Source organism: Rhinolophus sinicus, linkage group LG02 (assembly GCF_036562045.2).
Source record: "Rhinolophus sinicus isolate RSC01 linkage group LG02, ASM3656204v1, whole genome shotgun sequence".
In the NCBI taxonomy this organism is placed as follows: domain Eukaryota; kingdom Metazoa; phylum Chordata; class Mammalia; order Chiroptera; family Rhinolophidae; genus Rhinolophus; species Rhinolophus sinicus.
Window position 1 is genome coordinate 145,932,058 of NC_133752.1, and position 72,089 is coordinate 146,004,146.

General features: G+C 33.1%; 6 protein-coding genes and 3 pseudogenes across 6 annotated transcripts; all 9 read right to left on the reverse strand.

The window, feature by feature from the left end:
- Positions 1–718: 718 nt before the first annotated feature.
- Positions 719–1,660, reverse strand: LOC109439222 (olfactory receptor 6C2). Its single transcript, XM_019719487.2, has one exon. The coding sequence runs from the start codon at positions 1,658–1,660 to the stop codon at positions 719–721; it is 942 nt and encodes a 313-aa protein (XP_019575046.2).
- Positions 1,661–3,220: 1,560 nt separating this feature from the next.
- LOC109439223 (olfactory receptor 6C2) lies at positions 3,221–9,821 on the reverse strand (annotated as a pseudogene).
- Positions 9,822–18,039: 8,218 nt separating this feature from the next.
- Positions 18,040–18,975, reverse strand: LOC109439234 (olfactory receptor 6C2). Its single transcript, XM_019719496.2, has one exon. It carries the CDS (start codon positions 18,973–18,975, stop codon positions 18,040–18,042), a length of 936 nt encoding a protein of 311 aa, XP_019575055.2.
- Positions 18,976–25,507: 6,532 nt separating this feature from the next.
- LOC109439233 (olfactory receptor 6C68) lies at positions 25,508–26,443 on the reverse strand. The gene has a single exon (XM_019719495.2). It carries the CDS (start codon positions 26,441–26,443, stop codon positions 25,508–25,510), a length of 936 nt encoding a protein of 311 aa, XP_019575054.2.
- Positions 26,444–37,045: 10,602 nt separating this feature from the next.
- Positions 37,046–37,984, reverse strand: LOC109439232 (olfactory receptor 6C2). The gene has a single exon (XM_019719494.2). It carries the CDS (start codon positions 37,982–37,984, stop codon positions 37,046–37,048), a length of 939 nt encoding a protein of 312 aa, XP_019575053.2.
- A 13,132-nt stretch (positions 37,985–51,116) lies between these two features.
- Positions 51,117–52,055, reverse strand: LOC109439230 (olfactory receptor 6C68). The gene has a single exon (XM_019719491.2). It carries the CDS (start codon positions 52,053–52,055, stop codon positions 51,117–51,119), a length of 939 nt encoding a protein of 312 aa, XP_019575050.2.
- An 8,554-nt stretch (positions 52,056–60,609) lies between these two features.
- LOC109439224 (olfactory receptor 6C2) lies at positions 60,610–61,663 on the reverse strand (annotated as a pseudogene).
- A 3,847-nt stretch (positions 61,664–65,510) lies between these two features.
- Positions 65,511–65,696, reverse strand: LOC109439238 (metallothionein-2). The gene is given in 3 exon segments (XM_019719501.2): positions 65,511–65,554; positions 65,557–65,593; positions 65,595–65,696. Coding segments are annotated over 3 exon segments (183 nt in total).
- Positions 65,697–66,468: 772 nt separating this feature from the next.
- Positions 66,469–67,409, reverse strand: LOC109439225 (olfactory receptor 6C2; annotated as a pseudogene).
- Between the last annotated feature and the right edge of the window lie 4,680 nt (positions 67,410–72,089).

Below are 72,089 nucleotides of genomic sequence, written 5' to 3' on the forward strand. Positions count from 1 at the left end.
GCAATACCAAAATATTTAAATTTCTCAAAATAATTATTATCTATTTTTTCCATCTTCCCATTAACTTCATGTATTTTTTGGAGAAAAGCTTATGACATTTAAAAGTTTTGGTTATTACCAATTTGCTCTGATACAAATCTTATATTCAAGTTTTAGTATTTTAGATGTTTTTCCATAATTATGAGGTTTATATTCCCTTTTATGAAAAAAGTATTGATTTGAGTGCAAGTTACCATTTTACTTTCTTTAACATAGAATTTATTCTGTTTACCACAGAGGGGACATGGGAGTAAATTTTTGCTGGTTTGTTCCCTCCTCTATTTTTATTGCTTAAAACAGTAACAGTACCTGCCACAAAGAAACTTCCAATACATATTTGTTAAGTAAATCAATGAATAAATCACTTGAAAGCTTTGGATTAGATAAAACACTGGCAACCATTACTTATTCTTTTGCTGGAAAATGTAAACATTTGTATTCTCTTTTGATATTTCTAAATTGGATATATACTGCTATTCTATTTTTATTTTTTTGTTATTCTTAATTTGGAGGTGAAGCCAGTATTTAAATTTGAAAAGCTATTAATGTGCTTATTTGTGGAAGGATCTTAGAGAGGTTTGTGAGGAAGATGTCACTAGATCAGGATGAATGAGAATGTTTTGAATAACTTAACATGGCTAGGGAATGTGTTAAGTTCATTATATGTGTTTATTTAGTTTCACATTCTCTTATTGGAAAATACCTCAATTCTTTTGATTGAGTTATGGAAGGCTTGTTTGACTTGCTTGTTCCTCAGTGTGTAAATGAAAGGGTTCAGCACTGGAGCAATGGAAGTAGTGAGCACTGTGACACCCTTGTTAATAACCACTGATTCCTTTGCTGAAGGTTTGATGTAGATGAAGATGCAGCTGCCATAGGTGATGGAAACCACAATCATGTGGGAAGAACACGTGGAAAAGGCTTTTCTCTTTTGCTGGGCAGAAGGGAATCCTAAGATTGTCTTGATAATATAAATGTAGGACAGTACCACACACATAAGTGTCATAAGGAAGGTCACCACAGCACAGATTATAACAGTCTGTTCCATGAACCAAGTATTTGAACAAGAGATTTTGAGGAGGGGAGATGCATCACAGATAAAATGATCAATGGTATTAGAATCACAAAATTCCAGATTTAAGCCTAGGCTAAGTGGAGGGATTATAATAAATAGACCAGCTACCCAACAACAGAAGACAAGTCTTCTGCAGACTGTGCTACTCATGATAGTCACATAATGCAAGGGTTTGCAGATGGCCACATAGCGGTCATAGGACATGGTGGCCAGGAGAAAAAATTCAGTTACACCAAAGAGGTCAATAAAAACTACTTGGCTGGCACAGGCATTGTAGGTAATGACTTTGTCACCTGTTGCTATGTTATACAAGTATCTGGGAATACAGGCAGATGTGAATGAGATCTCCAAGAAAGAGAAATTTTGTAGGAAATAGTACATGGCTGTTTTAAGGTGAGAATCCAATAAGATGAGGGAGATGATAGTCAGGTTCCCAGTTATGCTCAGCATATAGGTGAGAAAGAGAAAGATAAAAATCAGAACTTGCAGCTGAGGGTCATCTGTCAGTCCCAGCAGAATGAATGTTGTTACTGTACTGTTTCTCATTGTTGACTTCCGACTTCTGTTAAATCTGCATGTGACATTGAGACATTTTATTATAGATTATTTTTAAAAGTATGAAATCTATCAGCATATAGACTGTCTTAATGCACAATATACTTATGCACAGTATACTTTTATACTTTTATGAAATGCTCTGAAAGAAAACTTCAAAGATATTACACATGATATGTTTCTCTGACCCTTTTATCTGCCTGTTAGTGTTTTCTTCTTAACACTTCACTCTCACCATACTAATATTTCCTTTGTATTTTCATCAATTCCTATTTTGAAATATCATCTTTCAGGTGGTTATTACTAAATCTGTATCTTTTTGTAATAGTCCTTTCTGATTCTCAGATGCAACTGAACATATCTATTTAAACATTTCACATGGACCTCAAATCTACTATGTCACACATAAAACTCATGGTTTTCTCTATCACGCTTTCTCTTCCTCCTCTCAATCTGTTCTTATCAATAAAGATAATAGACTACATTTATTGAGCGCATTCCATGTGACAGATAGTTTAGTAAACATTTCTCACGAAACATCTGTTCTTTGTCTTCAACTCACTTGAATAGCTTCTATTCTTCCTTTGGTTTTCAATTTCATCTTTAAGCTTGCTGGAAAGTTTCCTGCAAGTCTGATGAATATGCAATCTCTAATCCTTGTCACTGTGTTCCCAAGGAAAACAATGTTTTCCTATTTTAACACTTAAGACAATACAAATATGTGGGAAGCATGAAATGTATCTTTTTCACCATACAACTAACATAGCTCCAGATATGTTTTCAACTGTCCAATAAGTGTTTCTAAATGAATTTATCTATGTATGTTTTGCAGACACCTATGAGTCTATTTTTCTATTTGGATTTATAATTCAAAGCACTTTGATATGAACTTTGTTGAATTAAATTTTCTATGTTAGAATCTGTGGTGGAATTTTTTTCTTTTGTTTTCGAAGAGGATCAACTTTTCTGCTTTTGTTTATTACCTTCATAGGAGGTAAAAAAGAGAAACTACCCTCTCTGTGCTCTATCATCCAGTAAAATTCTGTTGAGGTAGTTTTTGCCACTGAGAGCATCTATCCGAAGGCGTTTAATCCAGAAGACATGGACTTTTTAAATTCCGAATTTGTGTTAATAGCTCTTCCACAGACATTGACAATTGATTACATTAGTAGGGAGTCAAATATTTTTGTTTCTTAATTATTTATTCATTTTTATTAAATTTATTGGGGTGACAGTGGTTAGTAAAATTATATAGGTTTCAAGTGTACAATTCACATCATCTATATATTTTATTGTGTGTTCATCATCCAGAGTCAGTTCTCCTTCCATCACCATACATTTTAAAATTAGTGTCTCTAGGTTTGAAATTTCCCTACAACAGTGAATTGTGAAAAGTTTCCTCAGGAGATCCCAATTTATTTGTATGTGGACTCATTTTATCATGTAAACTAATGGGTTGTTTCACTTAGTCAGCTCTGATGATCTAAGTAGATACTGCAGATAAGGCCTCAGGTTACAGTGTCCAACATAAGGAAGATGAGTAAACTAGGCTCATGGTTTGCCTGGCGGAACATGCTAAGGGAATTGGAGATACATTCAATGACTATATTAAATCAAATTGAGATGTATATAAGAGAAAGATTTCTGCTGCCCATTTCCTACCTTTCTCCAACCCTAAATAGTCTCTCAGCAACTACATGCATTATAGCACTGAGTAAATTTACTGAGCTCTGACACCATGGGCTATTATGTCGTGTTCTAAAAACATGTTTTTCTTGTCCTTTTTCCTTCTAAGATATAACAAGGTATAATAAAACAAGATTTAAAAAATAACTCATAGTGAAATGTGACTGATTGCCTTTGTTGATTCTGTCAAAGATATGTTTGGAATGAAGACAGGGATTTGTAATGAAATGATGCAACTTCAGTCAATGTGTCATTCTTTTGGGAGATTAAGAAGTATGCTTACACAATAATATAAATATATGTCTTATTTTTTGATGTGAGGTCATTGATATAGGTAATATATTTCTGGATAGCTATCCAGTTTTAATCCTTTTAAATGACAATATATTTTTATGCATAAAAATCTCCTAGAAAATGACATTTATATATCCAACAAGATTTCATTCTAAAAAAGTAATAATATGTATGCTTTACCAAATATAGAAATTATCATTTAAATTTTCAATTTAAAAAGTAGATAAAATATGTTTTCCAGAGCATAATAAAACTCAAATCACACAAAAGTAAATAGAATTAAAATGACAAATTTTATCTCACTTACTATTATGACTGTCAATCATAGTTTCTGATGGATGTTGAAAAACATGAAAGCTTAAAAGTCCTAAATTGAAAATGGTCGTTGGGGTGAAAACTTTCATATGGACCTCTGGTCACCTTTGCTTACGAATCCACTTTCATATTCACAACAACTTTAAGATGCATAGACCTCTTGGAAGTATTCATCTTCAACCAATTACATGGAATTTCTTGTTGTGTTGTTATAACCCTCCCCCAAAAAGAAAAATATCAAATAACAATAGTATAATATGCGGGTTGTGAGATGTCAGGAATGCTCTCCAGTTTTAAGGAAATTGCTACTATGAGCTCTCAGGGTTGTGAGCATATTTACTTATATCTAGCTTAACAGTTTGCTTTATTTGATAAAAATGCAACTAAGTGAATAAACGAAGAGTCCCTGGTGACTCTAGAACAAAGCCACTAATGAATCTTCTGAGTGAGAACACTGAGGTAGAAAAGATATGCTAACTATGGCTTCTTTGGAGACAGTGTCCTTGGAGATAGGATGCAGCAGTAGATAAAGGCCAGTAGGACTACAAAGAATCTGGTTATAAAACACAACTTTAGCTCCTTTTTTACTGTCACATATTATGAACCCAGACATATCATATGGGAGGATCATAAAGAAATCACGTTTCTCACTTACGTTTGTTTTACAAATAATTTATTATATTTGGGAAATTTTACTTAGACAAGAAAAAGGAAAAGTATGTAAAATCATATAACCCATACTGCTTAGTTATAGTATCAAACTTCCAGACTTTTTTCCACAGGTGTATTAATATATTTATAAGTATTATTTAAAAAGAAGCAACAACACAATTTGTATAACTCTATATGCATCAATGTTCTTTAACTTCTAAACATATACCACCATATTCATGTTCAATATCTTGATGCTCCATTAGACTTTAAATTTAATTTACTCTAAATCCATGTCCTTTTGAATTGTCTATGCTCCTATGGTCAATTAATTTATGACAAAGTAGCCAAGAATATACAACAGAGAAAGTACAGTCTCTTCAACAAATGGTGTTGGAAAAATCGGATTGTCATATGCAAAAGAATGCAACTGGATCTCTATCTTACACAATGTACAAAAATCAACTTGAAATAGGCTAAAGACTTGAATGTAAGTCCTGACACTTTAAAATTCCTAGAAGAATCCATAGAGGATAAGCTCCTTAACATTAGTTTGGCAGTGACTTTTTTAATATTTGACACCAAAAACAAAGGCAACAAAGCAAAAATTAACAAGTGAGACTACATCAAACCAAAATGCTCTGTATATTAAAAAAAAACCAAAACATCAACAAAATGAAAAAACAATTCATTGAGTGGTAGAAGATATTTGCTAATCATATCTGACAATGAATTAATATCCAAAATAAATAAATAACTTGTACAATTCAATTGCAAAAAAACCAAATTAATTAAAAATTGGGCAGACAAGCTGAATAGACATTTTCCTAAAGATGACATACAAACAACCAGCAGGCATATGAAAAGGTGCTCAACATCACTAATCATCAGGAAAATACAAAAGCACAATAAGACCTACCTGTTAAAATGGCTACCATCAAATAGACAAGGAATAACGAGTGTTGGTGAGTATGTGGAGAAAAGTTAATCCTGTGCATTGTTGGTGGGAATGTAAATTGGTGCAGCTACTATGTAAATAGTATGGAGCAATACTACTTTCCCCTAAGAAAAGGTAACATACTGTCATTTGTGACAACATAGATGGATCTTGAGATTATTATGCTAAGTGAAATAAGTCACACAGAAAAAGTTGAGAACCATATGATTTCACTGATATGTGGGATATAAAACTGAAAACAACAAAGGAACAAGACAAACAAGGAAACAAAAACTCATAGACACAAGCAACAGTTTAATGGTTACCAGAAGATAAGGGGGAGGAGACGTGGCAGAAGAGGGTAAAGGATTGGTCAAATATATGGTGATGGAAGGAGAACGAACTTTGGTGGTGAACACACAATGAGATCTATAGATGATGTATTATAGAATTGTACATTTGAAATCTATGTAATTTTACTAACCATTGTCACGCCAATAAATTTAATTAAAAAAATAAGAAAATAGTATGGAGGTTCCTAAAGAATTAAAAAATAACACTTTGGGGTATATATCCAAAGGAAATGATAACAGGATATCAAAGAGATATCTGCATTTCTGTGTTCATTGTAGAATTATTTACAGTAACTGAAAAATGGAAACAACATAAGTGGCCATCAACATATGAATGGATAAAGAAGATGTGTCATATATATATGTGTGTGTGTATATATATATATATATATATATATATATATATATATACACACACAGTGGAATATTATTCGGCCACCAGAAAGAAGGAAATTCGCCATTTGTGACAAAATGGATGGAACTTGGGGGCATTATGTTAAGTGAGATAAGTCAGACAGAGAAATATAAATACTGTATGATATCACTTTTACGTGGAATCTAAAAAAAAAAAGTAAAACTCAGAAACAGAGAGTATAAAAGTGGTTTTCAGGGACTAGGGGGTAGGGAAATCAGGGAGAAGTTGGTAAGAGAGTACAAACTTTGGGCTATAAGATTAATAAGGTCTGTGGATGTAATGTATAAAATGGTGACTATAGTTGATAGCACTGTATCGTATAATTGAAATTTGCTAAGAGAGTAGAACTTAAATGTTCTTATTACCATATATAGTGATGAATATGTTAATTAACTAGATGGGAAGAGTCCTTTATATATGTGTGTGTGTATACACACACACACATACCTACAGAGGATGCCAAAAAAAGTGTACACATTTTAAGAAAGGAAAAACTGTATTAAAATTGTAATACTCAATATATACCAATAACAAAAGATGAATACTAGTCATGTGTATACATTTTTTTGGTACCCCCAGTATATATTCATCATGATGTATGCTTTAAATATCTTACAATTTCCCTTGTCAATTATACCTCAAGAAAGCTGGAAAAATAATTTAAAATGAAAGATAATTGCTTTTGAAATGTATTACCATAAGTTAATTGATACTTAAAGCAAAGTTAGATTTACGTCCATCTTTGTTGGAGGAGGTCATTGAGAGGATGTGACTGCCCGCTGAAGGCAAGCTGGAACTGGGTAATAAGACGCTCCTCATCCCTTCCCCTGTCCTTGGAATGTACATTCTGCCCACTGTTCCCTCAGTGGGAGTTATTTTCTAGGACACAGCCTGGGAGAGCAATATGTTGTTGAGATCATCTGGATGGTACATGTGACTGATCCCAGATGAGGCTTCTATGTAAACTTTGTGCGGGGATCTACTCCTCCTGTGGCCTCCCAAGATGAACCTTGTATATAAGTTCCTTTACTTATTGAATCTGCTACTTACCAATCTGTAACGGTCTGCTTCTTTCTTAGGTCTTTCCTTTCCCTCTGTGGATGGGGACTTGTTTCGAATTTTCCCCTGATGCTTCTGAGGTTGCAAAGCCAACAACTTTTTACAATGAAAAAACTCAAAAAAGGACATTCTAATAAAAATAATTTTGCACACTAGTTAGAATAATTGCCAGAGTCTATTTTTTGGGTCAAAATGATAAGTTATTTTTGCTTTCTAGTCAATAAATGATGAAGTTATATAGTTTTTTTTCCCTAACAAGTATGAATATTTGTGTTCAAGATATTCCTCATGCTCAACATCACTAATCATCAGAGAAATGCAAATAAAAACCACAATGAGATATCACCTCACCCCAGTCAGAATGGCTATCATCAACAAGACAAATAGTAACAAGTGTTGGAGAGGCTGTGGAGAAAAAGGAACCCTCATACACTGTTGGTGGGAATGCAGACTGGTGCAGCCGTTATGGAAGGCAGTGTGGAGGTTCCTCAAAAAATTACGAATAGAATTACCATATGACCCAGCAATCCCTCTCCTGGGTATCTACCCAAAAAATCTGAAAACATTTATACATAAAGACACATGTGCTCCAATGTTCATTGTAGGTTTATGAACACGGTGGCCAAGACATGGAAACAACTCAAATATCCTTCGATAGATGAATGGATAAAGAAGTGGTGGTATATATACACAATGGAATACTATTCAACATTTGTGACAACATGGATGGATCTTGAGAGTGTAATGCTGAGCGAAATAAGTCAGACAGAAAAAGCAGAGAACCATGTGATTTCACTGATATGTGGTATATAAACCAAAAACAACAAAAGAGCAAGACAAACAAATGAGAAACAGAAACTCATAGACACAGACAATAGTTTAGTAGTTACCAGAGGGTAAGGGGGCTGGGGGGTGGGAGATGAGGGTAAGGGGGATCAAATATATGGTGATGGAAGGAGAACTGACTCTGGGTGGTGAACACACAATGGGATTTATAGATGATGTAATACAGAATTGTACACCTGAAATCTATGTAATTTTACTAACAATTGTCACCCCAATAAATTTAACAAATAAATAAAAAAGAAAAGAAAAAAGAGGTATTCCTCATTTCTATGTTGTTATTTCAAACATTTTTTTCAATTAAAAAATACTTTATTAAGGTATAATTGACATATAAATTATGTTAGTTTCAGGTGTACTTGTTGATTTGATATTTGTATGTCCTGTATTGTGAAATGATCATTATGGTAGTCTAGTTAACATCCATCATTACATATAGTAATATATTTTTTTCTTGTGATGATAACTTTTAAGATTTATGCTCTTAGTAGCTTTGAAATATACAATAGAGTATTATTAATATAGTCACCATGCTGTGCATTATATCCAGGACTTATTTATTTTATAACTTGAGGTTTGTACCTCTTGACTCCCTTCACCCATCACCTACTCCCCACCTTCAGCCTCTGGCAACCACCAAATGTTCTCTGTATCTATGAATTTGATTTCTTTTTGGTTTCTTTGTTTTAGATTCCACATATAAGTGAAAACACTTAGTATTTGTCTTTCTCTGTCTGACTTATTTCACTTAGCATAATACCCTCAAGGTCCATTCCTGCTGTTGCAAATAGCAAGATTTCGTTCCTTTTCATGGTTGAAATATTCCATTCTATGTATGTGAAAAATACAACTTTTATAGGTTATGGAAGTGATAATCATGTGGGATGAACAGGTAGAAAATGACTTTTTTCTTTGCAGGACAGAAGGGAATTGTAAAATGGTCTTGATGATGTATATAGGATAGAACTATACATACAAGGGTTATGATAAAGGTCAACACAACACAGAATATGACCACCTGCTCTATGAGCCATGTTTCTGAGTGTGAGATCTATAGGAGGGGCAATACCTCACAGACAAAATGATCAATAACATTAGAGTCCCAGAATTCCAGATTTCGGCCCAGGTTGAGTGATGGGATTATGATCAACAAACCAGATGTCCAGCACCAAAGGATGGGTCTTCTACAGACCTTGCTGTTCATGATGGTCGTGTAATGCAGGGATTTGCCGATGGCTACGTATTGGTCATAAGACATGGGGGCCAGAAGAAAAAATTCTTTAGCACCGAAGAGGTCTGTAAAATATATTGAATGGCACAATTGTCATACGTGATTGTCTTGTCACCTGTTGATATGTTGTACAAATATTTGGGCATATGAGCAGATGTAAATGAGTTTTCTAAGAAGGAGAAATTTTGTAGGAAAAAGTACATGGCCATTTTAAGGTGAAACTCTGTGAAGATGAGGAAGATGCATGTCAGGTTCCCAGTTACCCTCAACACGTAGGTGAAAAATAGAAAGATGAAAATCACAGTCTTCAGTTGTAGGTCGTCAGTCAGTCCCAGCAGGATAAAAGTTATTGTGTCGTTTGTCACCATTGTGTCCCGATTTCTGTTCAATGTGCATTTAAAATTCAGAGAGATTTGAAATGAGGAGTGATGTTAATATTACACAGTAAGAATTAATTGCTAACAACGTATTCAAAATCATCTGAAACAATTTTTAAAACTTTAATTATAAATATTATTTTTTTATTAGGTATTATTCGATTCCACAGCAGTTTGTTTTAGTAATTTCAATATATATATATTTAAAATCAGATTACTTTATCTGTACCATGCTTCAACATATTATGAGTCATCTTCACTGCTTTTTATTCCCAATTTATGTTTTACTTTTTTTTTTTTACTTTTATTATCATTTATTTGATGCTGAATTTACTCCTGGGCCATAAGTTTTGTTTGTTTCTTCAGTTTCTTCTGGGAGATCTTTTTCATCTGTGCAACATCCTCTTCTGGTTTAGGAAAATTTGCTCTTTTTCAGTAAAGATCTCAGTGTGGCTGGGAGAGCTCAGGTATGGGCTAACCCGCCCAGGAGCTCTGTAAGTTCTGCACCACAGCTTGGGAGCTTTGTTCACCTGGATGTGCTCAATGGCCAGAGAATCTACATCTAAACCACTAAGTCCAGCATTACTCTCTGCATTTTTAAGCATTTACAGCAAAAATTCAGCACTTTTTGGGCCACCAACCCTGCGTCCAGTCCCACTATTTGGCCTGGGCACACCTCCCAACTCCGCCATTGTAATGGCAGAATGGCACACATTGCTTCTGTAAAGTGACATCCTTTAGATACTTGGTGGCTTTTCAGATATGCATACCCTTGATGGCCTGGGCAGTTTCATGAGTGTTCTTAAAATGAACACGTAGATTTGAACTTATTGATTTACATAATTTTGTGGGGTTCTCTGGGTCAAGTGAATAGCAAACCATTTTCAGAGGTCACCTCAGGAAGCTTATGGGAAGAGCCCAATTTATGTTTTACTTTTATTTGCACATTGGATTGGAATTACTCATGTTTTACTTTACTGCTAACTGAAGCTAAATCCTAAAGCCAAATCTTAAACTCCTTAAAAACTTTTTCTTTGTAGTTGATTATTGATAAAGTACAAATATAACACAAATAGTTGGGGATTACTATACAGGCTTTTCATATCTATTACTTAAGATTTTGAGTTCTGGCATTATTTCTTTTTTTAAAAATTAAAGTTTATTGGGGTGACAATGGTTAGTAAAGTTACATAAGGTTTCAAGTGTGCAATTCTGTAATACATCATGTACATATCACATTGTGTGTTCACCACCCAAAGTCAGTTCTCCTTCCATCACCATATATTTCATGCCATATACCCTCAATGTTTTAAACTCATGTTTTATTCTCTAAACAACTTTATCCTTATTCACTTCTTTCTGTTTCTCCCTCATGACTTTCTTTCTAATTATATGGTTATTGTCTTTTGTGCAGAACATAGTATTTTGGTGAGAAATATGTTGTTTCCAATGTTAAGATATGTTGGGTGTGACATTCACAGGATTGTATGACATCATCACGATTGTTTTTATCTGTTAATCTGGTTAGCTAAGTTTTAAACATTCCAACATCTTGGTACCAATGTCATTAAAAACAAAAAAATCCGATTTAAATACTAATCACATTCCCCAAGCCCTGTGATTCAGTTTTGTCATCATGAAGTAGAAATAATAATAGTATTTTTTTCAATGTTTTTTAAAAGTTAAATTTATATGTATTTGAAATTTAGAAAAGTGCTTAGCTCATAATAACTAATAAATATATGCTCACTATTTCAATGTCTTGATTCACAGAGATTTTATTTTTATTGTTCACCATCCATTTATTCTTTACTGTATTGTAACCACACTTTTGCTGCCACCATTCTAATGAAACAGTCTTTGTCAAAGTTTATCGACCTTTTTTTTTCGGTATAAAACAGTAGCAGACTTCTGTGTGGAATGTATACTTTTGAGCACATACTATTCATAACATTCTCTCATAATTTACCTTAACATTACATGCATTTTTCTCCTATCTTTTTATTTCTAATTTCTGTGTGTTTCTCTTCTCTCTGTTATGTTTATATTTCTCAGTCTCCTCTCTTATTTCCTTTAACTTAATAAGTACATGAGGTGGATATTTTCTTGGACTCCTAATTGCTTAATCTCCAAAAGTAATTGCTCTTCAGAATCTCAAGAATGTAGTTAATTACATCTCAAGCATAAAATGTCCCCACTTTCCTTCTGTTTCATTCCTTGAGTTTCTTATAATCAAATAGATTTGACTGAGTATTGAGCAAATTACTTTACATGGAATATCTATCTGGAGGAATCTTTCCTTTGAGATCGTCTCTTTCTTCGTTTATCTGTCCCCCAATTCCAGGACCGCTTGGTTTTTAGTTTAAGTAGCTATTCTTTTTGAAACTTAATGAAACTGATATAGGTGTTGGGTGTCATTCAGACCAATCCGTTCTTATTCCCATTTTAATATTTCCCTGAGAATGTACATTGTTTTGAGATTAAAGCATTACATTAAAACTAGAACAACATGTATAAGTAACATAGTTCTCTCTATACATTCAATACCTTAAAAAAACAATACTGGCCAAAAACGTAGGTAAAAATTTCCTCCTGAGCTGTATTATCCTTATTTGGGATGTATCTAAAAAGTGATGGAATATTAAATTTACTTATTTAATATGCTATATTCTGAGTCATTTTGACATTTTTTATTCTGATACATTTTATTATTTATTATTTATTTTTAAATTAAATTTATTAAGGTAACATTGGTTAATAAAATTATATATATTACAATTCTATAATATATCATCCATATGTTGCATTGTGTGTTCACTACCCAAAGTGAAGTCTTCTGTCACATATATTTGACCCCCTTTAACCTTTTCTAGCTCCGCCTCTTCCCGCTTTCCCTCTGGTAACCACTAAACTGTTGTCTGTGTCTATGAGTATTTTATTTGTTTGTTGCTTTCAGGTTTATATCCTTCATTTTGTCTTTTTTTGGAGTTTTTTTCTCCTAGTTAGTGCAGTATCATGAAGAAACACTACTCAGATTATATCCATTACTTTCATTCTTGAAAAAAGTGGTAAGTGCCTTCTCCTACTTGCCTTATCTGCCAGTCAGAAGAATAATTGTATGTTCATTGATACTGCTTTTGCTTTCCTGATGTATCTCTCAGTTAGTTGTTAAAACCAGGAGTCAGAGACTTTGATGTTCTAAATTTGTGGCAATATATTGTATACAGATTTTTTTCGCAACTAACACAAACTAACATCAGCTTCTTAAATATTTAAAAAATTGAATCACTGATTCCCCAAAAGGAAATTTTCCTATAATTTGTGCTGGAGCCTCCAACTTGTTTATCACATGAAAAGTTTTTCTATATTACTTTATGATATTCCCTCTGTATTGAGATGGGGGGCAGTGTCAGCTCTGATCACGTGTGTAAGTTCCAGAGTTAATCTCAGGAATGAGAGTAACTATCACGGAAAAGGGGCATGGACTTGCTCATGCTTTGCTTGGGAGCTAGGTTGTGCCCATGGAATGCACCTCTACACCTGAAATTTACAACACATCATCTTGAGATGCACTGAAAGATCATTTCTGCATCCCAGCTCCCTCCCTGTGCTTCTCTGTGGCAACTAATTGCAGCCCAACTGACTTTGAATAGTATTCAGCTATAAAATCATTTTTCTTCCCGTCATTAAAACTGTGCTTCCATGAGAACTGTTATATTACAAAGCTAGTATGGAGTAATGAATTTATCTGGATTGTTATTGACTGATTACTGTTTATATTATGTATAGAAGATTTAACATTTTTGATTTCTAATGAGATGACGCAATGTGAACTAAGTTGTCAATCAATTTTTTCTGTTGGGGGGTATTGCTTCTTCATGTCCCTCAAGTTATACTACCTTTAGATGACTTCCTACTTATTGCATAGAAATGATCACATCAATGAATACAAACTATTTAAGGATAATGCATTTTAAAAATAACATTTCATTAATATTCGTGTTAAAACTCACATCTCTTAGTTTTATACAGTCAAGGATAATCCATTTCTGAGACAAATATGACCCAATCTCACCAAAAGAGAACATAAAAGATAGAACTGAAAAGATAGGAAATATATTTATACTTCTAGCAGTTAATTATAGCCTCCCTCAATGAGTTGTTTAGCTACAATTATTCTTACAGCTACAAATTTGAAAAATAATGTAATGTTGACCACTTTCATGAGAGTTTCTGCTCACTACTGATTGAATCCATACCCACAGTTACAGAAGCCTTGAATGACTTGAGTTTCTCTCCCTTTAATCAGTTGCATAAACTTCTTCAAGATAGATGTTCTGCCATAAGCCCAGGAAATATTTTCTTTTATTCTTCATTAAAAAGAAATGCTAGTACAGAGAATCTTCCAATCGCTTTGGAAGAACTGATGTTCTGAACTGTCTTCTCGTAGAATGAGGTTTTTCCAATTGCAAATTTGATGCTTGTTTATTTGCCAAATCTGCAACAAAGTTGTTTGTTAACAAAAGGGTCCTGGAATTAGTTTGCAAGTATTTTTTAGATGACATTCACATCTATATTCATAAAGGATGTATAGTCATAAGGTCTGTAGTTTTCTTTACTTGCAATGTGTATGTCAGGTTTTGGGATCATGGTAATATTAGTCTCGTGGAATGAATTAGGAGGTGTTTTCTCTTCTATGTTCTCCAGATATTTGTGAAAGGCCAGCGTTAATTATTCTGTAAACATTTGACAAATTTTAACATGGAAGACATCTAGGCCTTGGGCTTGCTTTATGACAAGTTTTACTAATTCAACATGTCTACTAGTTATAAATCTAGTAAGATTTCTATTGCTTCTTGAGTCAAGTTTGATGTTTGTGTCTTTCTAAGAATTTGTCCATTTCATCTAGGTTACCTAACATGTTTATAGTTGTTCTTAGTATTTCCTTATAATTCTTTTTATTGTTGTAAGGTTTAGTGATATCTTTTCTTTTCTTCCTAATTTTAGTAATTTAAATCTTCTCTCATTTTTATCTTGTTCAATGCAACTAAATATTTTTCAATTTTGTTGACATTTTCAAATAACCAACTTTTGATCAATTTCACTGATTTTTCTCTAGTATTTCTCTATTCCATTTATTTCCACTAATCTTTTTTCCTTTATTTTAATTATTAGTTTCAGGTGTGTAAAACAACATAATGATTAGACATTTACACCCCCTTTAAAAATGATAACCCCCCTCCCAGTCTACAACCCCTCTGATTTCCATTAATCTTTTTATTTCCTTCCTTCTGCTTGATTTTTCTATGAGGTTAGGTTTTTGTTTTGTTTTATTGTTTTAGATTCCACATATATGTGAGATCATACATACTTGTCTTTCTCTGTCTGACTTATTTTACTTAGTATAATGTCTTCAAGGTCCATCCATGTTGTTGCAAATGGCATGATTTCCTTGCTTCTTTATGGCTGAATAACATTCCATTGTATAGTGTGTAACATTTACACATTCAAAAGAGTTTTCTCTTTTGCATGTTTTATCAAATGGTACTTTTTCATCTTTTCTTATGGAAGAATAGTAAGTATTTCATTGTGTATATATATCACATCTTGGATATCAATCATCTATTGGATAAAGAAGATGTGGTAAATATAAACTGAAAACAACAAAAGAACAAGACAAACAAATGAAGATAAAAACTCATAGACACAGACAATAGTTTAGTGGTTGCCAGAGGGTAAGGGGGGAAGGGGTGGTAGATGAGGGTAAAGAGGATCAAATATATTGTGATAGAAGGAGAAATGACTCTGGATGGTGAACACACAGTGTGATATATAGATGATATATTACAGAATTGTATACCTGAAATCTATGTAACTTTACTAACAATTGTCACCCCAATAAATTTTAATAAAAAAAAAATTTCCAACCAAGAATATCAATTGCCTTTTTTGTTCCTATTATATTTTACATTTTTAAAAGAGTTTTTACACTTTATATATACACTGTACTTTTAGGTTAAATTTATTCTCTTGGTAATTAAATTTTTATGACTGTTATGACTAAAATAATATTTGCTCATTGATTTCCTGTTGTTTATTGCTAGTATAGTCTACTGATTTTTAAGCATTTCCCATTTTTTCAGTTAGATAGAATACCAACTTCCCTTATTAATTCCATTAGTTTCCTTTTAGAGTTTCTTGAATTTTCTGGATGTGTAAGAAATCCTCAAGATAAAAGAAGAGATCTGCCAAATTTCATCAATTTTAAGACCTCATTAATTATAAGATGTAATTACACTAGAGGGTAAGGGGGGTGAGGGGTGGGAGATGAGGATAAGGGGGATCAAATATATAGTGATGGAAGGAAAACTGACTCTGGGTGGTGAACACACAATGGGATTTATAGATGATGTAATACAGAAGTGTACACCTGAAATCTATGTAATTTTACTAACAATTGTCACCCTAATAAATTTAAAAGATGAATTAAAAAAAGAAAAAACAATGTTGCCAGTTAAACTATGAACAATGGTAGATGCCATCCACTGTAAGATGTATCTTTATTTCAGAAAAGCAATATGGGAATAAAATTAGACTTTAAAACAATCAAATGCAATAGTTTTATTTATTTTTTCCATATTTATCTTGATTTTTTATGTTATTACATGTCTAATATTTTCCAATAAAATATTGAACATTTCTGTTTTTTACTCATCATAATCACTGGGGTGGGGGTTTAACTATGGTATTGAACTTTTCAAATAACTGGAATTTGAATTTCTTTAACTTATTTAATTGATTTCATTTTCTACGCATAGTAAGTTACATTTAACATTTACTTTTGTTTATTTTTTATTATTTTACTATTTTAATTTACTTTTTAATTTATTAGGATAAATTCCTCTCTTTAGGGCTAGTTTACACTTTTGTAACTAATGAATATTTTTAAGACAACAGAATTACTTCTGACCACATCTTTTTCATTGCTCCAAATAATTTGTGATGATGTCTGCATTTCATTGCTTTCCAGACAGCAAATAGTTAATTTGATGTGAATACTTTAATCTCTAAGGAATTATATTTGTGTGGATTTTTCTATTCATTACATCTAATAATTTAGATTATTATGGCAGGATTTGGACTATGAAACTTAATTTGTGTTAAATGTAGGCAAAAGCTGTCAAATACATGGAGAATGCTTTTCCTTTGAGTCACAGCTCTATAAATAGCAGACAATATTTTTCAGATAAAAATGAACAAGACAAACAAATGAGAAACAAAAACTCATAGACACAGACAATAGTTTAGTGGTTACCAGAGGGTAAGGGGGTTGGGGGGTGGGAGATGAGGGTAAGGAGGATCAAATATATGGTGATGGAAGGAGAATTGACTCTGGGTGGTGAACACACAATGGGATTTATAGATGATGTAATACAGAATTGTACACCTGAAATCTATGTAATTTTACTAACAATTGTCACCCCAATAAATTAAAAAAAATGAAATCTGTCTGTGAACATGACTACAATTTTCTAATTCAAACTTTCATTGAATATGCAGCTATTGTGTCATCCCAAGTGCTCTCACTACACTAATCCTGGGACTTTAAACCTAAACCTTTGTGGTCCATAATATAATCATCTACTTCCCCAGTCTATGATCTCCTGAACACCCACAAGTTATTTTATAGATTATTGTTCTACTTTTAGTTGAATCTTTATTTCTGACACTTCCTATTTACAACTTTGCAATAATTCTAGCTATAGATTTAAAAAAATATTAAGTTTTGTTTAGTGTTTCTGTGTGTTCGTATTAGTAATATTTCCCTCTATTTTCTAAATGTTGGAAGTGTTATTATTTTCTTTCACATGTATTTTAAATTATGTTATTATTCATCTATTTTAGACATTTTACATAAAGCTACACTTATGCGTGTTTAGGAATTTAACCCATTATTTTCCTGAGTAAATATATATATATATATATATATGAATAGTTTTTTGAAGTTAGTTTCTTTTCAAAATGATTCTTTAACACACAAAACTATGAGACATTGGTTTGAAAAGTGAAGATAGCTCAGCGGAAGCTAGGTTAAAGAAGTGTTGAGAAAAATTAATGTAACTCAAATATATATTGTTAAAAAACAAGATTATAAGCTTCAAAATTAAAATTTATTCTTGTTTTTGAGATGTTTTAAAAATACTTTCTTTTACTTAGTTGAGAGGAAGGCAATTCTTTTGATTGTGTCCTTGAAGGCTTTCTTAACTTGATTGTTTCTCAAGGAATAAATAAATGGGTTCAATGTAGGTGAAATAGAAGAAATGAGCAGTGAAACCACTTTATTAATGGTCACCTCTTCCTTTGCTGTAGGATTCATATAGATGAAAATGCATGTGCCATAGGTGATGGCAACCACAATCATGTGGGAAGAACAGGTGGAAAAGGCTTTTTTCCTTTGCTGAACAGAAGGGAATCTAAAAATTGTCTTGAGGATGTAAGCATATGACAGAACTACACAAGTAAGAGTCATATTTAGGGTCAGCACAGCACAGATTATAACTGTCTGTTCCATGAACCATGTGTCAGAGCATGAGATTTTCACTAAGGGAAATGCATCACAGGCAAAATGATCAATCATGTTAGAGTCACAAAATATGAGATTTAAACCCAGGCTAAGTGGAGGGATTATTATACATAAACCAGCCATCCAACAACAGATGATGAGAGTCCTGCAGACCCTACTGCTCATGATGGTCACATAATGAAGGGGTTTGCAGATGGCCACATAGCGGTCATAGGACATGGCAGCTAGCAGAAAAAATTCTGTTACTCCACAGAGGTCAGTAAAAAATACTTGGGTAATACAGGCTGTATAGGTAATGACCTTGTCACCTGTTGCTATGCTATACAAGTATCTGGGAATACAGGCAGATGTGAAAGAAATCTCCAAGAAGGAGAAATTTTTTAAGAAAAAGTACATAGGTGTTCTAAGGTGGGAATCCATAAAGGTGAGTGTGATGATGATCAGATTTCCAGTTACGCTCAGTGTATACGTGAGAAACAGAAAGATAAAAATCAAAATCTGCAGCTGAGGGTCATCTGTCAGTCCCAGCAGAATGAATGTTGTTACTGTATCGTTTCTCATCACTGACTTCTGACTTCTCTCCAATCTGTATGTGATATTCAAAGAAATTTTCTTATAGATTATTTTAAGTGTTCTGAAATTTGATGCATTCAAACTTTTATATTTCATTATATATAATGTTACACACACATATATAAATATGTATATAGATATATTCACATTTTATATCTATCCTGTGCTTAGGATTTTCCCATATGATAAAGTAGATTGCTAAGGCGGTGAATTTTGTGGTAGCAATAATGTTTTGGCTTTCAAGAATTCTTCCCTATTCAGAAATAAATCACATAGTTTCATCGTTCTTTTCATGTCTTTCCTTGACACCTTGGGTCTTTTAAAAAAACAGCGCTAATATAAGTTGGGTACTATACAGACACTAGAACAACTTGAGGTCTTTGTTCAAAAATAAAATTTTGTTTGTTGATGTGTTTTTAGGTTAAGTGTGCTTAATTCTTATGAACAACCTTAAGCACTATGGCCTGCCCCCTGCTACAGACTCCATCGTTTTTTCCTGAGTATGTGCGTTACCTTTACTGACTATGTGTGTTATCTTTACTGCTGACAGAAGCAATGACCGTCTTCTCTTTCCTCCCACATCTTCCAGTCAATGAATTATTTTATCTTCATTGGTGCTACATTAGTAAGGACTCAGATGTTTCTAATATATAATCAATATGCCAACTATTGATGCGTATTGACATCAATTAATAGAAAATATTTTCCCCTTGTGTACCTAGTTTATTTGTTTTATGAGAAGATTCATTTTATTGTTTAACTTATTGTGTTCTTTCTTTATTGAGGTTGGGCAGAATTATTGTGACTATTTACCCAGTTCACAAAGCTTCCAATATAGAGAAAAATCATTAACTGAGGATCATGGGTTACTCAAAATCAGATTCCTTATAGGAAATTTAGTTCTCATTCAACAACTATCAAGTATTTATATCAAATTGAGATATATAGTATATATATAGATATCTATATATCTATATATCTATATCTCTATATGTGTGTGTGTATATATCTCCTACATACTTGATATAAATATCAAGTATTTATATCAAATTGAGATATATAGTATATATATAGATATCTATATATCTATATATCTATATCTCTATATGTGTGTGTGTATATATCTCCTACATAACAATTTGATATAAATACTTGATATTTGTTTTATACATTATACATATATATATATACTATATATAGTATTATATATATAGTATATATTTATATAAAAATATATATATATAAATTGTAGTATAGCAATTTTAATAGTTTTTCCTTTCCTAAAATGTGTAAACATTTTTTTCGTTTCTCTCTCTCTTTCTCTCTCTCTCTCCATATATATATATATATATATATATATATATATATATATATATAATGTTCTTTTGCACACCACCTACCTTTGTTCCATATTTTCTCCTAAACTATCAGATGATATGTGTATCTCTGTGAATTCTTACTCAGTCCTTGAAACTTTGAATGTTATTCAATTCTCAAACAGTTTTTTTCATGATATTACAACTTATAATAGAAGTTAATAAACAGATTGACACTAAAGTGTATGTAACTAACTGATTTTTATTCTATCTTTCAAACAAATGTTCAAAATGAACATAAGAATCTGTAATGCAATACTGTCATTTTATGTTATTCTTGTTTTTGGTCAGAAGAGGAATGTAAGGGCATGCTTATATACTTCTATATATACAAAGACACTTTATTATTAACTTGAGGTTGAATATATATCCATAGTTACCCTGAATATTTCTCACGTTAAGATACAGATTTGTTTACATATTTTATACATGAAACCTCCCAGACAATGTCATTTATCTGCACGAGGGAAATTCTTTCTAAAAAATGAATTTCATACCTTAAACATATTAAAAATATATAAACTATCAGTGAAACCTATTTTCTTTTCAGAGGAAAATATAATGTAGATCCTACAAAGGGAATTGAAATCAAAGAGACAAAATTTATCATACTTACTCTTCTGTTTGTAAACCACAGCTTCTGTTGGTTATTTAAACCTAGCAATATTAAGACTAAAATGTTAAAAATGATATTTTTATAAAAGTATTTATGTCTTCACATTTACTGGCATGACTGGGAATGCATAGATCTCCTTTTGTTTTCCATCTCCAACAAACTGGACAGGCTTACATATAATGAGCTTAGTGCTACTATAGCTTCCAAATATTTTTTTACTATCTCCATTATCGAAAAGAAAATAAATTACTCTGGGCTGAGAATTCTCTCCACTGGTAGAAGAGATAATATTTTAAATCATCAGGATAGAAAGAAATGATTTTACAATGTCAAATGTGACTTTTCTTTTTAATTTGCAGAAAATGCCACAAAGGGAAAAAAACAAATGGTCCTTGTGGACTTACAATCAAAAGTTATTAATTACTTTTCTGGGTAATGAAGTTTGGCAAAAATGCTAGTAATGCAGGCTTCACTGGGGACTGTGTCCTTGGAGATAAGAGGATATTACAGTAGAATTTGACACAGGTCAGGAGGACAACTGTGTCATTTAAATTACGTTGTTCGTTTTTGTTAAACTTACACGTTTAGTGAGGCATTTGGAAGATTGTAATCCTTTATTACACAAATAAAATCCTATAGTATATTAATCTTTTATTATTGTTGAACAATTTTAATCACAGAAGTGAAAGGAAAAGTTTACATGATTATATAAGGCTAATACTTACATTATAGATTTCATTGTTCCAGATTTTTCTTTCCTCAAATACACTGACTATTATTCACAAATGCATAAAAATGTGCAACCATATCTTATAATTGTACAAAACGTATACTTTTATAGTTGCACAACAATATGAATGTACTAAATGCCACTGTATTTTTACACTTAAAAATGGTCAAAGTAGTAAATTTTGTGTTATGTATTTCACCAGAATAAAAACACACACTTTAAATACTTAAACATATCTTAATTTATCACATAAAATAAATTTGTTTTTTCCAATATCCTCTATTAATAATGTTGACTGTATGACTATTTGGCAATTTCTAAAGCAGTGCCTGAATTAAATGTACGATGTCATTTATTTTCCACATTTATCAATTAGTCTATCAAAAATATTTTCATACAATTATTTTTATATGTATGAGAATAATTAGTAGAGGTGAAATTTCTAGATAAAATATTATTCTACTTCTAGAAAAAATTTGGATAATGCTATAAAAGCCATAAGATTAGTTTATATTAAACATTTGCCACCATAATTATGTTTTGGTGTACATTATTTTTATTCCTATTCATACCTTGTTCTTTTAAATGTGTCATATATGTATTTTAAGATTATAATAAATCTTTAAAAGTGTTAATGCTGATTTTTGGCTTAAATTCATGGTTCGTACAGTCAAATCGATCAAATTTTTTTTGCTTTTTGATTTTAACAGTATTATGGAGATATAATTAACATACAATAAACTGCACATTTTTAGTATATAATTTGATAAGTTTTGATATATGTACACTCCCAAGAAATTATCATCATAATCACAATAATAAATATACCCATCATTCTCCTATTGAATATTTTTAAGTCCCTCCTTCCTGTACATCCTCCACTGCTGCCATTCACAGCCAACCACTTATCTGTTCTCTTTCATTACCATTTTTCAAAATTTTTATATGAATGGGAGCCCTGAGTATATGCTCATTTTTCATGTGGCTTATTTGAATCACATAATTTTTGAGGTTTATCCATGTTATTATGTGTATCTATAGCTCATTCCTTTTATTTCTGAGAAAAATCCCATTGTGTGGATATACCACAATTTGCTTACTATTTACCTGCTGAAAGATATTTTGTCATTTCAATTTTAAGGCACTTACAAATAAATATGCTATGAAAAATCATGCACAAATCTCTCTAATGACATTTACTTAATTTCTATTGTGGAAATACCTAGGAGTGCAATGGCTGTGTTATATGGAAGGTATATATTTAACTTTTTAAGAAACTACCAAAGAGTTTTCCATAGCAGTCATATGATTTATGTTCCCAGCAGCAGTACATGAGTGTTCTAATTGGTACACCATCTTGGTATGACTGATTAGTGTTTATACTTTTAGACATTCTAGTAGATGTATAATTGTATCCCATTGTGATTTTAATTTTCATATACCTAATAGCTAATGATGTTGAACATCTTTTGGTATGTTCAGTGGCCATCTGTATCTTCCTTGGTGAAGTCTGTTTAAATCACTTGCCTATTTTTTAATTGGGCTGTGCATTTTCTTATTTTTGAATTTTGAGAGTTCTTTATACAGCCTGGATATACATGCTTTATCAGAAATGTAATTCACAAATATTTTCTCCCAGTCTGTGGCTTGTCTTATCCTCTTAATAGTGTATTTTTAAGAGTAGAAACTCTTTCTTTTCCAATTAAAAAAATTTTAAAAAAATTTAAATTAAAGTTTATTGGGGGTGACAATTAAAGTTACATAGGTTTCAGGTGTATAATTCTGTACTACATCATCTATACATCACACTGTGTGTTCCCCACCCAAAGTCAGTTCTCCTTTCGTCACCATGTATTTGACCCCATTTATCCTCATCTACCACCCTCTGCCCACCTTACCCTTTGGTAACCACTAAACTATTGTCTGTGTCTACGAGTTTTTGTTTCTTCATTTGTTTGGCTTGTTCCTTTGTTGCTTTTAGTTTTATATCCCACATATCAGTGAAATCATATGGTTCTCGACTTTTTCTGTGTGACTGTTTCACTTAGCATAATAATCTCAAGATCCATCCATGTTGTCACAGATGGCACTATTTCATCTTGTGGTCAAGTAGTATTCCGTTGTGTATATATACCACATCTTCTTTATGCAATCATCTATTGAAGGACACTTTGGTTGTCTTGGCCACTGTAAATAAAGCTGCAATGAATATCAGAGCACATATCTTTATGGATAAGTGTTTTCAGATTTTTTGGGTATATGCCCAGGAGAGGGATTGCTGGGTCATATGGTAATTCTATTCTTATTTTTTTGAGGCACCGCCACACTGCTTTCCATAGCAGATAAACAATAATCAAAACAGCATGGTATTGACAGAAAAACAGACACACAGACAAATGGAATAGAATTGAAAACCCAGAAATAAACCCACCTAAATATGGACAGACAACTTTTGATGAAGCAGCCAAAAACATACAATGGAGAAAAGACAGCCTCTTCAATAAATGGTGCTGGGGGAATTTGAAAGCTACTTGCAAAACAATGAAACTAGACTGCTATCTGTCACTGTGTACCAAAATTAACTCAAAATGGATTAAAGACCTAAGCATAAAACATGTTCTATTAACTTTTTAAGATAATGAATATATTTATGGATGAATTATCCTTTGATTTCTTCTGAGTATAGCTTTCTGTTTTAATGCTTTATATGAATTGTTATGAAGTATCTCTCTCATTGCATATATATTTCTTAACTTCTAAAGAGTTATGTTTGGATTCACTATCTAATTCTTTATACCTAAATTATTAGTAGATTTTGAAAGATAGAATTTAGACTGCAAACGCTCTCTTTCAGATAGACAGAGGAACATAATAACAATCCCCTCACCCCCTTATCCATAGCTCACAACTCAAGAAGAGACAGAAACATTTCTTAGAGAAAATTGTTGTCTTTTCACAAGAATGGGTTATTATCTACCCTAAGTCATACTTTAAAAATTTTGACTTTATGCTATTTTGTTCAGTTTCATGTACTTTCACCACTTGGATCCTGACACTTCATCTCCCATCTCCATATGTACATTTAAACCCAAGCCCCTGTAACCCATAATCCTGCAATTTGCCCCCTCCATCCTTTATTCTTTGCTTTCCTGGCAATCCATGGGTCATAGATGGGATTATTTATTTTCATTTCTGATAAATCTATCACTGATATCTTGTGATTGCTCACATTTTAACCTTTACTCTTAGCTATATATTCAAAAGAATATTTGTGCGATTTTATCCAGCATTGTTTTTGTTTTATAATGTATTTCCCTAGGGTATTATAAATGCTGTTATCTTCCCTCTCAATTGTTTTTTGCCTTATCATATCATGTCTGCATTCATCCTAGTCAGTATTTTATCATAAAATTTCAATGTTTACTTGAATTTTTGTAGTATTTAATGCACATGTGCATATAATAATCAGTAGTGGTACTCTATCAGTTTATGTGGGACTAAAGAATAGTTTTTATTATATTATAAAATTTAATTATATGGGGTTAAATTTATGAGAAATATAGTTTCATTTTTTTTTTTTTACTGGGACAAATTTTTTTTACAAGAAGTGGAATAAAAACCAAAGAAAAGAAATAAGTTGATTAAAGTGCAATGTAAGCAAATCTACAGAGGAACTGAGAAATATAACGTAACTGAAAAATAATTATTGGAAGGTAAAGAAAATTGTAAGCTTCAATAGAAAGGTTTAGCAGCCATTCACCTTTTATTTTAACTTTATTTGTTGACTGCTATTGTATTTTACTTTCTTAAGAATGTTGCAATTCTTTTGATGGAGTTATTGAAGGCTTTTTTTACTTGCTTATTTCTCAGTGTATAAATAAATGGATTTAACATAGGTGAAATGGAAGAAATGAGTAGTGAAACCACTTTATTAACAGTCACCTCTTCCTTTGCTGTAGGATTCATATAGATGAACATGCATGCGCCATAGGTGATGGAAACCACAATCATGTGGGAAGAACAGGTGGAAAAGGCCTTTATTCTTTGCTGGGCAGATGGAAATCCTAAAATTGTCTTGATAATGTAAGTATAGGATAGAACTACACACATGAAAGTCAAAATGAAGGTCAGCACAGCACAGGTTAAAACAGTTTGTTCCATGAACCATGTGTCTGAACATGCTATTTTCAGGAGGGGAGAAGCATCACAGAGGAAATGATCAATGACATTCAAATCACAGAATTTCAGATTTAGCCCTAGACTAAGTGGGGAGATTATGACCAACAATCCAGCCAACCAACAGCAAAAAATATGTCTCCTGCAGATTTTGCTGTTCATGATGGTCACATAATGAAGGGGTTTGCAGATGGCCACATAGCGGTCATAGGACATGGTGGCTAGCAGAAAAAATTCTGTTACTGCAAAGAGATCAGTAAAAAACACTTGGATTACACAAGCATTATAGGTAATAGCCTTGTCACCTGTTGCTATGTTATACAAGTATCTGGGAATACAGGCAGTTGTGAATGAGACCTCTAAGAAGGAGAAATTTTGTAAAAAAAAGTACATGGGTGTTTTAAGGTGGGGATCCACAAAGGTGAGTGTGATGATAGTCAGGTTTCCAGTTACACTCAGCATGTAAGTGAGAAATAGAAAGATAAAAATCAGAACTTGCAGTTCCGGGTCATCTGTCAGTCCCAGCAGAATGAATGTTGTTACTGTACAGTTTTTCATCACTGATGACTTCTGTCCAATCTGCATGCCCAGTAATTCAGAGATTATTATATAGACCACATTATCTGTATAAAATAATTTAATCAGCTCTATTAACCTTCACTATATTTTCATCTTATATTTTAATTAGCTCTTTTAACCTTCGTTTTATTTTCATATATTTTGAATCACATTAAGGATGTAATAGATTTATCTACTAGTGTCATATGATTTTATGCATAGCATAAATGTCATTTGGCTCCCCCAAATTCTTCCTATTCAGAAGTGAAAAAAAATCACATGATTCAAGCTATGTTTTTGTTAACAATTTGGTCCTTATCCAAATGCTAATACACAATATATAATTTGGACTCACTCTAAAGAATCTTAACCAGAACTTGGAGTGTCTGCTGTTGCCCTATAATAAGATTTTTTCTTTTTCTTTCTATTTGTAAATGTATTTTCTCCTATGAACAATACTAAATCTACATAAAAGACCACATATAAGTGTCCCTTCCTTGACTTCCTTCCACATTTCTCTATCAACATGCAAGCTGTTAGGCAGAATACAGAATTTTAAATACTATTTTCTTGTATTTATATTTATGAAATGCTTTGATAAATTAACTTAAAAATTACACACATGATTTTTTATGTTATCTTTTTGCCTGTTTTGATTCCTTGGAACTAGTAGTTCCTCTTCACTTCTGACTACACATTTTCTCACTGTTTTCTCCACAATTTGTACAATTTTATATGACACCTATCACTTAATGAATCCTAAATTCCTGTTTCTAGTAATGGATTGCTTCTGACTTACATATTGAATTGATTACCAAACATACCTACTTATATATTGAACCTCTTACCAAATGTATCTGCTTGCACAAATCACATACAGGTCCATTTCAGTGTGCTTCAAGCAGAAGTCATGGTCTTCCACATGGTATGTCATTCCCCCATCTTCTCATGTGTGCTAAGAGGTTCCATCTGTTAACCATGAATTCTGTCCCAGCTACGTATTATAGTAAGCACTTCTATTGTACATTTTGTCTCATTCCCCAACTCAACCGAGTAAACCTAACCATCATTGATTTTCAGGTGAAGCACCACTTCCCCTAGGAAGTTTTCTGCAATTCTGGTGACTTCTTAGCCTACACGCTCACTCCTGTGCTCCCATAACAAGCAAAACTTTTCACAATGTGAGTGTTTAGCCAGAGAATATGTTTGGATCCTGTTTTTTTCACTGTGACAGCAATGACAACTAACACATTTTCACATACATTGTCAATGTCTAAAAATATTTTCTGAATAAATTTACATATCCCAAATTTACCAAGCACACACAGACAAAACGATTTCTTCATATTTGGAATTAAGTTCATATTGCTCTGATACTGAATATGCTTTTTAAATTTTCTATATCTCTGACTCTATTACTAGAACATTTTGTGATTTTTTTGCTTTTTTTTAAAGAAAGAGCTATTTTTATTAATTAAATCACATTGTGACGGGATCTTCATAATTGTGACAAAAGTTATAACTGCTTTCTCTTCCATGGTTTTTCAAAACAGCAATTGTATTTTTATTGATAGTGTGTTTCCATACTCACTGTCATCCATTAATGCAATGTTAAATCCAGAGATTATGGGTTTTTGATGCTGATTTTATGTAAAAAGCAGCTGCACAATAATTTTTTCACACAGCAAGAATTAATTACTATAGTGGGGGCTTAAATATTTTCAGTTTTCAGTCCAGCATCAACAAATGAAAAACATTCCCTTTGAAATCGCAATTTGTTTGTAAGTAGTTTCTCTTCATTGTTTTTAACTGTATTTTATTCATGCTGAGGTAGGAGAAGAGCCAAACCTTATGATTTGCCCAGTTCATACTGTTAAAGCCACAGGGTGGCAGTCACCAATCCAGGGAATAAGTGCTGACCTAGGCTCATGGTTTGCCTGAAAACTAGAACCGTCCTATGGAATTCTGGGACATATTCAACGTATGTATTAGATTAAATTCAAAAGTAGTGGAGAATGCCTACCTACTATTTTGTCATCCTTTCTCCTTGCCTTTTAGGCTACACATGAATCACTATGTAAGTTTACTCAGCTCAACATGTTATTGACATTACTGAATGCTCAAAAATTTTTTCTTCTAAGATATTACACAGTATTATTATAGCCAGAATTCAATAAACTAATTGACAGTGACATGTAACCAAGTGACTTCTGTTTATAATACAGAATTGTACACCTGAAATCTATGTAATTTTAATAACAATTGTCACCCCAATAAATTTAATAAAATAAAATTTAAAAAAAAAAGAAAATTAAAAAAAAAAAATTTGAGGAGGCAGAGATTTCTGAGAGATGTTACTGTAGCCAGTCTTTTGGAATGATGAAAAGAGAAACACACACACACACACACACACACACACACACACACAAGATGCTTTTATTTTACAATTTGAGGTCAATGTATAACTGATGTCATTTCCATATATTAGGATTATTATTATTATTTACATATCCACCTTTTTACTATTAAGATATATTTTTGAAGACATTGTAAAATAAATGTTGTAACTTGTGTATCTGATTTTAATATGGGCAGATGGAATCTTTTTTTCTCCGAGAAAAGCATGGCCAAAGCTTCACAAAGATAAATACTACTAATATTGCAAAACTTATTATACTTACTTTTCTGTCAATCACAACTTCTTTAAGTTGTTTAAAAACAGTAACTTTTAAAGTCACTTAGTTGAAAATAGTAGGTTTGATGAAAATTTCCAAGTGAACTTCTCTTCAGTTTTGCTCATGCATTCATGTTCACACTCACAGTTTCTCTGAACACACAGAAAGCTCTCTGAGATTGCTGTCTAACAAATTGGTTTGATTTTTCTCATGAAAGGCTTGAGAAATATTTTCTTGTATATTTTAACATTAAATGGGGGGAAAAAACCCATCCTAATATCAGTAGAATGCCAGAAACTTTCTTCTCTTTTGAAAGAGTTGGTATTCAGTATCTCTGGACAGGGACAGAGATTTGAACAGTACCAACCTTGATTTTTTTGGTGAGTTTTCTCTACCTGCAAATAAATGAATAAACCAAAGGTCCTTTGTGGTTTACACTGAAAAGTCACTAGTGACTTTGGAGTAATTTTATTTGGCAAGGCAAAGTAATGAAAGCTGCTTTGGCTCCAGGTCCTTGGAGACAAGAGGACAACAAGTATCAGGTTATTTATTTCACTTTCTTATTTTTCTCAACAGCTTTATCGAAGGAAAATCAACATGCAATAAACTGCACATATTTAAAGTGTACAATTTGATAACTTTGGACATGTGTACATTCCTGTGAAAACATTAACACAATAAAAAAAGTGAACATGTCCATCAACCTCAAAGTGTTCTTGGGCATCTCTGTAATCCCTTGTGCCCTCCTCTTCCTGCACTCCTCCATTCCTAAGGCAACCACTGATAATTTGTCTGTCACTGTAGATTAGTTTGTTTTCTTGCAGAAGTTTAAGTAAATACAATAATGCAAGGTTTTTTTCTCCCTCTGGTTTCTTTCAAAGGGCACGGATTTAAGATATTCCTCTTTTTATGTGTGCCAATAGTTCATTCCTTTATACTTCTGAGTAGTATTCCAATATTGATGGACCTATGAGGTCTTTCCAGTTTGTGACTATTACAAATAAAGCTGCTATGAATAGTTGTATACTAGGTTTGTTTGGAAATATGCTTTCATTTCTCTTGGGTAAATACCTTGGAATGAAGTGGAATGGTTGGCTAGTTTATAGGTTAGGTGTATGCATAACTTTTAAAGAGTCTTCCAAACTGTTTTCCAACATGTGTTTAGTATTTTACATTCCAATTATCAATGCATGAGAGTTGCAGTTGCTCAACATCAGTGCCAACGCTTAGCATGACCAATCTCTAATTTTAGCCATTTGAGTAGGTATAGAGTGGTATCTCATTGTTGTTTTACTTTATAATTCCCTAATGCCATATGATGTTGTGCATCTTTTCATATTCTTATTTGACATTTGCATATGTTGGGTGTGGTATCTGTGTAGATATTTGACCCATTTTAAAATTGGTAAACTGTTTTTCCTATTGTTGAGGTGTAAGAGTTTTTATGTAATCTGGATACAAGTATTTTATCAGATATGTGATTTTTGAATATTTCTGCCATTGCGTGGCTTTCCAATTTTTGAGCAAAAAAATAAAATTAATTTGGATTAAGTCAAATTGATTTATGCTTATCTTTTACGGCTTGTGCTTTTGGTGTCATATCTAAGAAACCTTTGTGTAATCCAAGGTCACAAAGATTTACTTCTATGTTTTCTTCTAACAGTTTCAGAATTTTAGCTTTTACATTAAGTTATATGGTTTTTTTTGAGTAAATTTTTGTGTAAGGCATGAGAAAGATGACTAAATTAATACTTTTATATATGGATATCTAGTTGAATAACACCATTTGTTGAAAAGACTATTGTTTTTCTAGTGAATTGTGTTGGCACGTTTGTTATAAATCAGTTGACTATTGTAGTGGGTTGAGTAATATCCCTGAAAAAGATATGTCTAACTTCTAACCTGTGGAATCTGCAACTGTGACCTTTTTGGAAAAGGTTCTTTGTAGATGTAATTAAGGTAAGAAATTTAGGAAGCCCTAAATCCAATGACTGTGACCTTATAAGAAGGGAATAATAAACAGAGACATAGGGAAGAAAGCCATGTGAAGATGGAGGCAGATATTAGAATTATGCTGCCACAGTCAAATAATTCTAGGAGCCACCAGAATCTGAAAGAGGTATAGAAGAATTCTCCCCTTTTCTCCCCCTTGGGGCAGACAGTCTTTTTGTGGGGATGTTTTTTAGTTATTAAACAGTGTTTTGGAATAAATTAAACTGTATATAAAGATACACACATACACACACACACACACACACACACACAACACACACCTTGGCAAAGCAACTGAAGAACAGTCACTAAAGAGTTTTAGCACAAGAAAACCCAGGAAATATCTGATAGTGAGGACTCCTGCAGGCTGTGCCTGGGGGACATTTAAGATACTTATGGTCACTACTGTATTATTGCCTCATACAATGAGTACTTGTTTGCCCAATTTGTGAGGGAAAAATAAGGATGTGCATGATACATAGGTAGTACTAATTCCATATCTATATAAATGTTTTTAATTTATGCTTATGAGTTAAAAGTGTAACTCTAGAAATCAATGATATCTGTATGCAAAACAATACCCTGGAATACAATAATCAGTTTTGAGAAATTACAATGAACTTTCCACAATGAAGAGTTCTTGGCCTTCTATGATGGGTAAGTATCGTAAATTTGTTACCGGTGCATAAAATTTATTGTGCCTTGTATCTGTTTCTTATATTTTGTAATTATTTGTTACATAAAATTTCTTGTACCGTATTATGTTAAAAAATAAATGCTAACATTCCTTTATAAAACTGACTCTGGGTGATGAACACACAATGGGATTTATAGATGATGTAATACAGAATTGTACACCTGAAATCTATGTAATTTTACTAACAATTGTCACCTCAATAAATTTAATAAAAAAATATAATACAAAAAACAAATACCTAAATATAAACAAATAAAAATTTGAATTAAAAAATTAAAATGAAAGATTTTTCTCACTGAAAGTTTGGGCCAAAAATGTGGGGGTGCATTATACACAGCAAAATATGGTAATTTATTTATACTGCTTAGAGGATAATCACTTTTTGTTTCTTGCTGAATCCTTGGTTTGTCTTAACTTTTATGTAATTTTACATTATTGTGGGAAAAATGGAAACAAAAGAAGGGTCAGGAATTCCTGGGCAGGGGAAACAAGCCACAGAACATTCTTTATACACATTAAAGGTTGGACAGAAGGAAAATCATTTGTCAAACACCTGACCTTTAAGTCACTTTTCTTTGCCTTATGGGTCTTTGAAAGCTTAAAATGATCTGAATATTCATTTTAAATGTTACTGGTCTAATGTAGTCACACAACAGCCTAGCCGTTTGTCGTCCCCCCCCCCCCCCCCCCGCATCTTTCCCTAGGGAAAGAAGAGTCTGTGACACTGTGCTTCTCTGGGACTGAGTCTGTTACACCTTGTGTCTCTCTATTTGGTCTCCAAAAGAAGGGTTTGCAGCCAATGACGGGTAAGATTCCCCACGGGCTGAACAACTCAAGCCAGGTGGAACCCCGCAGAGACCCCCATGAGCTGCCTTGCAAGATCTGGGAAGGAGCCTTGTCTCCCTTTCTCCCAGGCTTGAGAAAAGCCGCTGTTAACTCTGGCTACTCCCTCTCACCTAATTGTGAGAGAGGTCTTTGGAGCGATAAGATCAAGCTCTCTCTGCTCAGCTCTATAGAATTGTTTCAACATGAGAGACTTTGCCCCCCAGGGAGGTGCATACCGCACCGTAGTCATCATGGGACTCTCTGCTTTGGCTGTTTTGGGACAAACAATTTTGGTTTGAGGTAGTTTTTTGACGTCATGGATGAGTCTCACAGACCGTGTCTAAAACAATGTCACTTCCTTGTATGCTTATCAATCAATAAAAGCCGTCAATCAGTCCGAATCGGGGCTCCAGTCTTTCAAGGCTGCGAGACACTTGGCCCTCTGAGATATAACTGCATTAAGTCTCTGTTTCTTTCTTTCTTAAAAGCTTAACCCAAAATCGCCTCTTCTCGCCTCCTCACAGCCCGTGTTGATATATGAGACAGTCTAATATAGCAATTAAAAGACAGAGATTGTCACAGTGAATTAAAAAACAAAAGCCATGTGAGAAACTTAAAAAACTTCTGTTCGTTCTTTCTTTTTTCTTTTTTTTTGTATTCCTGTATGCTGTCTACAAGAAACTGACTTCAAATATAGGCTTGGAAAGACAAAAGTAAAGGGAGGGAGAAAGATATATCATATTAACACTAAATTTAAAAGGCTGCGGTGGCTATATTAATTTCTGTCCTAATTATTATTATTTTCTTTTATTTGCTTGTTTTGGTTTTTGTTTGCACTTCTTTTTCAGGTTCCTTAAAGTGGAAGTTTAGGTTAATGATTTGAGATCTTTCTGTTATAAATTTCTCTGTAAGTACTGCTTGAGCTGCATTCTGTAAGTTTTCATATGTTGCATTTTTGCTTTCATTCATCTCAAAGTATTTTCTCATTTGTCATGTGATTTATTCTTTAATCCATTGGCAATCTAGGAATGTGTTGTTTACTTTCATATAATTGTAAATTTCTCAAATTTTCTTCATTTATTGATTTATAATCTTATTGTGGTTGGAGAATATAATTTGTGTGATTTAAATCCTTTTTGACATATTGATTCTTGTTACACGGCCACATATATGATCTGTCCTAGAGAATTTCCATGTGTGTTTGAGAAGAAAGTGTATCTTGATATTGTTTTGTGGAGTGTTCAATAGATGTCTGTTAGGTCTAGTTGGTTTATAGTGTTGTTCATATCTTCTATTTACTTGATAATCTTCTGCCTAGTTGTTCTATCCATTATTGAAAGTGAAGTATTGAAGTTTCCCACTATTATTTTTGAATTGTCTATTTCTTTCTTCCTTTTGTCAGATTTTGCTTTATGGATTTTGGGGCTCTCTTGCTAGTTTAATATATAATTACGTCTTTCTGATAGCGTTTTGTCATTTTAAAATATCCCTCTTGGCTTCTAGTAACAATTTTTGTCTTATGGTCTCTTGTTTGATATTACTCTAGTTCTCCTTTGGGTGATAATATAGTTTTTGATTCTTTTATTTAAAACTTACTTGGGTTTTGAATCTAAAGTTTGTGAATTGTAGATAGTGTAGACTTAGGTCATTTTAAAAATGCATTTTGTCATCTCTGCCTTTTGATTGGAAAGTTTATTCCATTTATATTTAATATATTACTAATAAAAAGGATGTTCTCTACCATTTTACTGTTATGTTCATACATGTCTGATGTCTTTTTTTGCTCCTTTTTGAATTAAAATTTATGAGGGCGACAATGGTTAGTAAAATTACATAGGTTTCAAGTGTACAATTCTGTAATACGTCATCTATATATCACATTGTGTGTTCAGCACCCAGAGTCAGTTCTCCTTCCATCACCATATATTTGACCCTGTTTACCCTCATCTACCACCCCCCTCATGGAAACAACCAAAGTGTCCTTCAATAGATAATTAGATAAAGAGGATGTGGTATATATATACAATATAGTACTATGCAATAAGAAAAGTGCCATTTGTGACAACATGGATGGATCTTGAGATTATTATGCTATGCAAAATAAGTCACACAGAAAAAGTCAAGAACCATATGATTTCACTGATATGTGGGATATAAAGCTGAAAGCAACAAAGGAACAAAACAAATAAAGAAACAAAAACCCATAGACACAGACAATAGGTTAGAGGTTACCAGAGGGTAAGGGGGAAAGGGGTGGCAGATGAGGTTAAACGGAATCAAATATATGGTGATGGAAGGAGAACTCACTCTGGGTGGTGAATGCACAATGTGATTATAGATGATGTATTACAGAATTGTATACTTGAAACCTATGCAAGTTTACTAACCATTGTCTTTCTGTTGTCACCAAAAATTGTAAAATTTTCATCACAAAAGATTTGGGTTATTATAAACCTAAGCAGTAGTTCCTCATGCTGCTTATACCTGAAAATAAAAACCAGTTCTAAGAGCTGAAAAGTATCAGCAACTCTCTCAGGTTTGGGAGATCTTGATATTCTGACTTCCCTGGGCAGAAAGAAGTTTGCACATTTACAAGGTTGGTGTTTGTTTTATTTAGCAAACTTGCAACTTAATGAATAAACAAAAGGGTCCTTGGAGACCCAGTTTCCATGAAATCAGGGTGCAGAGCAATGACAGCTGGTGGTGGTGGGTCAAATATGTGACCTAGCACCAAGGCGACAGGGTGTATAGTAGCAGAAAGGAAAACATGACTTGCTGAAATCCCTTTAAAAGGGATCGATTAATGACAGACTTCCAGAGAAACACACTTTTGAAGAATCATATAAAAAAGGATTAATTATTAGGATGTCACCAAATTATTAATAGTGAAATATCAATTAAAGGATGTGAGAAAGCCACTTAAGCTCCAAGTGCTGTCTTAAAATGCTCATTCATATTTATTCTATTTATCCTGGCCTGTAATAATTCCAATGTAGTGGGGATTATGATTTAGAATGGCAAATTTTGTACAGGGGCTACTCCTCAGTTTTGTACCTTTCAGTTAAGCTTGTGGAATCTGAAAGAGATTGACTGAGGGACCAACATCTACTTGTACAAACCACTGTAGGGTGTCTTGAATATATTTCTTCTGATAAAGTTAAAACTATTTCTGCTACCAATGTACATAAAGGGTCAAGAAAAACAAAATATTACATAGACATTTTCCCCTATAATGTGCTTAATGCAATAGACTCATTAAAAACTGGAAAAGGTAATTTTTTTAAAAAACAAATTTTACTTTATTTATTTTTTTAAGGAGGGCGCAGCTCACAGTGGCCCATGCAGAGATGGAACCGGCAACCTCGGTGTTATCAACACCACACTCTAACCAACTGAACTAACCCACCCCCCCTGGAAAAGGTAATTTAAACTGGTTATTTAAAAAAGTGATTGAAAAACATTGAAAAGCTAAAATTTTATTTAGATAATTGCATTCTTAAAGGGAATATGAGAGGAAGTACAGGCACTTCACTAGAAAGATTTGTAGGACCAGGAGACTTGAAAGAGGGGTGGGTAAGTATTACAACTTTGTATATATTATTTTAAATACTATTTTCCCTCATATGATTGTTCTGGGCCAGATTTGAATTTATGGGTGTCTGAGGAGGAGGGTGCCAATGGTCAAGACATAATGTTTATACCATTAATTTTAACAGTATGTACTTCTAATGATACTTGTGGGCGGGTCATCATTTCTCCCATGTAGCCAAATTAGATCTAACTCTGAATATGGCCCCCTTACTAAGAGTCAGGAATAGTTTTGTGATACTTTACCTGTCAAATCTGATGACCACTGACTGGAGGTGGGGTAGAAGAGAAACTTTATCAAACTTGCCCTGACAGCCTGTCCTTTCGGCGAACACGATAGCTGAGATGGAAGATCGAGCTCATTCATCATCAGTGTGAAGTTTACAAAGTCATTTAAACGTGGACGTCTGGCTGGTAGGTGGGAAAAAGGAATGGTGGATCACGTATTGGATATTTTTATAGGGCAGGTCTAGAAATGGTTCACATTACTTCCACATACATTCTGTCAGCAATGACATAGGCTACATAGCCACACCTCACAGTGCAGAAATAGGGCAGAAAAGTGTGGTCTGCTGTGTTTTCAGGGATAACCAACATGTTTGGCAAGTATCAATTTCTGCCAGATAGTAAGAATAAACACCTTAAAATTAAGTTTTAACGGAGAGTAAGAAATGGAATAGGTAGGGTTCATAGCAAGTTTAAAAACAAAGTGAGAATGTCAGTATGACTGGAGAATAAATCATGCAGAGACAAATAGTATTAGAAGCTTCAGGTTTTCTGTCTATTCATCCTTCCTTTTAATTGGATTCATTGACTCCTTTTTTTTTACATCTTTGAAAGAAATGCAATTTTTTTAATTGAGTCATGAAAAGCTTGCTTCACTTGCTTATTTCTCAGTGTGTAAATAAAGGGATTCAACATTGGTGAAATAGAAGTAATAAGGAGTGAAATCCCTTTATTAATAGCTATGTCATCCTTGGCTGAAGGTTTGATATAAATGAAGATGCAGCTGCCATAAGTGATGGAAACCACAATCATGTGGGAAGAACACGTGGAAAAGGCTTTTTTCCTTTGCTGGGCAGAGGGAAACCTTAGAATAGTCCTGATGATATAAATGTAGGAAAGAACTACACACATGAGGGTGATGATGAATGTCAACACAGCACACACTATAACCATCTCTTCTATCAACCATGTGTCGGAGCAAGAGATCTTCAGGATAGGAGATGCATCACAGCAAAAATGATCAATGACATTCGAATCACAGAATTCCAGGCCTAAACCCAGACTAATGGGTGGGAGAATGATGATCAGAGCTGCTACCCAACAGAAGAGGATGAAGTTCTTGCAGACTCTGCTGTTCATGATGGTTGTGTAATGCAGCGGTTTGCAGATGGCCACATAGCGGTCATAGGACATGGTGGCCAGCAGAAAAAATTCTGTTACTGCAAAGAGGTCTGTAAATAAGAGTTGACTGGCACAAGCATTATAGGTAATGGATTTGTCTCCAGATAATATGCTATACAAGAATCTTGGAACACAAGCAGTTGTGAAGGAAATTTCTAAGAAGGAGAAATTCTGAAGGAAAAGATACATTGGTGTTTTAAGGTGGGAATCAATCAGAGTGAGGATGATGATGGTTAGGTTTCCAGATACACTCAACATGTAGGAAAGAAATAGAAAGATTAAAAGCAAAATTTTCAGTTGCGTGTCATCGGTCAGTCCCAGCAAAATGAAGGTTGTTAGTGCGGTTTGGTTTTTCATCCTTGATTATTGTCTCTTGCCCAATCTGTTTAAAACAATAAGGAGGACTTTATATGAGTCCAGAGTCCTGGCCATCTTCTAACCTCAAGAGAAGTAAATCTGAGCGTGATTCCTATACAATCGGCAAACACATAACACATGCCAATGTTTGATCACTTTTCCGTGTCACACAAACTGCTATTCATTTTAAATCATGTATTTTATTCTTCTAATAAATCTACAATTTAGCCGTAATTGGTGTCAGTTCAACATGTTATCTTATAAACATCATTGAAATACAAGTCCTCTTTCAATAAAAGTGCTTCTTTCTCCCCACTACTTATCTCCAGACATGCTTCCAGCAGAAAAGTCACTTAAAAACAAAAACAAAAACAAAAAACCTAGCAATGGTCTTTGTTAAAAAAATCCTTGCATTAAAGTTTACATGTGTATGTGATGTATAGATGATGTATTACAGAATTGTACACCTGAAACCTATGTAACTTTACTAACAATTGTCACCCCAATAAACTTAAATTAAAAAAATTAAGAAAAATTTCAAAAAAAAGTTTACATGTGTATTAATTTAAAGTAAACTGGCAATGAATACTTATCACATAGTTTATCCTGTTTCAGCTTATTCAGTTCAGCTTCTCTGAAGTGTGTTTAAGACTTTTTTACTGGAGATATTTTATATATATATATATATATATATATATATATATATATATATATATTATATATATATTTATATATATATATAATATATATATAATATATAAATAATTTAAGTTTATTGGGATGACAATTGTTAGTAAAGTTACATAGGTTTCAGGTGTACAATTCTGTAATACATCATCTATACATCACGTTGTGCATTCACTACCCAGAGTCAGTTCTCCTTTCCATCACCATATATTTGATCCCTTTTACCCTCATCTACCATCCCCCTCCCCCCTTACTCTCTGGTAACCATTAAACTATTGTCTGTGTCTGTTCTTTTCTTGTTTTTGGTTTATATACCACATATCAGTGAAATCACATGGTTCTCTGCTTTTTCTGTCTGACTTATTTCACTCAGCATTATAATCTCAAGATCCATCCATGTTGTCACAAATGGTCCTATTTCATCTTTTCTTACTGCCGAACAGTATTCCATTGTGTATATATACCATAACTTTTTTATCCATTCATCTATCAAAGGATACTTTGGTTGTTTGCATGTCTTGGCCACTGTAAATAAAGCTGCAATGAACATTGGAGCACATATATCTTTACAGATAAATGTTTTCAGATTTTTTGGGTGGATACCCAGGAGAGGGATTGCTGGGTCATATGGTAATTCTATTGTTAATTTTTTGAGGAACCCCCACACTGCCTTCCATAGTGGCTGCACCAGTCTGCATTCCCACCAACAGTGTATGAGGGTTCCTTTTCCTCCACAGCCTCTTCAGCACTTGTTATTATTTGTATTGTTGATGATAGCCATTCTAACTGTTGTGAGGTGATATCTCATTGTGGTTTCTATTTGCATTTCTATGATGATTAGTGACGTTGAGCATATTTTATATGTTTATTGGCCATCTGTATGTCCTCTTTAGAGAAATGTGTCTTCAGGTCCTCTGCCCATTTTTTAATTGGATTGTTTTTTTTTGTTGTTGTTGTTGTTGTTGAGTTGTATGAGTTCCTTATATATTTTGGATATTAGCTCCTTATCGGAGGCACTGTTTGCAAATATCTTTTCCCATTTGGTTGGTTACCTCTTTATTTTGTCGATGGTTTCTTTTGCTGTGCAGAAACCTTTTAGTTTAATATAATCCCGTTCGTTTATTTTAGCTGTTACTTCCCTTGCCTTTGAAATCAAATTCACAAAATGCTCTTTGAACCCAAAGTCCATAAGTTTAGTACCTATGCAGTTTATTGTTTCAAGTCTTATGCTTAGGTCTTTGATCCATTTTGAGTTAATTTTGGTACACAGTGACAGATAGCGGTCTAGTTTCATTCTTTTGCATGTGGCTTTCCAATTCTCCCAGCACCATTTATTAAAGAGGCTGTCTTTTCTCCATTGTGTGTTTTTGGTTCTTCATCGAAACTCCATTGTGTGTTTTAAGCTTCTTCTTCGAAAATTATCTGTCCATATTTATGTGGGTTTATTCCTGGGTTTTCCATTCTATTCCATTGGTCGGTTTGCCTGTTTTTCTGCTTATTCCATACTGTTGTGATTATTGTTGCTCTTTAGTACAAGCTGAAGTCAGGGAGTGTGACACCTCTAGCATTATTCTTTTCTCTTAGGATTGCTTTGGCTATTAGGGGTCTTTTCCAGTTCCATCCAAAGAAGACATATAGATGGCCAATATAAAAAGATGCTCAAAAACTTAAGAATAGAATTACCATATGACCCAGCAATCCCTCTCCTGGGTACCCACCCAAAAAAATCTGAAAACATTTATCCGTAAAGATATATGTGCTCTGATATTCATTGCAGCTTTACTTACGGTGGCCAAGACATGGGAAAAACCAAAGTGTACTTCAATAGATGATGAGATACAGAAGGTGTGGATATGTACACAATGGAATACTACTCTGCCACACGAAAAGATGAAATAGTGCCATTTGTGACAACATGGATGGATATTGAGATTATTATGCTAAGCGAAATAAGTCACACAGAAAAAGTCAAGAACCATATGATTACACTGATATGTATATAAAACTGAAAACAACAAAAGAACCAGACAAACAAATGAAGAAACAAAAACTCCTAGACATAAATAATAATTTAGTGGTTACCACAGGGTAAGGGGGGGATGGTAGATGAGGATAAAAGGAATAAAAAATATGGTGATGGAAGGAGAACTGACTCTGGTGGTGAACACACAATGTGATATATAGATGATGTATTACAGAATTGTACACTTGAAAACTATGTAACTTTACTAACCGTTACCACCCCCAATAAACTTTAATTAAAAAAAAGCTTGTGGAAATAAAGAATGACTGTTATATTTGTCTTATTTTCTTTAAAATGTATTTTAAAATGTTTTCTTTAAAATGATTTTAGCATGTCTTTGAAATGACCTTAAAAATATTTTTAAATTTTTATATAAGCTGATAGGTAAAAATTAACTGATTTTTTGTGTAGACTGATGTCTAGTAAGAAAAGGAGCACTTCCTGTGTTTTTTAACATCGTCTCTGGAATAGGACTGCAGTGTTCTCATTTCCCTTTCCTTTTTAGGCTCAGTTTCCTCCATACTATTTAGTTCATGGAATTGTGTTGATTAAGATAATCTATGCAGAGTGCCTGGCAGATATTAAGTTAAGCTACTACCTCTACTTTCTGTCCTTCACAATCCTCCTTCTCTTATTTTTTTTCTTTATAACTTTCTCTAATACTTATGCGAATGCATGAGGGCACTAATCAATGACCACTATAGTGATTGTCCTTCTTTCCTGCATTCTTTATAAAGCACGTGAATTTTGGTGCCTCTGATAACCTGTTCAATGTTCTGAAAAGAAATCCTAAGGGCAGAGTTCAGAGAGTACAATTCTAACACAAGGCAATAGGTATCCCACATTGCTTTAAGTAGTTAATTCCATGGACAGCTATTTACTTTTGTAAATAAAGAGTTTATGTCTTTTGTTTTCCCTCCATTCTAAAGAAGAAAATAATTTCCCATAAAAAATTAATTTGTTATATGAATAGTTTCACTTATTTTAACAATCTCTACCCCACAAGAAACCTAGAGAAGTATTTTCCTAAGGTCTGGGGAATTGAGGGATGTCATTTTTATTGAGACAGTAATGAATAACAGCATCAGGCTATTATAGACAAGAAATTATCTATGGTTTATAAGTATCTATAGAAAAGGAGCACTAATCTAGGCTCGGGAGAAATAATTAGCTGATAATCAGGTACCCTTTTAGATAGGATCATGTAGGAATTGACCCTTCTGAACCAAGCAGAAAATTCTTAAGCTGTCAGTACTTCACTGTGGTATCCTAACTCAGAGCATTGTTCCAGATTCCAAACTCTCCTCCCATTCTAATCACCAACACTTCTGTGATACTGGGGTATTTAGTATATGTCCTGGTAAACCACTTTCATTCTGGTGTATTTTCTATTTAGTATATTTCAAGGAATATTTGCATTTATAAGTAGCTCATTGATCACTAAAGACAACATTGCTGATAATTTGGCATTCTAATGGAGGATATTATAGATATACAGAAGGTGCCAAAAATTGTATGCACATTGTAAGAAAGGAAAAAACTTGTATTAATATATACCGGTAACGAAAGATGAATACAAGTCATGTTTGACTTCTGCAAATACAAGCGATGCTCAGAGTGGTTACTGTCAGCATCCAGACACTTCTGATTATGGTGAACTACTGCTTGAGCAACTTTGACCAAAGTGTTAACATCGCTTAAAATGTGTATACATTTTTTTGGCACCTCCAGTACATACATACACTCTTGGTAAGAGTGACATTGTAGAGCAGATCACTTCTGTTGGTCCCTCCTGTTCCTATGAGTACTCATAAATTAATTCAAAACATATTTACTGAGAATCTATGATATGACTGGTAGTGCGATAGATATTAAGCACAAGATAAAAAGAGTGAACAGTTAACAAACCCATTTCTATTGATGCATGTAATAAATATTTCCAATGAGTCCAATCTCTTCAGATTTCATTTTTGTAATACAAAATAATATTAGAAATAACCATTTTCTTTTTCAGAGATATCCAATATCCAATTTATATTGCCATCTCTGATTTTTAAATAGATTAGTCTGATGTTTTCCAGACACGAAGGAACTAGAATGTTGAATGAAGGAAGAAACTGAAATCACCAAACGAAAACTTACTTACTCTTACGGAAGGTAATCATGGCTTTAGTTGACTGTGTAATCCTGATAGTCCCAAAAGTGAAACTGGAAGTATAAGTGGGGTTAAATAATGTGCACCAATGCCCTTCTCATGAAGACATATACATTCATAGATAATTATTTTTGCAGCAGAAAGTGCTCTCTATGTTGCCGAAAGACTCTCGTTAAAGACTCTATTCCACTTTAAACCAAGGAAGAAATTTCTTATGTCTCAAAGCTGAAATGAAAAGTCATTTATTTTAAATGTCTGATAAATGTAAGGTGATTTTTAGAAGATTTTGAAAGAGATGATTTCTGATTTCTCTGGGCCAAGTTGAATTTTGCCCAATGAATTAAAATGACTTCTATTATCTCAGGCTCTTATGGATGTACAAGGGCTCCAGTGTGGATAAGTAAAAGGTCCTTTGTGACCAAAGTTCAAACATGACTAATGAATCTAATATGCACTGAATTTTGGCAAAATATCTAACAGAGGCACAGTGGGAATCTTGTCCTTGGAGACAATAAGATGCAGCAGTTTTATTAGACACATTCCAAGTGCAAAACAATAGATGTCTGATGAAAAAATATTTCTGGTGACTCTTCAACCCATAGATAACAAAGTGTTAACAGAAGACAACAATTGCTTTATGTCTGTGTTTCCAATGGAAAAAAATACAGAGTGTGCAAAAAAAAATGTATACTCATTTTAAGAAAGGAAAAAACTGTATTAAAATTGTAATTCTCAATATGCACCGATAACAAAAGATGAATACAAGTCATGTGTATACATTTTTATTGGCACCCCCTGGTATAAATGTACTCAAGAGTAGTAGGTATATGTATAGTCAATTTCTAAGCCACAAACTGTAAATGCTTTTCCATGGTAAAAATATAGGTTTGCATTATAATTTTTCTACATTGCACTCCTTTTATGGATAAACCATTAGTTAGTAAAGCTTCAATATAGAACTATTATAAAGTTACATATTAAAAATCTTATCAATTTCCTTTGTTTAACTCATCAGAGTGGAATTTCTGAGGCAAAGGCCACTTACATTTTAGAGTTTTGAAGTGCATTACCAGATTTTGCTTCCAAAGGTAATACCACATTATGTACACCAAAGTGTTTGGGCCTGTCATTGTTACTGTTGGGATTGTGGGATCTGAAGGAATCCCACCATTATTTCTTGCTTGAGTTCTGAGTCAACTAGAGAGAGAAGGTAGGTAAGTAAATGAAGATTAAAATACCAGTTTTATTATAGATAGTGGTGATGAAAACTTGGCTTTGAACATCCCAATAAGAAACTCCAGTTAGTCATATCTATCAGACAGGCAATGCTAGAAACCCAAATGTACCCCACCATCTGGAGCAGACTCTTTGACTGCATGACTTTGAACAGTCTGACATCTATTTGTAGAAGAGACAATATAAACGAGGAAATGGAATAGGATGGATCTAACATACCCAAATCTTTATTCAAAATCCGCCTGTCAGGTAAGTCTCTTTTCAACTCCAGGGGAAGGATAGGTAGGAGACAGAGGCTAGTAGATTGCACAACACACAATGCAATATATAGATGATGTATTGTACACTTGATATCTATATAATTTTACTAATTAATGTCACCCCTATAAATTTAGTAAAAAAAAAAAAAAAAGAATTATTGAAAAAAACTCCAAATCTTAGAAATGAAGCAGAATGACTTCCTGTCTATATGATGTTATTATTCAACAGGTCCATCCAAAAATTATTTAATTTTATAGGAAATGTGCAGGCATTTGACTTGGCTATTTATGCTTTGCTTATAGTCCAGACGCTATAAAGTGACACATCAGCTGTAAATTTCTGCTCAGTAGAAAACATATCCTAAAGATTATAGTTTTTTGGCACTACAGGATTTTTTTTTTAAATTAAAGTTTATTGGGGTGACAATTGTTAGTAAAGTTACATAAATTTCAGGTATAGAATTCTGTATTACATCATCTATAAATCACATTGTGTGTTCACCACTCAGAGTCAGTTCTCCTTTTATCACCATATATTTGATCCCCTTTGTCCTCATCTACTACCCGCTTTCCCCCTTACCTTCTGGTAACCACTAAACTATTGTCCGTGTCTATGAGTCTTTGTTTCTCATTTGCTTGTCTTGTTCTTTTGTTGTTTTTGGTTTATACACCACATATCAGTGAAATCGTGTGGTTCTCTACTTTTTCTGTCTGACTTATTTCATTTAGCATTATAATCTCAAGATCCAACCATGTTGTCATAAATAGTCCTATTTCATCTTTTCTTACCACCGAATAGTATTCCATTGTGTATATATGCCACAACTTCTTTATCCATTTGTCTATCGAAGGATGTTTAGTTGTTTTCATGTCTTCTCCACCGTAAATAAAGTTGCAATGAACATTGGAGCACACCAAAAATTATTTAATTATATAGGAAATGTACAGGCATGACTTGGCTATTTATGCTTTGCTTAAAGTCCAGACACCGTAAAGTGACACATCAGCTGTAGATTTCTGCTCAGTAGAAAACATATCCTAAAGATTATAGTTTTATGGCATTACAGGATTTTAACCAGTTCAATATGTATTAGACACTGAATAGCAGTCTTTTGATTATATAATGTTTATTCCTTAAATTTTTCTTTGAAAAAGCTTTACCATCTTACTGGTTTCATTGTTAAATTAATTGAATAAAATATTTTGAATAGCTCATTGACTAATTGCATGAATCAGGTATGCTTTTCAAAGTTTTTGAAATTTACTCTTCAATAGAATGCACCTCTACATGGAGAGAAATATGAAAAGTAGGGAATACATATTTCTTCCCAATATTATTTCCTCTTAACCAAATCGGCTTAACATTAAGCTTATGGTTAAAAAAGCACATGACTATACTCCTCAAGAGAAAAGATCAGCTCTCCTTAAGACTGAACATTTTCTACCTTCTAGTTTTATTTTCCCATTGCCAATTCTTTTGAATATTTTTCTAGGTTTATGTTAGACATTTTAAAATTTACTTCAAAAAAGGGTGCTAAGTAAATTAACACTCTAAACCTATAATTGAAAATTTACCTCCTAATATTTTTCCAATAACAAGTACTTAGATATACTATTTAAACAGGCAATCTAAGATCAAATGATACTGTAAATACTGCAGTAATAAAGCTTCATAACTTAGAAATATCCCACATTTAGATATTCGTACATTAGATAGGTACACAGTTCTTTAAAAGTAGTCCTAGAAAATTGATTTGTGAAATAAAATGCTCTAATCCTTATGCATTAAAAATATAAGGAAGGTTACAACTTCTTCCTCCCCCAGTTTTATTTTGTTTATTCTTTTTAAAAACAGGTTTCTTGAGGTATAATTGACATTAAAAAACCTGCACATATTTAATTTATTCAATTCAATGAGTTTGTACCTATGAATCCACCTATGAAACTATCACCACAACCAAGGTAATGAAGATATCCATCACTTTCATTTTTAAGTAGAGGGTATGTGATGTTTAGATAGAATATGGATTTTTTTTCAAAACCTAAAACTTGAATTGCTATCTTTTAAACAGGATTATTTCCTAAAGAACTTAAAAGATGTAAGAGTTTAATTTGTCCACTTTTAAAGAATCTAAAGTGATAATGAAACGAATGAATTTATCAACCCTCTCTTTTTATTCTTTATTCTAGCATACAGGAAATTTATTAAAAAGCCCTCAATCTTTGTAGCAGTTATCTCCAGAAATGTGAAATTTCCTGAAATATTTAATGTTTTAAAATTCTCTATATATTTAAGCCATGCAAGGAATTTTTATTATTGTTTTATACAGACAATGTGTATTTAACTTTCCAATTTATTTTCTTGTTTTCTTTATTACTCATTCAAGAATGCATGTCATTGTTTTTCTTAGTTATAAAGAGTACTTTATAATTTTTTTCTTTTAGTGTAGGAAAACTAGTGATGAATTCACTTAGATTTTTTTTCCTAGAAATTTCTCTGTTTTACTTTTAATACTATATTGATGTATAACACATTTACAATAAGGGCACAAAATTAAATTTTACTGGTTAATTAATCTTTACAAATATATGCAATCATATAACCATAACCCAGATCAAGATATAGAATATTACCTGCAATTAAGACAACTCTCTCTGTCAGGCAAGATTCGATCAAAAGTCTCCATTATTCTAACTTCTATTATTATATACTACTCTTGCTTGGTTCTGAACTTCACCTAAAGGAATTAATACACTTGTATTTGTGTTCATCTTCTTTTGTGCAATATTTTTTTGTGTTTGTGATATCCAAAAACTTATGACATGTAGCAATAGCTTGTTCTTTTTCAATGTTGTAGAACATCTCAGTGTAGAAATATGCCAGTTCATTCACACTACTCTTAATGTACATTAAAATGGCCAGTTCTTCCTTATTTTCAATAATAGTGGCAAGAATATCTTATATATAATTTTGTTTACATATGCATACATTGCTGGTGGTAATATACCTAAGATTTTAATTGCTAGTCATTTTACAAAGTGGTTGTATCACTTACACTCCTATGAGCAGCGTGTGAGAATTTTACAACTCGTTTAGACTCTGTGTCAGTGTATGTATGTGAGTCTGTAGTCACATACCATATGCTTAATTGCCATGTAGATATTCCTTTATATGATATTCCTTTATATTTTAGTTTGCTCATTTTCTTTGCTTTTTAAATGGTTACTGAGGTATAAATTATACACAATAAAATGCATCCATTTTAAGTGTAAAGTTTTAGAAATTTTGAAAAATATATCCCCCTAAGTAATCACCACCCCATGAAGTATATAATATCTTTGTTATCCCAAGACATTCCCTCATGATGCTTTGCAGTGAATTCTCTCCTGTCTTATCTCATTCAATCACTGACATGCTCTGTCACTATAGATTTGTTTTGCCTGTTCCAGAATTTTAAGTGTATGGAATACAGCATGTACTATTTTGTGTCTGGCATCTTTCACTCAGCATAAATTTATTTTGAAAATTTGCATTTTATTTGTTCTAGCAGTTTATTCCTTTTTTGTAGTTGAGTAATTTTCCATTATATGAGTATACCAAAATATATTCTTCCATTTATTTTTTGATGGACATTTGGGATATTTCGAGTTTTGAGCTATATGAATAAAGTGGCTACATATATTGATGTATATCATTTTTGTGATTTATATTTCTTTTTTTTTTGAGGGGTGGTGGTAAATAGGAGAGGAATTGCTAAGATATATGATAACTATGATTAACTTTCTATGAAATTGCCAGAATGTTTTCCCAAGTGATATCATTTCACATGCTCACCAGCAATGTATGGCACTTCCAGTTGCTTCCCATATCGCTCATGACTTACGCTGTAGCCCTGTATTCTAATTGTAGCCATTCAAGTGAGTGTTTGACTCATTTTAGTTATAATTCGAGTTTTCTGACAATTAATGAATGATATTGAGATTCTTTCCATGTACCTATTGGCTCCTCATATTTCTTTCTTTATGAGGTGTCTAATAAATTTTCTTGACCATCTTTAATAAGTTATTTTTATTATTGAGTTGTAAGGTTTGTTACCATGTTAAGGACGTTTGCATCTGTGATCATGAGGGATCTTGGTCTACACTTTTATTCTTGTAATTTCTTTGACTGGGCGTATCACGCAAGATATCAGTAACAGATTTATGCGAGGTTCATAAAATGAGTGAGAACGTGTTCTCTCCCCACGTGTTCTGAAATAATTTTCATAGATTGGAGTATTCATCCCTTTGACAGTATTCACCAGTGAGGTAACGTGAGTTTGGAGTTTTCTTTGTGAAAAGATTTTTAGATATTAATTCACTTTCTATAACAGAAAGAAAGGTATGGAGATTTTCTAATTCTTTTTGTGTCAGGTTTATAATTTATGTCTTTCAAATAACTTTTCCACTTCATGTAAGTTGTTAAAGGTATTGGTTTAACATTGTTCATAATCTTCCCTTATTAATATGTTACTATCTAGAGGATTATATTGATGTTCTGTCCTATATTCTTTATATTAGTATATCTTTCTGGATTCAATCAGCAGACAGAAAACACACAGTGATTTAAACAGTGGAAGTTTAATGTAATGAATTATTAATCTATAATAAAAAAGTAACCATAAGATATAAGAACTCTAGAAGATACCCTAAGACTTAGGGAGAGCTTAACAAGGAGGGGCAGTTTTGAAGGGGGGCTGACTCTCCAAGACAGGTTCAAATCTCATTGCAGAAGGTGTGGTTGCAATCCACTGGATGGCAGAGAAGTTCATAGGTTTTCCTGGGCCTAAACTAGTCTTCAGTCCTGCACCAGGTGAAAAGAAGACCTTAGGATACTGGATAGTCAGTCAGTGGGTGAGCATGACGCTGTGCAGAGGTAGTGGGGGTGCAACTGGGGTGGGGAGAACTCTTCCACTTCAGGAAGGATGTAAATAGTAATCACCAGCTAGGCCAGATTGCTGAAGGGCTATATGTGTCTGGTGAGTGGCTGGGGTAGATGTCCTTACACCCACACGTCTGAGGGACTGCAGTTGCCAGAACTAACATGCTGGAGGAGGTCATTAAGAGGATGTGACGACCAGTTGACCCGCAAGCTGGACCTGGGCTATCAGAGGCTCCTCACTCCCTCCCTTGTCCTTGGAATGTATGCTCTGCCCACAGTTCCCATAGTAGGAGCTTTTTCAAGAACACAGACTTGAGAGAGTAAGGTGTTGCTGAGTACTGTGGACTGTGTACACTGGATTGTGTATATGACTAAACTCATTTAAGGCCCATTTGTAAACTTTTAAGATTCTGGCGGCAGGTGAGGAGATCTACTTGTTTTGCAGCCACCCAAGACTGGTGTATAAATTCCTTTGCTTATTTAACCTGCCATCTATCATTTGGAGGCCTGCCTCTTTCTTTATTCTCTCTTTGTCCTCTGCACGTTCACGCGTGCTTGTGTGTGTGTGTGTGTGTGTGTGTGTGTGTGCGCGCGCGCAAATGTGTGTTGGGGGTGCAATTTGAAAACCAACAGAGCAGGCAAAGCCCCTTCTTCCCGTAGTATTTCTCTAATGCCCTGTATTGAGCAAGCTTAGAATCTTATGACATAAGTATCTTAGTATCTTGCTCCCAGAAACTAAAGAAATGCTTAAAAGAAATCCATTTATTTATTATAACAGATTAAAGGTTAAATTTGAAGCTGAGAGGAACGATTTAACTGGCACAATGGGTAATTTGTGTTTTAATTCTTTATTTCTTGATCTCTGTAAGTAGAAGTTTACCAATTTTATTTATTATTTAATTTATTTGATCTTTTAAAAAATTAGTTTTACATTTTAATGATTTTTTTGCTTTTATTTTCATCATTTCCATCCTTCTTCACTATTAAGCAATTCAAAATATTTTCTCTTCTTTCATCATTGTCCCATGCTGAAGTGTGATCCAAGTACGTTATTTAATATCTCAATATTGGAGATTTTCCAGATTGTTTTTATTGATCTTAATAGAATTCGGTTGTTCACAGGAAACATATTTTACACTATTTGATCCTTTTAAACTTATTGAGATTTATGTTTCAGCATAAGGGCTGTCTCGGTGAATGTTCGAGGTGCCTTTGAAAAGAATGTTTAATCTTTTGTTCTTTGGTGTATTGTTCTTTACCAATCCTTAATATTGTTTTAGATAATTTCATTTACTTTATAGTGAATTAAATATCTAATTATTATACTGGAATTTATATTAAATTGTAATTTTATTGATTCATTGAAGCTTCTTATTTATTTATGGTATTAAGCCTTTCATGTTAACTGTGTCATAAAACTATTCTTTTAGTTATATTCCTTTTTTAATGATTTTGTTTACATTTTTAATTTTGCTATAGATATTTTAAAGTTTGTTTTTTAAATCTGTCAATTTTTTAATGGAGGAAAGAATTTTTGTATTGCTTAAGAATGACTTCCACACCAATATTATAAAATTATCTGGGAAAATCATCTGAAAAGAAGGAAAGTAGTGACTTAATCATGGTACATTGTGGTTTAAGGATTAAAAGTGACATTTTGTCTATCAATAAACACTATACAATACTTAGTTCTTCATTAAATTAACTGAAGGGAATATTAATTAAATGGCTATGAGGTCAACAACCTGATTACACTATAGGCTAAGGAATTAAAATATTGGTTATTAGCTTTATGGAAAACATTAAATAGATGTGCACCTTTTGAGCTGGTTTATCAACTTAGCTACATTTTACTTCCTTATGAGAAATGCAATTTTTTTGAGTGAGTCACTAAAACCTTGTTTGACTTGCTTATTCCTCAGAGTATATATAAAAGGATTTAGCATTGGTGATATGGACGAAATAAGCACTGACACACCTTTATTAATGTTTGTCTCTTCTTTTGCAGATGGTTTGATATAGATGAAGATGCAGCTGCCATAGGCGATAGAAACCACAATGATGTGGGAAGAACAGGTAGAAAAAGCTTTTTTCCTTTGTTGAACAGAAGGGAAGTTTAAAATTGTCCTGATGATATATATGTAGGAGAGAAGTACACATATAAAAGTGATGATGAAGGTCATTACAGCACAGGCTATAACCATCTGCTCAATCAACCATGTCTCTGAGCATGCGATTTTCAGCATAGGTGATGCATCACATACAAAATGATCAATGAGATTAGAATCACAGAATTCCAGACGAAAACCTAAGCTAAGTGGTGGTAGGATAATCATAAGTGCTGTCATCCAACAGCAGGTAATCATTGTTTTGCATACTTTGTTGCTCATGATCATCATATAATGCAAGGGTTTGCAGATGGCCACATAGCGATCATATGACATAGTAGCCAAAAGAAAAAATTCAGTTACCACAAATAAATCTGTAAAAAATAGTTGAATGAAACATGCATTATAGGTAATTGTTCTGTCTCCACTTGATATACTGTATAGGAATCTTGGAATACAGGCAGTTGTAAATGAGATTTCTAAGAATGAGAAATTTTGGAGGAAAAAATACATGGGAGTTTTAAGCTTGGGATCCACCATAGTTAGGGTAATGATGATCAGATTTCCAGTTACACTCAAAATGTAGGTGATAAATAGAAAAATAAAAAGTAAGACCTGCAGCTGAGGATCTTCTGTCAGTCCCAGAAGGATGAATGCTGTTATTGCTGTGTGGTTTCTCATTATTGACTTCTGGATTTTGCAAGACCTACATGTAAATGTCAGAGAGATTTGAACTGCAGAATTCAGTGACAGCCAGTGATGAACACTCTTGCACATTCAACTCACCCGACATCCATTGGTTTTACTTGATCTGAGCAATACATTTCCTATTTTATGGTGAGCTGAGCTCTCTAATCAATCTTTTATACATAACGACCAACTGAAATTATTTTAGAAATTTTAGTTATTGAATTATAGTCTAACATTTGCTTTATTAATCTCTTATAATTAATTTATAATGAATTAACCATTTTAACTTCTACTCTGGGTTCTGCATTTTCAAATTAAGTTATTTTTATTTTTCAATTCATATATTATAACCAAATGTTTTCCTTCAACTCAAGCTAAATTTAAAATGTATTCACTTTATTTTCATTGTTTTGCTTTAAAGTTTAGAGACTGTTAAAATCCTAAAATAAAGTTTCAGATCAGGACCCAAACAAAGCATTTTAGATTCCTCTGAAATTTATATTTATTTGCTTTTGGATTGCTTTTAAATTATTGGTTATTTATTAAAAGGTCAAAATATGTTTTGATTCTAAAACACCCAAATTTGTAACTTTACATGTCTCTAAACTTCACTACCTATATCTCATATCTATACCTTGAATAACAGTGTATAGTACAATCTGATAATATGGTTGCACTTTTTTATCATATTGTGAGGTAATGTTGACTATAATGAACGAACTGATGAAGAGCATAAAAACTCTACTTTCATGCTTTCATTTAGCCGCTCAGATTGAAGCACATTTATACTACATATTACGGAGAAAAAGTCAAGACAAAAGTTGTTGAATATCCTCACCTGGACACTGTATTTCCTCCTGTCTCATTTCTTTCAAGTCCACATACTTTGCTTCTATTTTTACATTTTGCATTCATTTCTCAATCGGTTACTGTCTGGCTTTCAACCTCACCAGCCTTTTTAAAGCACTCCATTATGTATTTCTCTATGTCTTAACTCATTATAGTCATACTAATAATAGGACACGCTTATGAACTTCTTGTCAAGCTCTAGTAAGTATATACTAAGTATATTACGTATATAATCCTTCTAATCCTTGGGACATCCTAAGGTGAGATGGGAATGTATATTATCTCCATTTCAAAAATGGGAAAACTGAGGCACAGAGGGATAAAGTATATGTCTATTTCCCTAGATAATAAATGGCCAAACATAGTGACATTGGAATCCAGGTTCCAATTAGTTTACTCTGATTATTGATGCACATTTACCTGAATGTTTGGTTTTATGAAGAAAGTGTTTCTATTGGTAATTAAGACAAAAAAATTACATTTTACTGTAAAATTACATTTTACTATGTAATTTTGATCAGTAGCTCCGTGAGAGTTATTTCTCTTGTATCCCCAATTATATTGGTAGATAATCACTAGTTTCTAATTTGACAGTAATGTCTTCAGGGCTCCACATTTTCTTACCGTAACTAAATGCAGAAGGGATCTTCTAAGAATAAGCCATTTTCTTGAGTTAGAATATTTCCCTCAGAAAGCCTTGAAATGTGTGCTACTAGAGCTTTGAACAATGTCTTTCTCTCTTTTGTATAATCAAGTGAACCTGTCTTCTGCTACTATAGGCCCAGTGAAATTTCCATGGTAGACAGACACCATCATAGGGCAGAGTTACTGATTGAGGCTCAGGGTACGTAAAGTCTAATGGAAATCTAATATCCTCTGAATATTATACCCTCTAATATCCTCATCAGGAAGTGACTCTAGCTCACACTGAGAACCTCTGTCTTGTTTTCCTCTTTCACAACCTCAATTTACTACCAAGTAGTTCTCTTGACATTGTGTTCAGCTTTGATCAGGTCTTAAAACTATCTCATCTTTCATAATCAACATCTTGCTTTTACCTGAATCCAGTCTTGTGTATATATCGTGTTTCCCTGAAAATAAGACCTAGCTGGACAATCAGCTCTAATTCGTCTTTTGGAGCAAAATATAAGACTCGGTTTTATTTTACTATAATATAAGAGCAGGTCTTATATAATATAATATAATATAATATAATATAATATAATATAATATAATATAATATAATATAATATAATATAATATAATGTAATATAATGTAATGTAATATAATACCCAGACTTATATTAATTTTTGCTCCAAAAGATGCATTACAGCTGATTGTCCGGCTAGGTTACTTTTGGGGTATTAAGCAGTTAAGGCCAACATAGTCATATTGGATAAATCCTACTTTAAGTATATATTTAACTTTCACATAATATTTTAATTTTGAAAAACATCAAAAATAAATAAAATCTCAGTCAATATATTAGTCTGCTATTGATATGTGTGTGTGCATTTGGATTTTATTTTATTTTTTGTGTATATGTGTGCTTGTGGGAGATTTTATTTGTGAATCTTCCCCAACCAGGCTTCATAATGATTTCTGGGGCCATCATTTTAGAAAACAACTGTATCTCATAAATGACTGTAGGATATTTTCATAGAATGCTAGCATTAGTATTCACTATATGGTTTTTTTTAAGTCTAACATTTTGCTTAAAGAGAAATAGAGCATAATGTTTCCCATCTACCTCGCCCCCTCCTGCCAGTAGACATGCCTAAATACAGTGAAAATAACTGAAGTTGCAAACATTTTCATACTTACCCTTTAAGCGGTAAGTTACTTCATGGCATCTATTGACAGTTTATTGTAGATACTCATAATGAGACACTTTGAAAAGGAATGTGCCAGTGGAGACACATGAATGCTAAGTTTTCCAGGGAACCACATTCAGCTAGAAAAGGCCCTGGAAATGCCCATGGCCCTTCTACACCATGCAAGCTTCTTCAATGAGAATGCCTCTGCCGTTTTAAACCAAGAAGATATGTTCTTCTCTTGCTAGCTAAATACAGGAATTCCTAATCTAAAGGGCTAGGCATACGATTGGCTATTGGGTGATTAGGAATAGTTGATCTTACGAACTTATTGGTTAGGACAATATATTTGGCACTAAATACTATGGCTAGTTAATTCATGTATTTCACTTATAATGAGTCAATAAAGTCGTCCCACAAAAGAGTCCTTGGAGACCCAGGTTTAAAAGTCACTAAGGAATATTAATATAAAGTTTTGGCAATCAACCTTACACATGCAGCAATGGGGAAAGTGCCCTCAAGGAAAAAAAAGAAAACACAACAATCACATTAGACACACTTTGATGGTGCCAGACAATGTAAGGCAGATGATAAAAGTTTTTCCCCCTATATTGTCTAATGCCATAAAACTGGCATAAGAACATTTTTCCCTACTTTCTTTACATTAAGTAACTCATAGATATTATGAAAAATATGTGGGTAAAAAGGAAAAAATGTCAGAGATAATCAGTGTAAATTATTTTATAAAAGTAATGTCAGAGATTTTCCCACTCATACATAAACAAATCAGTAAGCCTGCAAAAAGTGTCATAATCTTTCATTTTCATCCAACCTATCTATTATGGTCATCTTTGATTATCAACATACAGAGACTTATAGCAATTTCTAATGACTAAATTTATATAGTAATTTTAATATTGCTTTGACACTATGTACCACAAGTTTTGAAACTTAAGTTATTTACATTTTTTATAATAAAAATACTGCTCTAAAGTGTTTCTATAAATATCTGTGCACACATGACTGCTTATACACCAAACTATTTATGTAGGAGATATTCTCTGTTGTAGGAAGAAAACTTTTTATATTTGTATGGTTTTTGATATATATTTCCCAACAGATAAACTGAAAAATACATGTGGTCCCAAAATGGAAATGGAAACCATTAGAATGAATGTGATAATCTTAATAAATTGTCTTAGAAAAAGTCTCAGCATCTTTCTTTGTACTAAAGAGTTCTCTGCAACTACACAAAAGTAGAGAATCAGTACACAGTTCAACTCATAATTTTGTTTTCCTTGGTCTAAATGGGACATCTGTAGCGGGCCCTGGGAAGGATTGTCTACAGTAACCATTAGAATTGTCAGAGAATAATGTGTGAAAAAAATACCTCCACTACAGCAACAGACTATTGAGAGGATAAACGAGACCCTGAGAAAAAAGCTAGGAACGGTCACTTAGATACTTAGATACAATGCCAAATAAACATGTGCATATATCATTCAATCCTCTTTTTTTGCATACTCCAGCTACTATAACTTTTCCCCCATTTTCTATAACACAGTCTTTAATTTATTCTTTCAACATTTATTGAGAACCTATTATATATTCTGCACACTGTTCAAGGTGGTAAATATAAATAAATATAAACACACACACACACACACATATATATGGAGAGAGAGAGAGGGAGAGAGAGAGAAAGAGAGAGAGATATTTTTCCTCAGAGGACATCAGTCTTTATTCTCTTAAGGGTGATTCGCGAGGCCCATCTACATTATAGAGGGTATTTTCTTTACTCAAATTTTGCTGATTTAAATTGTAATCTTGTCTAAAAAATACCTTCATAATCTTCACAGTAATAGCTAGATAATGTTTGACCAAATATCTGGGTAGTGTGACCTAGACAAGTTAACATATAAAATTAATAATCACAGATATATTTATATTCACATAGAAAATATGAATGACATATTGTTAATATAAAATCAATTAAGTTGTATGCATAGTGTGTATATATGTATACACACATACACACATATATATACTCATGCTAGAAATGTATATCAAAAGCTATTAGTTGTGTCTCTTTATATTGTGATGATTTTGACCTTTAAAATATACTATTATTTTGATGATAATAATATGGATTGACATTATATCATTTTATCATTTCATGAATCCAATAAGGTCGATTTGGTTAAAGGTACCACTGGGTGCCTTCTCTACCAACAGCACAGACCAACAGTGAACTTCATATGCCACCATTCCCTGTGGTTACCAGCCAGCCATCTCATGGGTTTATCATTATATTGGATCACTTCTATGATGTAAGGTGAAAAACCTTTGTTTTCCTCTTTAGAATAGAGAATTATTCTGGATATAGTTTTTCCTTCTTTCCTACAATGCTTTTTCCAAAACTATCATCTGTGAATTTAGTGAATACCTTATTCAGAATCATGATATTGCATACAAGATTCCTAATAAGGAAACTCGTTTTAAAGCAAATGAAGTGCAGTAATTGGTTCATGCTCATGGAAGTATTCCTTTATCACGCTGAAGAAACTGGCCTGAAAGAACAATGGGATGGCCTTTTGTAATTGTAGTTAGAGTGACAGCTGGTGGGCAACACTTTGCAGGGCTGCAATATCATCCTCTGGATGCAGTAAATGCTCTGAATCAGGAATCAATATATTTTATATGGTATTTTCCCCAAAGCCAGGTTACTAAACTCTGAGAATCAAGTTATGGATATTGTATTGTGTCTGTTAAGTATTGGTCGGCTAGTGAAATTTTGGCTTCTCATCTGCGTAACTTCAGTCTTTTCTGGTTTATAAGTCTTAGTTCTTAAGGGAGGACTGCTTCCATTAGGCCGCACAACAATAGTTCCATTAAACTAGAAGATGAGACTATTACCTGTCCATTTCTACTCATCGTGCTATTGATCAACAGGTATGGAAGTGGGTTATTGTACTGGCTGGGGTAAATAATTCTGATTACCAAGAGGAAATTATGTGGCAGGGAAGACTAAAACTAGAATTCAGAATATCACCTAGGACACCTCTTCAGAGTCTCATATCCCATGATAGATGATAATTATAACACAATAGACCCAACACAATATTATATACTCATCAGGAAGGAAGATTTAGGTCACTCCAACTGGAAAGATTCGATGATCAGGTGACATGCTAGATAAGGGCAAAGGGATACTGAATGGGAGCAGATCTAGTCCCTTAGCAACTTTGAAATTTATGCTATAGTATTGTTGACTATAATCACTATGCTGTGCATTAGGTCTCCAGAATGTATTTATCTACTAGTTGCAAGTTTGTTCTCATCACACAAAATGAAACGATAACTATGTGTGGCATGTTAAAGGTGTTAGTTAAATGCTTCAGTGATAATCATATTGCAATATATAAATCTACAAACCAACCTGTTGTATAACTTTGCTTATAAACTTACACAGTGTTGTATGTCAACTATATCTCAATAAAAATAAATGTAAAACCAAACAACAAAAAGAAAGGAGAACAGAAGAAAGTTTTAAATATTAGCTATAGCCACACGATTAGTTGCAGAAATCAAGTAGGTGATATTTTTTTATCCTTAACACATACACACATTTCTTTTTTTATTGAGCAGTAATTATTCTTTTATTTATAAATAAATACAAATGTGCTAAGACAATAAAATATAACATCAGGGTGGGAGAAAAAAAATACATCCTGCCCCTAATATGCATAGCCTCTCCCATTATCAACATTGCCCACAGCACACATTTCTTTCTATTTTTTTTCCAGTTTTCCATTCCCTTATAATCTAAAATATGGTGTTAATATTGAATAACAATTAACTTCCTGTATCAGTAGCTAAGTTACAGACTATCACAGGGGAGTGTGTCTCAGTTAGAACAGGAATGCCTATCATCAAAACACCAAAAGGATAAAGTGGGACTTGTGTCTTCTCTTCTGAGGAGGTTACGATGCACAAGAAACAGTCCCATTATGGTAGGTGGAAGCATGATTTTGCTTTTCCTTTATTTGGAAATTAGTATGAAACCCAGCATGTGTGTATGGATATAAAGCTGACAAGGAGTGCACTGTGCTGGATCATTCTATTGTCATCTGATGTCAGGTTAGAGTTTTAAAAAAATGAGTCGTATAAGATTTGGAAGCTGGAAGATAAGCTGTGGTCATTGCTTTTGGAAACTCACGGTGGCTAGTTATTAATAACATGTCAGAGATTCACAGATACGTCTTCAGTTTCCAGATTATTTTCTCTTTAATCTGTTTTTTTTCTGACTCTTTAATCTGCTTTTATCTAACTCTTACATATATATATGTATATATTTCATTTCATTATATTATTTATTCAATATATATTTCATTTTATTATTTATTTTGAGTACTTTACAACTCATTTGGTTGTCTATATCTTTTCTTCATCAAATCAAATTGTCTTTCATTTTCTTGGAAAGAAAGGCGTGTAGGGAATTCAGAGTGCAATATAAGAGAAGACAGAAGCATTGAAATCATAGCTCAATCACTTAGAAACTGTGTGATCTTGAACATTTTTTAAATTGTGCTAACAACGGTATAAAACTACTGAAGTTGCTGTAGGTAAGATAATGTGGAGAAAAAGAACGTTCAGTAGATGATTATTTAGTTTGTATTTACTACATTATCTGGCATACTAAAGACCTATTATGTGTTCACTAATTTTTATTTTTTATATTCTTTATTTCTATTTTTTTGTGATAACATCAAGTAGGTATAATCTAAATAATCTAACCTACTGAATTCTTTATGGTAAATTCTTTACTGTTTCCAAAATAAAATTTTCAAAATATTCCTTTGTGCCAGTATTGAACAACTCTTATCTTTCCAAATTAGATATTCATTCATAATTTATTCATTCATCTATTCAGTTAGAGTTTTTAAAAGTTAAATTAATTGGTGTGACAATGGTTAGTAAAATTACATAGGTTTCAAGCATACAATTCTATAATACACCATCTATATATTGCATTGTGTGCTCACCACCCAGAGTCAGTTCTCCTGTCACCATATATTTGACCCCCTTTACCCTTTTCTACCATCTCCCCTCCCCGCTTACCCTGCAGTAACCACTAAACTGTTGTCTGTGTCTATGATTTTTTGTTTCTTTATTTGTTTGTTTTGTTCCTTTGTTGCTTTCATTTTTATATCACACTATGAGTGAAATCATATGGTTCTTGACTTTTTCTGTCTGACTTATTTTGCTTAGCTTAATAATCTCAAGATCCATCCATATTGTCACAAATGGCAATTTACTGGGATTTGTAAATTTCTCAATTATAAATATTTGTTTCCAAACTTTCTTAATAGAAACTTTGTTTTAACTTTGCTTATAAAACTTTATTTCTCCACTGGTTACAGCAAAGCTTAAATTATTATATATTGGCTGGTGTTTTGGTTTTCCTTATATTAAAGTTTATCTTATTACTGTCTGAAAGTAAGGGTGAAGATTCTTATTAAATTTCCAATTATTCTTTAAGTATTTAAAAAGTTTTAAAAGGAGTCCATACATAATACAGTCCCAACAATTTCCTGAATGTCACTGATACTATTCACGTCATCCTATTTAGTTTCTTTTTAGGTTGTGTAAAATGAGTGAGTGATAGGTGAAGGAAGATTTTTATATTCTAAAAAGCTATTTTGATTTTCTATTAATGAGAGACCTTGTCCTGGTTAAAGTTAAGTTGAAAGGAGGGAAAGGTTGCAGCTTGTGCATAGTGGGTACCCAAAGCAAGATTCAAAGGGCTGTGAGAAGGTTAACCTGACTGGGCTTTTAAATTAATAAGAATAAAAATGTGTTTAGGCTTTTAAAGATAATTTTAAGTTATTATTTTTTCTTCTCTGTGATTAATCAAATATACTGCAAGCTTAGTGCGGACAAGAAATGAAATCTTTTTGAATATGTCATTGAAAGCATGTTTCACTTGCTTGTTCCTCAAGGTATAAATGAAGGGGTTCAGTAAAGGGGCAACAGATGTAGTGAGCAAAGATACCCCTTTATTGATGTCCACCTCTTCTTTGGCTGAAGGTTTAATATAGATGAAAATACAGCTGCCATAAGTGATGGAAACAACAATCATATGAGAAGAACAAGTGGAATAAGCTTTCTTTCTTTCCTGAGTAGAGGGGAATCTTAGAATTGTCCTAATGATATATAGGTATGAAAGAATCACACCTCTTAGTGTGATAAAGAATGTTAACACTGCACAAATAATAACAGTCTGTTTTATGAACCACGTATCTGAGCATGAAATCTTAAAAAGGGGAGATGCATCACAGCCAAAATGATCAACGGTACTGGAGTCACAGAATTCCAGCTGGAGGCCCAGGCCAAGTGGCGTGATGATGATCATTAACCCAGAGATCCAGCAGCACAGGACCAGGATGGTACAGACCCTGTTGTTCATGATGGTCGTGTAATGAAGGGGCTTACAGATGGCCACATAGCGGTCATAGGACATGGCTGCCAGAAGAAAAAATTCTGTGGCCCCAAAGAGTCCAGATAAGAAATTTGACTGGTACAAGCATTGTAAGTAATGGTGTTGTCTCCAGTTGATAAGCTGTACAGGAATCTGGGAATATAGACCGTTGCGAATGAGATTTCTAAGAAGGAGAAATTTTGAAGAAAAAAATACATAGGCGTTGTAAGATGAGAATCCATGAGTGTAAGAATGAGAATGGTCAGGTTTGCCGTTATGTTCAGAATGTATGTCAAAAAACCAGAGCTTGAAGCTCTGGATCCTCTGTAAGTCTCAACAAGATAAATGTTGTTATTGTCGTGTGATTTTTTGTTATTACCTTTGGTGTTTTATGCAGTCTGCCTGTAGTTGGGGGAAAAGAATCTTTGCTCTTCTCAGTGATCAAAAGGAACATAACATCTCAGAAAGAACAAATGCCAAATTATTTCGAATTATTCCCTTCTGCTTTTCATTATGGATTTCATGACTTTTATAAAACTTAGTTACAAAGATCTCCCCTGAAAAGGGCTTTGAGCTCCATGTACTTCTCTTCCTGCAGAAATCCCAATCATCTCTTTTAAAATATGTGTTCTCCATTCTGTACTAACATTCTTTAAAAATCAAGAAAAATTATTTGCATTTAAAAAATCCGAACCTAAATCCTGCCATTTATTCTGATTCTCATTTTTTTTTCTAGAAACACCTTATCTTCATACTTTTTTCACTAGGGTTTCACACACACACCCACACAATTTTGTTGTTCAATCAGTTTTCTACGATAATTTGAGGACTGTTAAATACAAGATATCAACTACTTTTCTCTTGTATCATTCATCTCAGCTCAGGATACAACTGACTTAACTGGTTGTATATTCAAGATCACACTTAAATACAATTTTTAAAGATTAAGTATGTTATCCTGTTTTACTCCTCTTTAATTTCCATGCTGTTTATAGATATTTTCTCTACACAATTACCCGTTGTTGATTGCCGGAACATCTTAAATCTCTCTTCTTTATTCACTAATAAATTAATACCATCCTTGCCCAAGTAATAATGTCAGCCTTAATGCCAAAGTCAAAGGATATAATTCTGATCTTACTTTATTCCTTTGTTGTATTTTTCAAGGTGAATGTCTTTTCAAGTTCTTAGATAGTTTATTGATTTTTTTTTGGATAACATGTTTTGCTTGTCCTCATTTTGGGTACTTCTCTTAAAATTCTTTATAGATTTCTTTTATCTGCGCATCTTAAATATAGGTAATACTGAATATTTCACTCTATATTGTCTTCCAACTCTACACTCTCCTGTACTTCTCATTGACTTTTCAATTGCCAAGAGCTATCTGTGCCCTAAAATCTAGTACATTGATCTCTTCTGAATTTCAGTTCCATATATTTCAGACAAGTAACAACAGGGATTTTTATTTGACTATTTAATAGGCACTTCAAACATAATAAGATAATTGAACCTGTTTTCTCTTCCTCTTGAAGTAAGAACTGTCTTCCTCATACCTTGTCCCATTCCTTCTTTGCTCACTAAATCCTGGAAAGCCTGTCACTCCTTCTGTATTCCACATTTCAGTGAATGACACTAACTTCTATCAACTATTAAACCAGAAAACCTGGATTTCATTCAGAACCCTTTCATTTTTCACTTTAGTTTTTAATCAGTTACCATTAACTTTTGATTCTATCTCAATGAAAGTTTATGAATCAGTGCTACATAGTAAATCTCTCACCTTGATTCAAATCCATCCCAAATTTATATCCCTATCTTGTTCAAAAGCATTACAATCCATTTTCTACATTGCAACTAGAATAACTTTTGATAAAGCACCTCAGTTTGTCCTGGACTAGGTCAAGTAGGTTATCATATGCCATATGCCTGCATACTGCTGCTACATCACAGCACTAGGCTTATTGCTTATTTATGGAATTGTGTCCCAGATATGAGATTATTGAGCTCAAGGTTTTTCTTATTTATTATATATTATGAAGAGATAAAGTTAACTTTATCCTCTTAACCAGATTAAGAGAGTCTTGAGGGTGGAACAAAATGTTTATATAAGAATATAAGAATCTAGAGTTGTGCCTGTTCTGAAACACTACAATCAAATTATAACTTTATGCTTTATATTATTTAAAAATACTGTCTTTTCTTTTAAGCTGAAAAGTAAAACAGCATAAAAAATGGCTGAGAGTAGTATCTCTTAATTGTGAGAATAGTATAGAGAAGGCCATCCTTGGGGTTAATACCAAAGCCTATTATATTCTCAAAAAAGGGTATGTGTTCAATATCAGTTTGAATTACATTGTTCTGAGCGATAGTCTGATTCTATTCTCTCTAGACAACATATTGCTCCTTGAATTTATCTCTTGCTATATTCTTGGTAAATCTCAAGTAAATGCTTTACGTTGTTTAAATAGTACTCATTGTTTGTGGAGCATCCAAAATAAAGTTCTGGTTTGTACAGGATTACTTCCAGAACACAGCCCCATCATAGGTTTACAATTATGGACATACCCTGAGCAAAATCTTGCCTCTGGAAAATATTTCATTGGTGTATCAATTTAATGGTGGCAAGGATACTTTTTTTCATGGAGGTAGTCATGGTAAAGACATTTTTTCGTGCTGCTGGAAGAGTGTTATCAGTTAGAAAGCTTACATTATTTTCATTAGTGGAAAAAGTAAAATTATTTTCTTTCATAGAATTTCTCTAAATTTGACATTCTGACTTTATTTTTTCAATTCTCATCCCAGATTTTCTACTTAGTATCTCTATGGGCTATGATGATAAACCTTTTAGATTTTAGAAGAAAGTAAGCATCATTACTTGCATATTATCCACATTCCAGAGAAAGTAAATTGATATGAATGTCAAAATACTTACTTTTATAATAATCATTCAGTCTTGAGTTGTAGTTAACCACAAAATTCTGTAGAGGGACAAAACATTAAACAAGAATATTCTAATAGTAACATGGATGTCTATGTTTTTCCTGAACTATACACGCACTCATAGATAGTTCTGGGAATAAAGGCACAGAGATATCTTGATTGTCATATCCTGCAAGTCATATTATTTTTCATTTTAGAATCCGCCCTACTTGAAAAATTAGAATATAGGATTTGGATAGCTAAGTGGAAGGAAAGAATAGTGAACATTTGGGGAAAGCCAGAAAAATTTGGTTCTTGAAGAATTGATAATCTGACCCAACACTCTTAAAGGAGATTAATTTTATTTTAGTATGTTTCATATTAAGAAGACTAAAGGGGTTTTTATCTACTTAATCTGCAATAGGTGTACTGGGATCAACTAAACAAATTAAAACAACAGCAAAAAATAAAATCAAATGAAACTGTCTTTAGTGACCCTGGTTCAAAGTTATTAATTTAGCATATAATTAAAACAAAGCCATTGGAACAGTGTCAGAAAGGACTGAAAGATACAGCAACTACACACATAAGTGTAAACATGGCATAACCAGTCATCTAAATTTATTTACAAAAAATTGCTTCATTTTAATTTAATGTAATAGATTGCTAACTGGGAAAAATAATATTTCAGATATTAATCAGTCATTTATTCTTCATTTACATTAGACTATACATGAGTTTTACAAATTGGAGTGTTGTTGTGTACTTACCATTTTATACATATTTTGAAAGTAAAAAATGAACAAGACAAATAAACAAAACAAGAACTCAGACACAGACAACAGTATGGTGGTTACCAGAAGGAAAGGGGGTAGAAGGAGAAGTAGAAAAAGAAAAGGGGATCAAATATATGGTGACAGAAGGAGATTTGACTTTGGGTGGTGAACACACAATGAAATATGTTAAAATGTCCATGTTGCCTAAAGTGACCTATAGGTTCACATACTGTATGATATTATTTATATATGGAATCTAGAATAGTCAAACTCATAGAAGCAGGGAGTAGAAGGGTGGTTACCAGGGACAGGGAGGAGGAGAAAACGAGGAGTTGCTAATCATTGGGGTTAAAGCTTCAGTTATACAAGATGAGTACGTTGTGAGATCTGCTGCACAACATTGTGTCTCTAGTTAACAACTTTGTATTGTGCACTTCAGTATCTGTAAATGGGATAGACTTCATGTTAAGTGCTCTTACAAAAATAAAATAAAAATGAAAAATAGAAAAATAATTAAGCTAGAGTATACAAATGAGACACATCAGTAGAACACGTGGTATGAACACGCTGCTCTATTTCCATCTGGGAGCAGGCTCTCCCCTGACGTCATGCACAGCAGCTGCGCTTGTCCAATGCTGCTTTGCAGACCAGCCCTGGGCGCACCCGGTGCAGCCCACAGGGCAGCAGGAAGCAGCAGCTCTTCTTGAAGGAGGTGCATTTGCAGTCTTTGCATTTGCAGGAGCCGGTGCAGGTGCAGGAGCCATCAGTGGGGCAGAAGCAGTGGGGGTCCATTTCCAGCAGAGGTGAGGCAGGAGGTCCAAAGCAAGGGGTGAAGAGGAACCTGTGCTGGTAGGACGTGTGGTCTAACACTTGCTTTTTATCATCTATTACACTTTTATGAAACTCTATGGTGCATTTGATTTACCATATGGGCATGCCAGTGTAATTCATTATTACTTTATATGATTTTTGAAAAAAACAAAGGTCTCTCTTATGTTAGAGTGAAGCCAATCAATCTTACTGTGTCTTTCATAAATTTTGTATGTTTCTACAGTGCTAATGTTTCCAGTTTCCTAACCCTTTGCATTTACTTCTTTGGTGTTATACAAAATTTAATTGGAGCTGGAATTGATTTTGTTATAAATTTCATCTTTGTATTTTATTGTTGATAATGAAGTATTCCTTTGGTTTTCATTCCTTCTGTAATTTTTTTCAGTGTTTTATCCTTTTGATATCATTATTAGTTAACAAATTCTGTCACTTTACCCAGAAGTCCCTATTTAAATATTTAATCATGTGAAATAATTATTTTTGGGGGCTGTATTGTAAAAAGGTTAGGTAAGAGTTGAGTTTAGGATTGACTTTTCTAGAAAAAAAATTGTTACTTTAATGAGGAAAGGCACATGTTTATTTTTTTCATACAATACAAGAGGAAGTAATGATATGAAGATAGATTTTTGTAGTGAACATTTTAAATTTTCGAAAGAAGGCTAAACTGGCAAAAGTTTTGGATGTAGCAAAATTGACTAGAATATTCAGAAGAGAACATTATTTCTGAGCTTCTTCATCCTCTTATTTTGATAGAAATATTAATTCTTTTGATTGAATCCTTGAAAACTTGCTTCACTTGCCTGTTTCTCAGGGTACAAATAAAAGGATTCCGTGGTGGCCAGAGAAATAGTGAGCACTGACACTCCCTTATTAATAGGCACGCCTTCCTTTGCTGAAGCTTGATATAGATGAAGATGCAACTGCCATCGGTAATAAAAAACCACAGTTGTGCGGGAAAAGCAGGTGGAAAAGGCGTTTTTCCTCTGTTGAGCAGAAGGAAATCAAGATAGCCTCGGTGATGTAAGTATAAGACAGCACCACACAAATGCGCATGATAATCAATGTTAACACAGCACAGGTAATGATCATTTTCTGTCTGGACTGTGTATCTGAACATGAAATCTTCAGGGGAGGAGATGCAGCACAGCCAAAACGATCAATCACATTGGAGTCATAGAATTCTACCTGAAAGCCCACATAAAGTAGAGGGAGGAGGATGAACAAACCTGCCAGTCAACAGCCAAGGACAAGGAGAGTATAGACCGCTTGGTTCACGTTGGTCACATAATGCAAGGGGTTTACGTATGACCACATAGTGATCATACAACATGGCGGCAAGGAGAAAAAAATCCTGTTGCTCCAAAAAGTATGACAAAAAATATTTGAGTAGCACAAGCATTGTTAAGTAATGGTATTATCACCAGTTGGCCGACTATAAAGGAATCTGGGAGCAAACACTTGTGAGTGTGACTTTGAAGAATGAGACATTTCTGAGAAAAAAAATAGATGGGAGTTTTAAGGTGAGAATGAACAAATAAGAGTGTGTTTATAGTCATGTTTCCTTTATACTCAATATGAAGGTGACAGGTAGAAAACTAAAAAGAAGAGACTTCATCTGTGGATTATGGGTTAATCCTAATGTGATCATGTGGTTACTACTGTATGGTTTCTCATTACTAACTTCTGACTTGTCTCCAGTCTGCAAGGACAATTTGAGAAATCGAATCTGATAAGAGGAGTCTCTCAATTATCACATGAGAACAAGAGGTGAGCCATAAAGGCAAGCCAGATCACATGTGATTTTTTCCTTTTTTGACCTACGAGTAATCATTTCCAGTATAATTTTGACTCTCTGCTTCTATTAGCAAAAGAGATTTGCTTAATTCTTGTTATTGAATTACAAATTAAGGACAGAATTCTCTTTTAATTCTTTGTTTTGTTTTGTTTTTCCTTTGTAGGAAGAGTGAGCGAGATCAAATGAATTCTTCAAGAAAACTTCTTTCTTTTTTTTCAACTTTCATTATTTTACTCAATCTTAGATGATGTGATTGATTATCTGATTGATACAGTTGGGAAAACAACAAAATAATATTAGGTTGGTGCAAAAGTATTCAGTTTAAAAGGTGAAAAATACTTGCAAAAACCGCAATTTCTTTTGCACCAACCTAGTATTTTTGGTTTGGCTCCCACTTTTACCTGATGGAGCGGGTATTCTTCAGCACTCTTCTTAACATCTCTAGGACACTTTTCAGACTTGGGGACACTGCCATAACCTAGTTCTGAGATTAATATTAGGAACTTAAACCTGATAGCAAACTTGAGTGTCATTCTTAAACTCTCAACTTTTTTTTATCTTTGAAATGCAAGTAATGAAATGTAGTGCTGTTTTCCAAAATGTAGATCTTCAATTTATCCAGAACTTGGCTTCTCTAATCATTATTAGAACTGGAAAATTTTTTCTTTGTTTTTGTTTGCTTGTTTAAAGAGCTACTACAGAAGTTTCTCCAGTGAAATGTCACCTTTTGGCTTTGGGCCCTTTCTTTTGGAACGCTAAACTTTTCTAAAAGTGCTGATACTTCATCACATATCTTGGAATCTTGGCACATGCAGATTATTTTGATCCTCTTTGGAGAAGAAATGTTGGCTACAGGTTGAGTATCATCACAGAAGTTGCAGTCTTTCAGATAGCTTGCCTCAAATTGAGATTTTCTCTTACTTTAATTTGGGTATCCCTGAGGCAAAAATCAGGTTGACTATCCTAAGCATATTAGTTTTTCATTACCTTTTAAGCTCATCCACTTTACCCCTTACAATCTCCATTTTCATACCACCATCTCAACCTCTCATCCGCAATTCACAACAATATGGTTCATTGTAATAGCCAGAGATTTAAGACAAATTTCTTCTTTTTCATGTCTGTATTAGGATTACCTAAATTTTTAATGTCTCTGACATTACTAATTTAGATGTCCTATTTTCCTTTCCTCATGTAAGTTAGTGAAATTCTAAGAAAATATCATATTTACAAGGAGAAGATTAATTGTAAAGATGAACTAATTGGTCACACCTATGCATGATAAAAATGCCATCATTTCCAATAATCACTTTTCTATTTCCTGTACATTCTGTTTTCCTATCTTCCTCCTCCAACCATACTACCTAAGGCATCTGTTCTCTAGGTTTTTAATACCATTACACCCATGATCTTAAAAATATATTCATATTTCATATCCAATACATTAAAGAAATTTAATAAGATTCAATAAAGGACGCTAACAGTATTATTAATTACATGCTATTATTAAAAATAAAGGAGTGGTTTGATAACTATGAATGTTCCAAAGGACAGACTTTACTTTTTTAATAATTTGACCTGGGGCTCTGTTGTTTATATGTCTTCTGCTTTCTAATATGGTTATCTGCCAAATCTCTACATTCATTTACGTTTTCTCTCTGTTCTGAGTGAGAAATACTGACACTTCATCTTTCATGAATACTCCACGAACTCCTTTATTTCTTGTTATTCTGCTTTGTTTTCTTGTGAAATCTTTCCTCCAAAGGCAGTAAGGTTAATTTGCCAGTGAGATCATTTAAGCCTGACACAATTTTTTTTTTAACACAATATTTAGTGAGACTAAGTTTTCCCTTTAAATTACAAGTCATTCTCTTTCTATAATCTTTTTTCACCTTGTTTGCTTGGCCTGACAGTAGAGAACTCCCTAGACATATTTGTCAGTTTGGGGTCTCATTTTGTCATACTAACCAAATGCAGAATAAAAATAAACAAAACAAAGTTTACTTAATTTTATCCCCTATTTATTTTTGCTAATGCCATTCTTAAATGCACAGTGTTTCTGCTGGAGAAGTAAGGAAACCAGATGTCAGGGACTCTGCCATTCACAGGGTGGGATAATACCTGGTATACTGTTTTTCCTCCGCTGTCACTAATTCATTTGCATTGGTAGCTATTCAATTGTTTTAATCAGTGGTCCTAGCACTATGGATTTTCCTTCATGGAGATACTAAGTAACTCATTCATGGCCTTCAGATTTATAGGTTTGATCACAAAAGGGATGTTGAACTTGACTTAAGGAAAAGGCTGTGTGTTAGTGTAATTATACCCTCGCATTTATTGTTGAGTCCCTCGAGGGATGATCAAAAGGCCAACTTGTGTTGTAGAATACAATTATCTCTACATTCCATCCATTATCTCTTCGGCAAGCTTCTGAATTCTTTTCTTATTTTCTCCATGTCCAAGAATTCACTGTGATTATTAAGAAGAAGTACATGAAAATCTGACAAAGTTTCATTGTGTGACTAATAATTTATTATGATTCAAATCTTATTCGCTTTTTGTAAAAGTTCAGGTTTTTGACCTTCTATTGTTAACTATTGTGATACACTCTGAAAGACTGAAGCATTTCCACTCAACACTAGTAAAACTACATCCCCAAGTGTTCTTCACCATTCCTCTTGTTCAACCCAAATTGACCAACAAATAGCTGCTAAACAAGTTTCAGTCTTGCAACCCCTTCATTCTATCCCATGATTAAGACAACCTTAGTTTCCTCATACTTGCTGAGAATTTGAATATGAAACACTTGTCTGTACAATACTGAGCTTTGATTGACTCTCTTCAATATTCCGTATAAATCTCTAACCTCCTTGCTCACCTCGTAATTGAGTTGTTCTCATGTTAAAACTTTTAAACACAGGCATGAGCTAATGGGTTTTGGTTATTTTTTCCCTCCTTCCACAATATAAATTGTTCGAATGAGGACACGGAAGTAGGAAGAAGACTAATTTTAGTAATTCAAAGCTAGCTTTGGTCATGAATGGAACTTATTTACAGGTCAGGAGCCATTAAAAATAACTTAGAAGTAACTATGAATTTACCTCATGAAATTTCCAAATCGTTTCTACACAAAGCATGAAATACCCCACCCAAAATGGATGTTCTTCAAATCTAGAGTTATTTTATCATTGTTTTTCTTCCTGACAATTTTCAAAGTAGTTATTAAAATTTTAAATTAAAAAAGTATCATACTTACTTTTCTGACAGTATTTCATAACTTCTGTTGACACTTTCACCACACATATCCTTCGGACTGAAACTTGAATAAGATATTTTAGTGAAGATATGTACATGCTGTCACCTTATTTTTTCAGGAATCCACATTCATAGAAAGCCCTGGGAATGCCACAGATCTTCAAAACGTTGTATTCAAAGATCCTGTCACTAGATAGTGTTTCCAATAACAAAATTAGGAAACAACTTCTTTACATTCAGTAGTTGAAAGGGAAGTAAAGACTGATACATACATATTTTAAGGGAATATTAATAACTGGTTATGGAAAAATTGATGGCCTGATCTTTTCTGGACATAGATATAGGGTGTCCTATAAATTTTCAACTAACAATGACATTTATTGTATTTGTTGAATATGCTGTTGGTGCATAGGGACCCAGTGAAAAATAAACAAAAGGGTCCTTTGTGATTAATGTAGTAAAGCCAGTAATGAATTTTCTGATAATGAACTTTGACACACAAAAAATACAGGTAGCAGTGGGACAGTTTCCTTAGAGACATAAAAGCATAAGAATAGTATTAAACACATAATAGAAATGCAATGATGGTATTAAAACAAAGCAAATGCCTGACTTTTCTTCTAAGGCAAGTTAATACGTGAATTTTATTTTTAATTTTAATTAAAAATTTTCACACTAAAACTGTTAAATGTTTTATAAAGGAATATGCACATATAAAAGTACACATATTTTAATTGCGCATCACAATGAATTTTCATTAATTGAACATATACATATAACTAGCAACAGAATCAAGGAGCAGAACATTACCATCACACAAAAAATTTCCCTAGTGCTTGCTTCATCGTAAGTTTTTAAATATCCCCCTACACATTCTCCCTCACCCTTGGCAGAACAATCACTGCCCTGGTTTGTAATAACATAGATTAGTTATTCATGTTTCTGTACTTTATAGTTGTGGAGTCATAGAGCATACGATATTTTATGTCTGACTCACTCAATATAAGTTAGTGAGATCCTCCCACATTATTGCATGTGATTGTAGATCATTAACTCTTAATTGCTTTGTAATATACTTTTAGGTAAATTCACTATATTTTATTTATCCATACTCAGTTTCTGTCTTTATATAGTTTCTAGTTTTATGCTATTATGAATAATGCTTCTACAATCATTCTAGAACATACTATTTTTTTCTATCTTTGATTTTAGTATGGTGGATTTTTCTTTTTTTAATTAAAAGTTTTATTTTGAGATAATTATAGATGCACATGCAGTTGTAAGAAATAATACAGAAGAATTAA

What these genes read in the sequence shown, in the direction of transcription:
- LOC109439222 (XM_019719487.2), bottom strand. Translation starts at nt 1,660, where the DNA reads ATGAGAAACAGTACAGTAACAACATTCATTCTGCTGGGACTGACAGAT.
- LOC109439234 (XM_019719496.2), bottom strand. Translation starts at nt 18,975, where the DNA reads ATGAGAAACGATACAGTAACAACATTCATTCTGCTGGGACTGACAGAT.
- LOC109439233 (XM_019719495.2), bottom strand. Translation starts at nt 26,443, where the DNA reads ATGAAAAACTGTACAGTAACAACATTCATTCTGCTGGGACTGACAGAT.
- LOC109439232 (XM_019719494.2), bottom strand. Translation starts at nt 37,984, where the DNA reads ATGAAAAACCAAACCGCACTAACAACCTTCATTTTGCTGGGACTGACC.
- LOC109439230 (XM_019719491.2), bottom strand. Translation starts at nt 52,055, where the DNA reads ATGAGAAACCACACAGCAATAACAGCATTCATCCTTCTGGGACTGACA.